Raw genomic sequence first — 55898 nt, forward strand, 5'->3', positions numbered from 1 at the left:
TTGTTCTTTCAAAAGTTTACAACTGAACATTGACTTAATACAGCTTTGAAACTTTACTATACAGAAGAAAAATGCTGCTTTCCCTTTATTTTTTTAGTAGTTTACATTTAACACAGTACTATACAGTATTTGGCACTTTTTTTTGGTCTCTGCTGCTGCTTGATTCTTCTGGTTCCAAATGAGGTGTGTGATTGACTGGTCAGTTCATAACTCTGAAGTTCTACTGTATTATGCAATTTATTTAGCACTTTGATAGCCTCAAACGTTTCACATAATTACAAACTATACTCATACCAGAGTATACCGCTCTTTTCACTTACCACCAACACAGTTGGCAGTGGCATACAGAAGTCCTTCTAAATGGTTTTCTCCCCTTGTACAACAAAGTGAATGGGTAAATTATCCAATTAAATAAAATTTAGGTAAGCAGAATGTAATTTAGAATTAGCCCAAGAGAAGCTGAGACTATTCTAGACTTTTGAAAATATAGGATCTTTAATACCCAGAAGTGGTCAAGAACTGTTTATTCTTCTTTGAATGAGATGTAAGTCTCAGGAAAACAGCACCCTTATCAGGCTGCAGCATCTAAATAGGACGCTGGGAATTGTGTCAATATCACTATCTGCAACAGCTGGGAGATGAGACCCTCACCAACTAGTGAGGCAGTCTGGCCTTGCTTAGCTTACAAAATTATGGTCTGAATTAATACATTACAGACTACATCTGGTCATTTTTACACATTTAGTTAATTGCAAGTTAAGTTATAGTCATAATGAAAATAGTATTTAAATGTTTAAAAAGCTGCCTAATTAACAAAAAAGAGTACTACACAAATCAATCAATAGCAAATGAATGAAATACAAAAATCAAATGGCTCATGTCTTTAATATAAAATACATTGTTTTTTTTCCAAAAACAATAAAACAATAATGACCCAAATCAGAGTGCATTATAGGATAATTTAGGAATTGTTACTAAATACAAGAAGATTTCATGTGCGTATAGTGAAATCTTGCAGTCAGTGAGGTCATAGTAGAGTCCATCTTCTGTGCATTTCAGGCACTTTTTATTTATCAAAATACATAGATTAGTTGTTTTCAGTTTTTATTTTCTGCTAAGTAGCTGTTGCTACCACCACTTCTCAAAGTAAATGCAGTCTGTAGGAACACCAAAGTTTTCTAGTAGTTTGGATATAGATTCTATCATTGGAGGTGGACCACAGATGTACCATAAAGTATCCTTAGACACATGTTTTTCTAGTTCCTTTTCAGATATTCTTCCCTCTACCAAAGAGAACACACGTAGTTAAGAACAGAAATTCATATGAAGACAGATATTTATGCAGTCAAAAGGCAGTGGCCTAAAGTTTCTAACATGGAGTAGTGATTCTGGCGTTTCGACACCGGCCCTTTGAAAATCAGGCCTGTTTAAGGTTGCTCAAGTTAGGAAACCACACACACACACACACACACACACACAGGCATCCAAAACCACTTAGTCACCTGAAAGCTTAGATCAGTGTTTAAGAAAACACAGTGTCAATTTACAGGACATTAGTTCTTCAATTGCCATTAACAGTAACACAATACTGTACAACTAAAATATCCCATATTTCATTGAGAATAGATCACTCTCTATGCCAAGGACACCTTAAAGGCTGTGGGTTTATCCTGCTTTGTCATTACAGCTTTAAGCAAAGTAAATACAAGTGTTGAACGTGCAGAGAAGAGGACTGGGTATGAAGTGTAAATAAGAATTAACAGCAAGTAGAAACAATTCAGCCATAAGTGTAACAGAACTTGTGCAAGCATACTTGAGATGATTCAGAGGACCAAAAAGTACATACAATTAAATCATTCATGTTTCTCACGTACTAATTTTCCCACCTATCCACTGGGCTCCTATCCCATTTTGTATGATATTTTTTTTTTTAGATATTATAAAACATTAGATTATGCACATCAAACCTCTCAAAGTATAGGCTGAATAACACTACGATCATAACTCCCACTGAACCAATTACTTTAACATCTCTAGGCATCACCACAGTACGTACCAGTGATATATGGCTGAAGTTCTTCACAGATTTGTGAACTCTGTTGGGTAACATGGAAACTGCATGTGATCTTTCCAGGAAATTCGTTCATCAAACCAAAGATATTATTCTGGAATGTTAAACATACTTGGTCATACCACAGAGTCTACTAAATCAAAGCAGATGTGTGCACAGAATCCCAGAACACGGCTGATTGTACTATCTACTAAGATTCTGCACATCAAATTCTCTCTATTTAAGAATTTGATGGTTTGAGTTTAACAAGCCAGAACTTTTTAAGGACTTTGGACTTCTTTATCTGGAATCTGAATATGCTACCAATTATACTGCTGATGTTTTTCTCCGTTTCTGCAACTGTTTGTAATTAAACCACACTTGCATCTTATAACTATTTCCGCTCTTTTGTGGCTTCTCCTCTTGCAACTGTGAAGCTGTCAAAAAAGGCAAACTGGTCCCCATTTCCTCCCTCCACTTTCCAGAAACCTGATGTTTGTGCATTTCAGTTGTCCAGCCTTTAGGTCCAAGCCTGGAACCACCTCCCCTTGGTAATGTTACTAGCCTATTTTTAAAAAAATTAAAACTACCTACAGGATAAATTTGAATCCTATTAATACCCTGAGTAGAAACTCACTAATTCTCAATTCTGTAATCCACAAGTGTGATCATTCTCACCAAAACCCCAGTGGCCTCATGCCAATTCTCAGTGAAAATTTACTAGACCAGTGCTGTAATGAAGTCTCTCGACTACGACTTCATTAGTTACTATCTAGATATGGGGTGGGCAAACTTTTTCACCTGAGGGCCACATCTGGGAATAGAAATTGTTTGGCGGGCCATGAATGCTCACAAAATTGGGGTTGGGGTGCAGGAGGAGGTGAGGGCTCCAGGGTCGGGCCAGAAATGAGTTCAGGGTGCGGGAGGGGGCTCCAGGCTGGGGCAGGGGAGTAGGGTGCGGGGGGAGGGCTCCAGCTGGGGGTGCGGACTCTGGGGTGGGGCTGGGGATTTTGGAGTGTAGGAGGGTGCTCCGGGCTGGGACTGAGGGGTTCGGAGGGCGGGAGGGGGATCAGGGCTGGGGCAGGGGTGCGGGAAAGGATGCAGGCTCCGGCTGGGGGTGCGGACTCTGGGGATGCAGGAGGGTGCTCCGGGCTGGAATCGAGGGGTTCAGCGGGCAGGAGAGGGGATCAGGGCTGGGTTGGGGTGCGGGGAGAGGCTCAGGGGTGCAGGCTCTAGACAGCGCTTACCACAAACGGCTCCCGGAAGCAGCAGCCATGTCCCCATTCCGGCTCCTACACTTCTGGAAGCAGCGTGGAGCGGCCCCCGAGCCTGCTCCCTGGCTGGAGCGGCGGAGCGTGGCAAGCCCCAGACCCCGCTCCCCAGCGGGAATTCCAGGGCCGGCTTAAAACAGCTGGTGGTCTGGATCTGGCCCATGAGCTGTAGTTTGCCCACCCCTGATCTGGATTCTAAGCTGCTTGGGGCTTTCGTAACTGTAAAGGGCATTGGCAGTGCTCCACAAATTCATTTTAAAGAAAGTATATTATAGGATATTTGCTAGATTATTATGAAGTAAAATTGAACTATATTCTGTGATATAGTATCCTGGATTATTTTATCATTTGTTTGTTTACCCATGAGTAATCTGTCATGGGTCTCCCAGTCAATGAGAACAAGCTTGACTCCAGTGTATATTAAGAGAGGTATATAAAGAAGTTCTTGAACTCACTTTGAAGACTTGTTTTTAATGTTGGGGTGAACTTTAGTGCTCATGAAAGTAAGAGGACTTCAAATAGGATAAGGCATACAGACAGACAATTCTGCAAACAGCTCTGCCAATACCCCTCGTACTGACCCATTTTTACTTCCCTGATTATCTTCTGAACAGAAGTTAGCAATAATTTGGAACTGTGCAGTGTTCTGGGGTACTTTTGAACCAAATCTTCTCCCAAAAATTGGAGACATCAGGACCTGGCTAAGCAGGTTCCCAAGCAAATTCACAGGCTTCCCTCTTACTTGTACATGTATTGCCTATATATTCACTCTCAAGGAGTGCAGGCCATGATTCTGCACACACCTCAATGCCAAAAACTGGTGCAGAGAAAGGCAGTGCTTCCCCAGCATCCGTGCATCAGAGGTGGTTTTTTTATTCTGTCTGTCTGAATCTGCCAGTTGACAACTAATGTACAAAATGGATATGGCAGCTGGACAATGAGACCCCCACTGGGGAAAAGATCTCTCTTCTCATAGTGACTGGGAGATGGGAAGGGAAGAACAGTCACGTTCACATTAAAAGAAACGTGAGACAGCTATTTAAGCAGAGACTGGCAGTATCTACATTAATATGGTATAATGTATATAGTGGGTAATATACCATAGAGCTACATTTTCAAAGAGTTGGGCAACAGTAACTGCCTATGAAGTTGCTGAAGAGCATGCAAAAGACTAAGTGTCAGAGCAATGATTTACTGTAACTTGACAAGGTGATAGAAAGAAAGGTCTACTTCGCAAGTAATTTTTTCTTGGGGATTAAAGGGTCCTCTGTATCCTTGCTGAAGGACTAAAGGTTTCCTGGGGAGTTTAATATGGAGTTGTCTCATGATAACAAGGAGAACCAAGCAATGATCATGCGTGCCCCAGCCCGGTGTACAAATTTATCAAAGATTTTTCATACATATTCTGAAGGCTAAATTTCAAGAGATCATGAAGAAAGAACATGCATAATAAATCATTCAAATGTGGCAATGCAATCTCTAGTCACATCTCATTATCACACTCTGTTCTCTTGCAAAATGCTCAAATATAAAGGCTATGCTCTCACAAAATTGCAGAAGAAGATTTTTTAGGAAGTATTGACACCCCCACCCCCATTAAAAATGGTATATATTTATAAACCACACAGGAACATTAGTAATTACTCTACGGAATGAAGCTATTGGTGCAAGTGTGTTATTCTGCCCCCAGCAGCAAAGAACATGAGATGCTTTAGTGGAAGCAAACACCTTCTCTGCCACGCAGGATGCATCTGGCTTAATTATGCAATACTGCGTGGAGAAGGAAAATTCTTTACTGAGTCCTGCAGACAATCCACCTTTCACTGGATGCATAAGGTTTGATTAATTTTGACTTGCCTAGCACAACTGAGAAACAAGGATCATGTAATTACCCATTTCCCCCCCTGATTTATTGCTTATTGTTTGTATTACAATGAAGTCTATAGGCCCCAATGAGGGGCCCTGTAGTGTTAGACACTATACAGACCCATTGTGAGAGATGGTCTGAATCCCAAAGAACTTGTAATCTAAATAGACATGACAAACAGAGGGCTTGCTGACAAGCATCATACCATTTCCAGATTTTTTTCTTACAGACACAGTAAGAAACATTACCTTTTATATCTAAATATCTTGCCTTTTAATTTCATTGTGTGTCATCTCATACTATGCAACAGGGTTTTAGTAACTAAGAAGAGGGACTTATCAGTTCTTTGCATAGTTTAATATATTAAGCCCCTAACTCCTGTCCCTGAGACACTAAACAACCCCACTATACAATCATTGGATAAAAATAGCCCTGACATTCCTATAGCCATCTTCCTTGACTTTGTAACTATATCATTAAAGTTCTGTGATCAGACATGCAGACATTCCATTAGATGAGGGCAAATTATTGCCAAATGTCACAACAGCTTCTGCATTATTTTACTAATTTCATATGCAAGAAATTATTTTATTCTAATTTGGCTATGCAATGGGTAGATACCTTCAGTGACCTAACATTGACTTTCTTTTTCTCACGCAGGAGAATAACAGAAGTCAGAGGCAACCGGCGGATGTGAGCACTTTAGACAATGTTATACTAACAGGCTTCACCTTACATTTTACCTTGGATAACCTGTACATCAGCCATCTTGCTGCTCAATCTCCTAATGTGTTTAAATACATCTGAGAGTTTCCTAAACTTCAGTCTTTGCAAACCAAAATATTGTTTCACCTGGAGTTTTCACCCATTCACTGTCTACTTCCTCCAAGTCATTAATATATTAAACCAAACCCAGTAGTGACCTCAGCCTCAGGCATTCAACCCATTTACTTATCTACATTCAGAGGAGCAGATCATACTGATCAGCCATTTTTTATATCCACCCAGATCTTTGCCCTTTTCCTAGTGTTTATTTTCTTCAATCCTTTATGACCAAAAGCCACTGATTTCTTCAAATAACCTAACTCATTAGAGAGAGACAATTTTCCCTTATGGAAGCTGTGCTGATTTGACACTAACAGTGTTATCAGTGACCCTACATCCAAGTGCTGTACTACTCAATCCTTAAACTGTCACATAAACATTGAGATGACGGCAAAGTATTATCACAAGGACTATATTATACTAAACAACCAACATAGTATTATGAGATGTAGCAGCAACATGATGGTTGATCAAAACTAGGGCTGGCAAAAACAAAGAACTAACAGTTTTCCCCCCCATTTAATTTGTGTTTTCACATTTTTGAGTTAGGAAAACAGAAGCAATTTAAAAAAATGTTGTTTGAAGAAAATCTATATAGGTACTTACACACCTAGCATTAGCAAATTCTGAGCACCTCATAATTGCTAATGTTTTTTATCCTTAGCACCCCCTGTGATGTAAGGAAGCATTATTCCCAGCCCTATGCTACCATCTCTACTTCTTAATTTTGTCAAAACTCTTCAATATAAATTTGACCAAACCCAATTATTTGAAATTCACATATGCAAAATTTTATGCAAAAAAGGTGACTTTTTGTGTTTTCAAATTATGCAAGAAATTCTCAGTCTCTTGGTGTTTCAGGGTGTGAAATTTATGTAACCAAATAAAAAAAGTAACATTTAAAAAAAATGTTATAAAATTCAGCTTATTTCATCCAGACATAATCAAAACATAGTAGAAATGCCAACTCTGAGACTTTTAGGGATGTTTATGGAAAAAAAATTAGGGAAGTTGCTTGGATCTCTCTCTCCACCTCCCTTCCCTTCCCCTCCACCTAAAGAAACCAGGACCTCCAACATCCCCTCCATGTTTATGGTCAAAGGCAGGTGTAGGGAAGCGGAAAGCTGCCTGCCTATGCCACTTAGGGCCTTCAATTATCTTGGTCAGTCCTCGTCCTGGACCTCCTTCCCAGGATGATCCTCCCCTCTGCCATGTTCCCTCTCTCCTTCTCTACTCTCATTGCCTCCTCCCACCCCTCTGGCTTCTCCTCCCCTGCAGACTCCCTGGTAAGGGTTTAACAGAAGACAAGCTGCAGTGATTATCTGTAGGGCCACAGCACAGGCTACGTGTTGTGCTCTCACTGCCGCATGCGGACCCCCCTGGCCCTGGCGTGCTCTAGGTACATACAGCACATTAACATAGTCCAGCAGGGTATACACGGGGCAGCTAGAGCACGACACGCAGCCTGTGGTTTGGACAGTTAATTCAGCAGTGCCCCAACCCATTCTAAACCATCACGGCTTGCCTCCTATCAGATCCTCACAGTGGCCACAACATTATTTGCTATATTCGTAGGACCTGAGTGGTGGTTAGTGACACAGGCGTACGTTTTTTAATATATATATACACACACACACACACACACACACACGTGCGCACTTGCAAAAGTGATAGATTTAAACCTGGAATAGTAATCTCATAATTATGTTTAAAAAAAAATCAAGAGATTACTGAAAATAAGGGACGGTTGGCATGTCTGACATAGCAGGTCAACAATGGTACAGTAAAAAAAAAAAATACAGGGTACATCACTAAGGCAGAGCATAGAGATAAAAATACACTATACTTCTATGAAAAAGTTTCTTTCCACTGGTTGAAATAGTATTATTTTTAATGTATCAATAGCAATGAGCAGATTGTTAATGAGAACTTTTCACCATTAGGTCACTAAATCCAGCCCAGTTCTGTAATGAACAAGTCATGACTATACGACAGCTGTTTAGTGGCCTATGTATAATTTACTCCAGTTCCTAGTTCAGGAATGGGCAAACTACGGCCGCGTCCGGCCCATCAGGCCTTTTAATCTGTCCCTCAAGATCCTGCCAGGGAGCGGTGTCAGGGGCTTGCCCTGCTCCCGCACTCCGGCCAGGGAGCGGGGTCGGGGGCTTGCCACGCGGCTCGCAGAAGCAGTGGCATGTCCCCCCTCCAGCTCTTACGCATAGGGGCAGCCAGGGGGCTCTCTGCATGTTGCCCCTGCCCCAAACGCCACCCCCTGCAGCTCCCATTGGCCGGGAACCGCGGCCAATGGGAGCTGCAGGGGCGGCGCCTGTTGACGGGACAGTGAGCAGTGCCACATGGCCGACACCACGCCTCCGTGTAGGAGCCGTAGGGGGGCATGCCGCTGCTTCTGGGAGCTGGGGGGGGGGTGGCGCCTGCGGACGGGGCAGCGCGCAGAGCCACCTGGTCGTGCCTCCGCATAGGAGCTGGAGGGGGGACATGCTGCTGTTTCCGGGAGCTGCTTGAGGTAAGTGTTGCCCAGAGCCTGCCTGCACCCCTGGGGCCTCCCCCGTGGCCCCAACCCCCTGCCCCAGCCCTGAGCCTCCTCCCGCCCTCCAAACCCCTCAGTCCCAGCCTGGAGCACCCTCCTGCACCCTCAACCCCTCATCCCCAGCCCCACCCCAGAGCCTACACCCCCAGCTGGAGCCTGCACCCCTTCTCACCCCAACCCCCTGTCCAAGCCCGTAGCCCCCTCCCACACCCTGAACTCCTCATTTCTGGCCCCACCCCAGAGCCCACACCCCCAACCGGAGCCCTCAGCCCCTCCTGCACTCCAACCCCCAATTTTGTGAGCATTCATGGCCTGCCATACAATTTTTACACCCAGATGTAGCCAAAGGAGACCAAAAAACCCTTTAATCTCTGGACCAGGATTCAGATACACATTAGTGGGATACTGTTGGCAAACTTGCACTTCACACAGGATATGTGTACCTTTTCTGCATGCTGAAAAATAATGTTGCATAACGCATGCTGCTGTTCTGTGGGAAAAGGATGTCAATCTGCAGGGCTATCAATCCAACAACAGTCATCAGCACTACATTCACCAAATCTTTTGAAACAATACCAATAAATATGCTCAGCCATTTGATGTGCACAGACACACACAACAGGGTGTAATACTTCAATATTCAGTTACAGTTTACACGGAGCAAAAATGTTTTGAAGCAACAATTTTGATCAGTTTGATAAATTCTTATTGTACAAGCCAAGAATGTGAATCACATAATCTGAAAAAAAGATGAATCCTAGCTTCTCTGAAATTCCATTGGTGTAACTATACAATTTGTTTTCAAGAGTGGTCACTAGTTTCATATACTCAGCTTTAAATACCAAAGGTTTGATTATCAGGGATGATGATCAGAACCCACACCTCCAACTAAAGTCAAGGAGTGCTCTTGAAAAGAAAGAAAAATCAGTATCTTAAGAAGAGTACTCAGAAATAGAGGCATCAAAAATAAGATGCAACTTTTGAAAAATTGGCTAATTGTCTTTGAGGAGGTAATTTGTCTAGATCTGTACAAGAATCATAGTTTTTTGACTAGAAATTTGGAAGGCTTCTTTTGGAAATGTTTGTGTTTTAACTGCAACTGTGGTTAATGCCACAAGACTATATTTGTTTAGAAGTTCCCCCGCATGTACTGATGCTGCTTCCTGACTATGTAATCTTTGCAATTGTGGGCACCTTGAAGATGCATGAACATGTATGCGCCTGTGCGTAATTTTAGCAAGAATTTTTCAGAAGACATTTTCCATTAGAACTGGTTTTATAGATCGACTTGACAACCTGTGACTAACTTTCAATTGTCTCTTTGGCAACCATTATACTGGATCATAAGGTCAGATGTTCCCAAACAGAAAGTAAATCAGAGGTATTTAAGTTCAATAAAACAGCAATAAGGGGGAAAGGCAGAAAATTTACACATACAGGGCCTGATTCTGCACCACGGAAGTCAATGGGGCAGGGACAAGCTTTTTGTTCTGTGTTTGTAGAGCCGTTAGCACAAGAGGGGCCTGGTCTATGAGAAGCACTTCTCCTCACTACATTGATACAAACCAACTGAACAAGAAGCCTTCTGAAAAGAACAAACAATTCAAGAAAACTACTTTCCTTTTACCTACCTTAAATAAGAGTTCATTTGTGTTTTTTGCACTATAGTACAGCTTCACTGTTCCCATTTTATACCCATTTTCTTCACTCTCTTGATTTCTATGAAAATCTGCTACATGTAGCAGTATGGAAAACAATGGGTTGATTCCTACTCCCCCTGCTATCAGCACAAGGTTTACAGGGGAGTCAGCAGGTTGGGGATCAAAGAAGAAATTGCCTCCCACTCGCAGAGCCACTTCTGAGTCAAGAGAACACTAGGGGCAGAAAAAAAAGATAATATTTTAACTTTAACTAAAAGCAAAGGACAAAATACAAGTCGTCATACAGCGCTAAGTCATAAGACAAGCTGGGCTTCAGAATAAGATAATCATTGTTAGTTTTTACATATTTTACCATGAGGGAAAGCTTAAGTATTTTAAAAACACACACTCAAAATTAACCCAGTTATCTGAAGTCAGTTGGTTGAATGCCCTGAAGGGGCCTATTTTTTGCCCTCAGGCCAAGGCGCGGCCCTGATAAAGGACTGATGACATTCCCCCATGAGGGCTGATGCAGGATATTTCACACTAAGGAGTGATTCATGTTAGGATTTTTACACAATGAAAATGTGTGTTGTTGTGAAGACCCAAGGGATGCTACTACTACAAAACCATTTATGAAGTGAACCTGAAGATTAAGCTAGACACTTGTCAGGCTCCAGCAGACCGAGAAATTACTGTCTTGAGTGCTTTACAAAACAATAAGTAAAGCAAAATCAAAAAGGTGAATCTTGGGTAGAGTTAAGTGACATTGTCTCAACCAGGTCTACCATGAAGAGTAGATTTCCATCAGTGACAGGCATATATTTAGTAAAGGTCCAAGCCCCAAAAGACTACCTGTACCAAGATGAGGAAAGAAGATCCTTTGAAGCAGAGTGTTACACACAACTGGGATTGTAAGGAAGCAGGAGGCCCATAAAGTAATTACCATCATCACCCTAAAACCCAAAATGTTTCTTTCCTTGCTAATTGTATTGTGTAACGTGGACAAAGAGTGAGTTCCTCTTATCTGCCAATCAAGTGGGATTAGGCAATCTGTATGCATTATTTTTGAGCCCAGTTCCTCCTCCTTTTCCCAGCACACTGACAGGCTCTTTCCGTTTTTCCATGCCTCACAGAGGCACCTTCTTTCTTCCAGGCCTCAGAAGAGGTCAAGAAGTACCTGGAACAGGGGAAGACAGACAGACTTTCTCCCAGAAAATAAAACAGGAAGAGACAAAAGTGCCCACCCCTGTCCACTTTGTATCCCTCACCATCTTGGCCTCTTGTAGAATGAGCACAGTCAGGCCTCAGGGTGGAGAAGGGGGCGGGGCGGGGCTCTGAGTTAGGCAACTGTTTTTTACACCAGCAGCCCCCTGTGCAGTTCAGGGACCAATGGAATAACCTGACTGACAGATGAGAAAGACACACCTATGCATCCATACTAATGGAAACCACATTAGAGAAGAAGCTTATTACACCTCTACCCCGATATAACGCGGTCCTCAGGAGCCAAAAATCCCTACCGCGTTATAGGTGAAATCCCGTTATATCGGGGTAGCAGTGGCAGGGCTCCAGCGGGGATTTAAAGAGTCCAGGGCTCCGGCCGCAGGGAGCCCTGGGCCCTTTAAATCGCCACCCGAGCCCGGCTGCCGGAGCTCCGGGGTAGCGGCGGCAGGGCTCCAGCGGTGATTTAAAGAGCTCCGGGCTAGAGGTGTATTAAGAATCACCGTGTTAGTGAAGACTATTAATTCTGGGGTGATTTGGTGGGGAAGCATCACCCTGTAGCATAGAACTAGCATATTCTACTAAAATTGCAAGCATTGCATTGAAATGGCGTAGGCTGAGAGACAAAGAAGATGGATTCAACAGCAAAAAAACTACACTACAACTTTATCCACAGAAGTGTGTCTTCTTGAAGTTGTTAAGATTATAAGTGTATTGGAAACACGCAGGATGAAATATACTATTATAAATAAGGTATTAAAAGTTAATTATGAAAAAATCAATTTGAAAAAATCAGGTGCAATAAGTAAATAAGACAAATAATATTTAGCATTTCTAAAGCATCCTTTATCCTGGAATCTCAAAATGCATTACAAATTAAATGTAATTGATTAAGTCTCACGGCTTGAGCAGGGGGTTGGACTAGATGACCTCCTGAGGTCCCTTCCAACCCTGATATTCTATGATTCTATGATTCCCTACCAAATAAGTGTCACAGGATTCAAAGAGGTCATTACATTTTTCCTTCCCCTTTCCTCATTACAGAAATAAAGCACTTGCTTAATAGAAAACTCAGTTCATATTCTGAGGATTCTTCTGCAGCATCAGCTTTTGAACTAGTTTACATGTGAACTGAGTATTTTCCTGTGAATTCACCTAGAAAATTCAACAGCAATGTTAAGGACGGATAACAGCTTCAGAGATGCCGCAGAGATGGAAGATTAAGTTAGGCTTTCAGTAGTTTTACTGAGCAACACCAAAGAAATAGGAAACGTCCCTGTGTACTCTCGTTAAGTGTGTAGCCAGTGACATTGGTCCTATATTTTCTACATAGCCTTTCAAAACAAGTCATTTCATTTAAAGTCCAGCGATGCATGAAACTAACTTGATTTAACAGCAGCAGAAGTGCAGTGCAAGGTCACATGGTGACTGCTGGGTTAGGATCAACCTGGGGATTCTCACTGCTTGATTTTTTACTGTGACTCTTCTGGTCAATAAACAGAGCAGCAATGGATATAACCTTGGAAGAATCTGTTAGCCTAGACCTTGCAGCCACACTTAGAGAACTATGGACGATAGGCATAGGATAGTAAGTAGAAGGGATGATATCTGAACAGACAGCGTGGAAGGAAATCTTGTGACCATAATTAAACTGTGGTAAATAGGAGAATGTAGGATAAAAAATGCTCCAAGGCCTCAAGAAGTACCCATCACAAAACAGCCGGGGGGAAAAGAATCAGACTACTCTTAGCATGACAAAAAGAAAGGGGCCTTAAATTGTCTCAAAGTGTAATCCAGAGTATTGGGATTTTGTCATCTCTGAAGTATTGTGTTGCTTTACCGATTATGTATTACTGACATAAGGATCCCTTTTATAACATATGATTTTTGTCTGTCAACCATTTGTAACTGTATAAACATTTAAACTTACTAACTGTGACCCTTCAGTTACACATGATTGCTGGAAAGTTCCACAAATACAGGATGCTAGATATAGCTAAGTAATATAACAGAGCTGTAGCTAAGAGCAAGATTCAGAAAAGAGGCACCAACAAGTTAGAAGATCACAACTTTAGACTCAGGTTACCACATGCAAATTATGTTATTTCACGGCCTCTTACAAAGCAGATTATTTTATTCAAGATAAATGTTAAGGCCAATTAAATGAGATGTTTAGAAATTGTGTATTAATAAGGGCCCATATCCTATTCACTGAAGTCAATGGGAGTTTTGCTACTGACTTCAATGGGAAAGAATCAAGTTCTAAGTGAAAAATGATTTGTTCAGTCTGTAATCATCTGTAAATATCATTTACCTGAGTGTGAATCCAGTGAGCAGGAGGATGTACAGTATGTTTTACTGCCAGTTCCAATACTCCCTCTTGTTCCAGTAGACCAGGGCTGGAACATATTGAGAATCCACCAACTACGGCAACTTTAGGAATAAAGAAATCTACCCTAAGAAATAGTTAAATAAAAGAAACTTTAAAAACAAGGCAAGAGAACGTTCACCAAGTTTCCTCCAACTCAAAATGGCTGGCTTGATCTCAGTACTCTGTATTTATCAAAACGTATGCATTTTGATTTCTATAAGGTTCAGAACCCAACAGAGATAGTGCACACTAGCAGTTTTTGTAATTGTATGTTTCGATAACAAAATAACTGAACAAAACTTTTTTACAAAGTTGAGTAACCACTTTTTATTACTAGCTTAACAATAAGAAGCATTTGGCATCCGAACACAGCTTGAGTAATGCCATCAAATCAGAATTCTTTTCACCTATGACTGTAAAGGGACAGGATTATTTCTTTTTCTTCCCAGATTGCCAGAAAGTAAAATACATTTGTATTATACTGGCACATTTCTAGGTTGTTCTTGAGGCTTAAGTACAATGTATAAAAAAAGGAGTACTACAATCTTACGTTATTAGTCATTTACTTAAGTTTAGCTATGTATTTTAAAAGTCAATATGGTCCAGCCAGAGGACCCAGTTCCCACCGTTTTCAGCACCACTAATTCTCCCTTTGATTTTCAAACTACTGTACCTTACTAGGAAAGGGATTGGAAAACTAATTTAGGAAAACAGATTTTAATTACATACACATGCACTCTTCTGAGAGTAAGAAATATGACTGTTAAAAAATTCTTTACATACCTATTTATTTTTATATGTCAAAAAATGAAAGCCACTAAAATAAGTGATACTGCTTTACATGCTAAACTGCAGCTCCCTCTAGTGACATACAACATTTTGACCATGTACAAGAAGCATTTTTATAATGTGTGTTGGTCTAAACCAGGGGTCTCAAACTCAAATGACCATGAGGGCCACATGAGGACTAGTACATTGGCCCGAGGGCCGCATTACTGACACCTCCCCCACCCGCCCTCGGCCCCGCCCCCACTCCACCCCTTCCATGAGGCCCCGCCCCTGCCCCGCCTCTTCCCACCCCTTCCCTGCCCCCATTCCAACCCCTTCCCCGAAATCCCCACCCCAACTCTGCCCCCTCCCTGCCCCCAGGGGGGTGCAGGAGGGGTGTGGTGGGGGCTCAGGGCAGGGAGTTGGGGTGTGGGGTGTAGGAGGGGTGAAGGGTACAGCAAGGGGTCAGGGTGCAGGGTGCGGCAGGGAGCTCAGGGCAGGGGGTTGGGGTGCAAGAGGAGTGTGGAGTGTGGCAGGGGGCTCAGGGCAGTGGGTTGGGATGCAGGAGGGGTGCGAGGTGAGGCGGGGGTTCAGGGCAGGGGGTCGGGGTGCAGGGTGCAGCAGGGGGCTCAGGGAAGCAGGTTCGGCTGCAGGAGGGTTTCGGGGGGCAGGATCTGGCCCAGCGCGTACCGGGGACAGGGCAGGCTCCCTGCCTGCCTGCCTGCCCTGCCCCCGCAAGAGGCTGGAACGTGGGGAAGGGGAGGCGGAGGGGCTGTGTGTTTCTGTTGCTTGAGGCACCGCCTCCAGCAGCTCCCACTGGCCGCGGTTCCCCGTTCCCAGCCAATGGGAGCTGCTGGGGGAGCTGCCTAAAGCAACAGCCACACACAGCCCATCTGCCCCCCCTTCCCCACGTTCCAGCCTCTTCCCGGAGCTGTGCAGGGCAGGGCAGGGAGGCAGGGAGCCTGCCCTGCTCCCGGTGCACGTCCGGCCGCCGCTCTGGTAAACACTGGGGGAGGGCGGGGGGACTGCGAGGGGCTCGCGGGCCGCAGAAAATCACCCCGAGGGCCACATGCGGCCCGCGGGCCGCGTGTTTGACACCCCTGGTCTAAATTAAATTTAGAACACACACTTAAGAACTTAAAGTTCAGAAATTAACATGTTGTAAAAGGCTAGGTATATCAGTGGCTGGCAAGTTACAAGACAAGCCTTTGCCATCGGGGGTTCTCCGTGCATGTGGATCATTCCCAAATGATGCTAGTAAAGCTATAGAACAACAATGTATCAAATAATATAAGAAGCCTACTAAAAATATTTGGAGTCTTAGTAAATGTGTTTCACATTGTATTGCAAAATATGGTCATGTTACTTTCAGAGCAGCTAAAAGTCAAATTCAATGCTCAACATTAAAATTCTTTGTCTTCCATTTTCATCCAGCTGCACTCACAAATGAAAGACAGATACCTCATAGTTCAGTTTAAATAACTTCAGAAAGCTAGGGGTAATTTTCAGAAGTGATGAGCATCAATCAAGGTCAATGGGAGTTGCTGTGTTCCATCATCTCTGAAAATCAGGTCTTAACTCAGAATCTTCTACTGGTGCTTTTCAAACTCCTAAAGAGAGCTGCCTTAATATTTAAGCAGTCAAGAATATTCCCACTTTTCTGCTGCAAATACCAAAATTCTGACTTCTATTATAATTTTATGTTAAGGTCAGTTGGGCTGCTCTCTCTGTGAACTGAGCACTGTGGTAAAGACTGCTAAATATGGGAGAATGACGAATTAGTCAATTAAGGCCTGAGATGACACCCCGCACAAAATGCTGTAAAGTAAATATTCAGTTCTGATCAAAATTATGTCTGTCAGCTTCTTTAATAGCCCCAGATAATGCACAATGAGTCATTAAGTTGGCTAGTTAAATGAGGATGGTAGGAGGAGTGTGGCTTAGCTTCTATCGCATGGATGTTTTTAAGCAGTGTTTTCAGCTGGTGGGTTGTGATCCCAAAAGAGATTATGAACGGCAGCTGGGGGTAACGCTAGGGGGCAAGGCACTGGCAATGTTATTATCTAAAGCACAGAAAATCTTTCTCCTCCACTCCCAGCACACCCTTACCCTTCAGAGAGAAGTATTCTCCATCAATCTCTCAAAAACACACACAAGTTACATAGACTTATCATTAACACATTTTTTACTCTTTTATAGTAAATGTAAGGAGGTCATGACATTTTTGGGTTGCCAACCTGAAAAGGCTGAGAAACATTGTTTTACAGGACAGGAGGCCTGAGGAGACTGCCTAATCTAGAGAAATTAAGGGCCTGACTTTCAGATGTCCTCAGAGCCTGCCGCTCCCATTGCCTTCAAATGGAGCTGTCAGCACAAATGGAGGTACTCAGCACCTCTGGTAAACAGGCTCTAAGTAATTAGACTGGGAAGTTGAGTAAAGGTGATTCAATTCTGCGCTGCAATATTTACTGTACCAAAGAACACCTCAACTGAGGATACTAAAGCTCTGTACCACCCTCTACAGGAAAGGAATAAACTGGAATGCTCAGACTAGGATGGAGGGCACTTAAACCACAAATCACGGTCCACAATCATGCCAAAATAAGTATTCTGGTTATGGACAGGGGAAATTACTAGTTTCTTAAAACCCTGTTTGAGATCACACCAAATTCAAACAAAAATTATTAAAAAGCATGAATTTTCAGTAAAGATTTAACCTTCTAAAATATTACTTACGCAAGTGTGTACCTTTTTTTAAAAATACATAATTTTTTAAACTTAGCTCACTATGGACAGCAGAAGTTTTAATGGGCTACATACTATGCTGTAATATAATATCTTGAACTGACTTCTGCTTCTGAAGGCTTGCCTTACTTTAACAGGATGTGAGATGACATGGGAGGACTTTCAAAGTAATACACTACTGGTGACGGTTTAAGTGGAGTAATTCTAGAAAAACATATATATCCAACAAGGGGAAGCCAAGATAAGGGAAGATGCTGCATTTAAAAAGAGGAAAGAGAATTTGTAAACTTATAGGTATGTCTCAGTCACATATCCTCCTTTGTCTGTTAAAGTTTTTAAAGCCAAAGTTTCAGAAAAGAGATAAATATCCAACAGTTGCTGGAATAAGAAGTTAGAAGTATTAAGATGAGCTTAAAGTTACTGGTCCTTTGTCCTTCAGCCCTTCATGATACTTAGAAACAAACATATGCATGCACAATCTATCAAATTCAAAAATTCCTTATTACAGCAACAAATCTCTTCTTGTTCATTTTAATTATTACTTGTAACTTGATAGACAACAGAAGTCTATTAGATCCTGGGACAACAAATCAACTTTTTTTGCTTATGTAAACCAAGATTATGAAAGCTCCATTTTCTGTGTTAATACTATGAAGACAAACTTTAGCTCTGGCATCTCACTGACATGTTAGGCTTTTCTATTCAGGAAATTGTTTATTCTTGGCACTATTCCTCAGAAAACATGACCACGGTTTATAGCTTCCAGTACAGAGAAGTTGACATGCCAAAAAACAGCCTTAGAATACTTTCAAGGAAAAAGAATATGAAAAGAGTAATTATAATTAAAGCTTTCATTTTTCAGAGTGATAATTGCTAAAACATTTTTGATGGGTAAATGTGTTTTTTGAAGAACTGGCAAGCAAGAATTTAATATGCGTCATTCCACACGTGCAAAAACTGCAACAAAATGCTCCACAAACAAAAATTATTGCAATCAACATCTTGTTTTTCTGGTTCTAAACTTAAGAGTCTGGATATTAAGACTACATTGGTAACACATGCTGTTAACACCCTAGCAGTTAAACTTTGATTCCAGCAAAAGCAGTTTCCAGCTGGACTAAGCCAACAGGAAGTTTAAAAAAAAAAAAAAAAGTTAAAGGACCACTGTGAGCCGTTTGCAGTGTTGGTCCCAGGATATCAGAGAGACAAGGTGGGTGACGTAATATCTTTTATTGGACCAACTTCTGTTGGTGACAGAGAGAAGCTTTCGAGCTTACACAGAGCTCCTCTTCAGATCTGGGACATGAAGAAGAATTCTGTGTAAGCCTGAAAGCTTCTCTCTGTCATCAATAGAAACTGACCCAATAAAAGATATTACCTCATCCACCTTGTCTCTCACTGTCAAGAGTGAGAGGTCCAGATTGTAACTTATCCTACAAAATACTATTTGAATTGAAACATGGAATTCCTCCTGATTCTGAAAAATTCTAACACTCCTAAAACTGTAACATTGTTTAAATAGCAATTGTGACCCAGGGACTGCTTGGTGCCAACTGCCAGAGGGCACAGAGGTGCATAGGTTTTTACAGGTATCCGGCAGATGTATGCATAATAGTTCACCGAAGGGTGGCATGTGAGGTCCCTACTGAGAGTCAGTAGCCCACTGGTCATCATACTCACTGTGAAATGTACACAAAAATAATATTTAAGGAGTTAGATATCTATACTAAAAATTATGTTCTTGAGGTCTTGAATTCAGGCAGGTGACATAACTCAGAAATGTTCCATTCAGGCAGGAGGTAACAGACACCTGACTTTGTCTGGTCATCTGTGTATTGTACACCTCACAATGGATGCCTATTTGCCTACTGAGCCACAGGCTAACTAAGAGATTGCAAAATCTAGGAGAGAGGGAATTCCCAGTAGGAAACAAACACCTGGGTGAGGGGGTGTTCTGGTTTATGAATAAATACAAAGGATTGGTCTGTTATATATTGGGATGCAAGGACACCCCCAGGTCCTTCACCGAGAAGGCAAGCTGACAGCATGCTTGTCTCATAAAAGGAGGATCACAGCCAGCCTAGCTATAAATCGCTGCAAGGATTTTTGGGTGAGCAAAACTTAATTAGACACGAGAATAACTTGTTAATTATGTTTAGGGTCTAGCATGCATGTTATGGTTTTATTTTATATGTAACCATTCTTGTTTCCAATACTTCTATTTGCTATTACTTTGAATCTCCATGCTTTGTTAAAGAAACTTATTCCTGATTTCACCATAAATATATCTAAGAGCTCCACGTTCAGCAGAGGAGGTGGAATTGGTAAACTGGGGTATACTGTTTCTTTGGAAAAAGCAAATCCGTGAACACTGCAAGCATCCAGCGGATGAGAGGCTGGGCACTCCAGTGAGATGATTAGAGGGCTAGAGGATTGGGGTGTGCCAATTGCTACCTGTAGAATAAATACGGGACTTGCAAGGCTTAGAGGGGAGTATTTGCGTTGCTCATGGCCAGTGGAATTGGGGCGCTGACCCCCAAAAGGCACAGACAAGGATTCTTCATGCTAAAGACAGGTGGTAGCAAGGAGCCTTAAAGCCCTGGGTAGCCTTGGGAAATGTCACAACAGTTAATCCACAGAATGGCCTAAGCAGTGAATTGGGTTTGTTTTCAAGTATACACCTACCCAAACTAACCCAGCAGATCTAATTTTAGGGGGTCAAAGGTCAACATAACTTTTTAGAGTTTTTTAATTATAAAACTGTAAAACCAAATTAAAATTAACTTTCACATTTGCAGCACTCAGTCTCTGCTCCATTGTGCAGCTAGCTATCAGAGTAATGAAATACAAGTAGTGTGTAAAGAGATTCATAGAGCAATAAGTTAATGGATATAAACCACAGGTCATCATTGAAGGAATCAAAATGAAAACTGGCAAATATTAATTTTTTTTCTATTTGTATGAATATGGATGTATTTAATAAAACACAGTTTACAATTATGAGGTTGAATTTAACAGCTGTTTTATACAGCATTTATGACTAAAATAGTATGTTATATAAAAATAATGGAGAATCATTATCCCAGTATCTTCCTTTTCACATTTCATCATCCTGGGCTTTCTGTAAGCAATTTCCCCCCACAAAATCAGAGAGAAATCTTACCACTGTCCTGCTTTAAAAGTAAAATCCTTATTTGTGACAGCCAAGCGAAGTCTTTTAACTGTTTCAGATTCATTGGTGATGCCACACACTTTTGCTGAAGTAATAACCTAGAGAAAGGAGAATGAATCATTATATTACAGTAGTGTCATTTTCAGCAAATGTGCTTGAGACCGTCCATGGAAGTTATGCATCATTAACTATAGCATTTCATAATTTTAAAACATTACCACATATCCACCACAGTGGGAAAATAATAAAAAAAAATAATGGAATCACACAGAAAACCACACTTCATTAAATGTATACAACAACTCCAAGATTTTTTGGAAATTTTAATCAGGGTTAATCTAAACCTGTGTATAAATTTAAATTATTTTCATCCAGATTAAATTGAACTATATACATTCTAGATTACTTAAAAAAAAAAGTAAGATATATCTAGATACAAACATGCAACATTATCCCCATCTGGCTATTTTTACTGAACATCTATAATGTACAACATTCACACCCAGCAAACATGTGAACTGAATGATAGTGGAAATCGTAAAGTAATCTTCAAAATAAAGACTCTTTTCAGATATCCAAAAATCTCTAAAATGGAATGGCTATAAACAGTCACTATGGCCCTGACTCAGCAAGGTACTTGTTCCATCAGTTTCCATCGGACTACTACTGTGCTTGCTAAATTGTATGTTAGGTGATCTTTGGTGAATTTGGGGCTACCACCAGTGGTTCCCAAACTTTTTCTCTGTGTGATAGGAAACCTCACACTAGAGCTGAAGGGGTTAAAGAGCAATTCTGTGCTCTGATGACCCCACCCAGCCGCACCTGCAGAGCATGACCCAGATTGAGGTGGAGCTTAAAAGGAAGCCAAAAAGGATTTTTTTTTGTTTTTTACAAAGCAGGGAGAAGGCTACCCTACGAGCTCCTGAGGAGGGGTGCTGCAGAAGCCAACTTTTAGAGACAATGAGCCTATCTGCTGGACCCAGACATAATGAAGGTACCGTTAGTACCTTTTTCTATTACTGTTTCACAATAGAGAACAAAACTTGGACAACAAAGTGGGTGGTAAAAAAGGTCCCAGGGAGGGCAGCCGTAAGGTACTCCTGAATGCTGAACCCTTACAAGCCCTGGGCTAGAGCCTGGTGGAGTGGGAGGGTCTGGGCTCCCCTACCATCCCTCTCTGCATTAAGAAGGGCCTAACCCCTAATCACTAGGTGATGCTTCCAACGAGCACTGACCATTACACTCTGTATGACCCCATTTTCAGAGGTATTGCTTCCCATGACTCTAGACAGCTTGGAAGACACAGTGTGAGGTCACGCACATCGAAGATGCCAATTTGTGCCATAAAATGGCATCCTCCACACAGTGTGCCGTTGCACAAAAGGTACATGCAAGATTATACTGTGCGAAGGATGCCATTTTGTAAAGTGGCATTTTCCCCACATTCAGGATCCCCAGTTGGGATCATGACCCATTGTTTGGAAACTGCTGGGTTACCTAGTTAGGTAAAACTGTTCAACTAACAGAAAACAGAAATATAACTAAGATCTGTTCAGAATGGTATCTCTGAAGGAGAGATCTCCCAATAGGAATCATGTGGCTGTTCACAGAATAAGCATTCTGCCCTCACTCTAGTGCAGCGTTTCTCAAACGCGGCTACTGTGGCCGCATGCAGCCACCAGGGGCTTTTCTTGCAGCCATAGCCTCCTGGGCTGTGATTGGGGTGGGGGAGGGAAGCAGTGGCCTCTTCCCCCTCTCTGGTGCTCCTGGATATACCACCTTGGTGTTGGTTTCTGGGGCCGCCAGCAGGGGTTGGGCCCTGCCCCCCTCTGGAGACATCTGGGGCACAACAGTAGCGGAGCAGCTGGTGAGTTCCCTACTTTCCCAGGGGCAGTGGGACTCAGGTTTTGGGCTTCAGTCCTGGGGTAGCGTGGAGGCAGGCTCTGGCCGCAGGGCTTCAGTCTCCAGCTCTGGGCTTCGGCTCCACGGCAGGCCCCAGGCTCTGGCTGCATGGTTTCGGACTCTGTCCTCCGGCCACAGGACTTCGGGCTCTAGAGCCCTGCTGCCTCCCTGGCTCCCACTATCTCCCCTGACCCCCAATCCAGGGCCTAATTTGTCCACAAACTTGCCAGGGCTGAGTAAGTCTGCTGTGAAAAGTGATACTTGTATGTTTGTTAATATCACTTTTCACAGCAGACTTACTAGCTACCAATAAATAAATTACAATGCTTTGGATGTGTATATGGGCATATTTATTTGTTTTTCCTAAAGTTAATTAAGTGTTTTATGAAAAATTGTCAGAGCGGCCACCAGGAAGAGTTGGTGGCTGCACTCTGAGACCACCAAATAATTTGTTCTGAGAAACCCTGGTCTAGTGGATTTAACAAATACAGTGTGATCTTTATATATTGCTTGTTCCAATTCCTTACCCATAATCCTTCCTCCCCTCACAATAAAGTTTAACTTTTAGTTTACTACTTCATAGTGTTACACTTAGTTTCTCTGTTGCAAACTTCAATGTGTAACTGACAGAAATAATTATCTGTAAATAGTTCACTTCTAACTGTACAAGTGATCCTTCCAGTTTACCAAAAAGTGTAAAATCTGATTTATCCACAGACCTATGGTTAGTACCAGACTCAGGGAAAAGTGACCAGGGATTTTGGGTGTCCAATTCAAGATACCTTAAAGGGGAATTATTTGCATGAAGTGGGCACTGAGCACACTGGAAAACAGGCCCCTTTACCATGTCAAGACAGGCACCCAGAATCACTAGTCATTTTTGAAAATCTTGGCCCGGCTACATAAAAATGTTTTGACCAAAACAAAGTAAAGTCTAGTTTATTTTTGGTTTTTGAGAGCAAAAAAAGTCATCAAAACAAGTGGGTAGAAAATCTTCATGTAAAAAATGTTGACAAAGGCAACCTTTAAAAGGAGACCAGTAACTGACTAGTATCACTGGGAGAAGTTTGGAGTGAATATTTATTCTACATAAATAATTGGATATTTAAGATGACTGAAAAAAAACAAACCTAAACTTGTCATTTCATTTAATTAAATCTGTTTTTTCAGTCGCCCTGAATGAAAAATTACATTTCACTTCTAGATTAATATATTTACTTGTTTTCATTTAAGACAGTCAAACACAATTTAACCACAATGGTCACTGGAATCTCCACTACATTAGTGGCATATCTTTCCCCTTGCCTCATGTCATAGGGCTGCTTACTGTACAAAATGCAGTTTAACCTGCATTTAGCCATGAATTTACACATTTACATTATGGCATCTACAGACATAATGTGAATCAATTATTTGCATGGTCAGTAATAAAATATTTTGGAAATCTTGAGCCCTACTTCTGAGGCTTGGGGGAGGGGGAAGCTACAGTTTAAAAAGTTGTTCAATGGCCAATATCACTATTTTGTTTTCATGCTATGTTTCCTATTTTAAACCTCAGGTTTTTTTCTGATTTTTTTTTTCCCTCCATGAACACTTGCCATCCAGCTGTAAATGTCTAATTTAATATATCTTGCCTCACTGTGCCCAAACTCTCATCTATACCTGGTTCTGGAAGAAACTAATCTCATTCTAGGGGTATGTGTTTATGCTTTAGCCGCCACAATACCTCCTAAAATAAGATTTCTTAAAACAACCAAAAACCTGAGATATTTAACATTTGGGAAAGTGGTCCTACTCTATCATCGGATAAATGGCGGAACACTAAAGTGAGTTAAATAATGAACTTCCATGTTTTGATGAGAGCACTTGTGACATAGCAGCATTTTGCCCAAGGCCCAATATGTCACTGAGAATGGACGGAAACTTTTATACAAGCATATTTTTCTTACTGGCAGGAAACAAAGACTCTGGTTGGAGTGGGGTACCTGAAAGCCATAGTTTTGACTTACTAAATAGTACAGCTAAAAGGCAAATGACAAGAGCTACGAAGAATAACACTATATTAAATAAGGGCCAGATCTTACAATGGAGGTTGCCAGAGGCTGAACCCTCCACCTGTTGACTTCAATCGGCCAGGGTCCATGCAAGTTGATCCTGTTGCAGGATCATAAATGCTTTCTCCACAAACACACTACACCAAATTCTGCCCTACATTTATGCAACAACTTGGACTTCAATGAGGCTGCAAGGATGCAATTCACCATTTGGTGCACTGGGTAGCAGATAGATACATGTCGTGAAGAATGTATCCATCTACAGGATAAAACAATCATATTAGGGTATGTCTACACTACGACAGTAGTTCGATTTTACTTAAAGCGAATTTGTGGAACCGATATTACAAAGTCGAACATGTGTATCCACACTAAGAACAGTAATTCGACTTTGTGAGTCCACACTAACGGGGCAAGCGTCGACATTGGAAGCGGTGCACTGTGGGTAGCTATCCCACAGTTCCCGCAGTCCCTGCTGCCCACTGGAATTCTGGGTCGAGCCCCCAATGCCTGCTGGGGCAAAAAATGTGTCGAGGGTGGTTTTGGGTAACTGTCGTCATTCAACCCTCACTCCCGCCCTCCCTCCGTGAAAGCGCCGGCGGGCAATCAGTTCGCGCACTTTTCTGGTGATTGACAGCGCGGACGCCACAGCACCGCGAGCATGGAGCCCGCTGCGATCATCGCTGCAGTTATGGCCGTTGTCAACACCTCGCGCCTTATCATCCACCTTTTTCAGAGGCAGATGCTGAGAAATCGGGCGAGGAGGCTACGGCAGCACGGTGAGGACATTAAGTCTGAGAGGGGCACAGACCTCTCACAAAGCACGGGACCCCGCGCCGTGGACATCATGGTGGCAATGGGTCATGTTGATGCTGTGGAATGGCGATTCTGGGCCCGGGAAACAAGCACGGACTGGTGGGACCGCATAGTGCTGCAGGTCTGGGATGAATCACAGTGGCTGCGAAACTTTCGGATGCGGAAGGGAACTTTACTGGAACTTTGTGAGTTGCTGTCCCCTGCCCTGAAGCGTAAGGACACCCGGATGCGAGCAGCCCTGACTGTCCAGAAGCGAGTGGCCTCTGGAAGCTTGCAACGCCAGACAGCTACTGGTCAGTCGCCAATCAATTTGGAGTGGGCAAATCTACCGTGGGGGTTGCTGTGATGCAAGTAGCCAACGCAATCGTTGAGCTACTGCTCTCAAAGGTAGTGACCCTGGGAAACATGCAGGTGATCATAGATGGCTTCGCTGAGATGGGATTCCCAAACTGCGGTGGGACTATAGATGGAACTCACATCCCTATCCTGGGACCGGACCACCAGGCCAGCCAGTACATTAACCGAAAGGGCTACTTTTCAGTGGTGCTGCAAGCACTGGTGGACCATAGGGGACGTTTTACCAACATCAACGTTGGATGGCCGGGCAAGGTTCATGACGCTCGCGTTTTCAGGAACTCTGGTCTGTTTAGACGGCTGCAGGAAGGTATTTACTTCCCGGACCACAAAATAACTGTTGGGGATGTGGAGATGCCTAAAGTGATCCTCGGGGACCCAGCCTACCCGCTAATGCCCTGGCTCATGAAGCCCTATACAGGCGCCCTGGACACTGAAAAAGAACTCTTCAACTACCGGCTGAGCAAGTGCAGAATGGTGGTGGAGTGTGCTTTTGGACGTCTGAAGGGGAGATGGAGAAGCTTACTGACTCGCTCTGATCTCAGCGAAACCAATATCCCCATTGTTATTGCAGCTTGCTGTGTGCTCCACAATCTCTATGAGAGCAAGGGGGAGACGTTTATGGTGGGGTGGGAGGTTGAGGCAAATCGCCTGGCTGCTGATTACGCCCAACCAGACACCCGGGCGATTAGAAGAGCCCAGCGGGACGCGCTGTGCATCCGGGAAGCTTTGAAAGCTAGGTTCCAGAGTGACCAGGGTAACCTGTGACTATTACGTTTGTTTAAACAGAAGCTGAACCTGCCCCCGTTTCTTTACCCAGTTAATGTTGACTATCCTCTCCAGTTACCAACCCCCTTCCCCCCCTTCCAACACACCTTTAAAAATAAAATAAATGAAACTTTGTTCATTAACACCGTTTTCTTTATTAAGGATTTCGCGGTAAAGGGTTGAAACTGGGACGCAGACTGTGGTGGGGAGCGGGTGTAGTGATGGAAAGGACGCTTCTAAACTCGAGGAATGACAGGCTCCTGCTCCTAGAGCGGTCCGCAGTGGTGGACTGGTTGTTTCAACGGAGCCTACCACCCCTCCTTTTCGGGACTCTGTGTGTGGGGGATATGTGACTTTGTGGCGGGGGAGGGCTGTTACAGATCCCCTGCTGCGTGGCTCTGTCATCCAGGCTAAGGACTGCTGCATAAGATCTGTAACCGCCCTCCCCCGCCACAAACTCACATAGCCCCCTCCCCTCCCCCCCACAGAACATGAAAACCACCTCCCAGACTGACCAGTGTGCCTAGTGACTGCAATGTGTGTGTGACCTTCTGCTGAACCTGCCCCCATGTCTGTACCCTGGTAAAGGTGACTGTGCTCTCCAATTACCAACCCCCTGCCCCCCCTTCAAACACACTGTCCTCTAAAAGAACATGACGGAAACAGTAATTAACAGAAATGTATTTTTTATTAAGAACTACACAGTTAGGGGATGAAACTGGGACGGGGGCTTGGGTGAGGTGCATTTGGAGGGAAGGAAAGGACGTATCAAATCTTTGGGAATGAGAGCCTTCTGCAATTTGAGCAGTCTGCAGGGGTGGAGTGACTGTTTTCACGGCCCCTGCCGCCCCTCCTTCTTGGGACTTTGGGTGAGGGGGGGATGGGACTTTGTGGCGGGGGAGGGCGGTTAGAGATAGAATGCAGCGGGGCTCTGTCCTCCTGCCTCCGGTCCTGCAGAACATCTACAAGGCGCCGGAGCATGTCCGTTTGCTCCCTCATTAGTCCAAGCAGCATTTGAGTCGCCTGCTGGTCTTCCTGCCGCCACCTGTCCTCCCGTTCGCTGTGTGATTGCTGGTATTGCGACATGTTCTCCCTCCACTGGGTCTGCTGTGCCGCCTCGGCTCAGGAACAGACCATAAGTTCTGAGAACATCTCGTCCCGTGTCCTTTTCTTTTGGCGCCTGATCTGCGCCAGCCTCTGGGAGGGGGATGCCGGGGTAGCTCGGGAGACACTCGCAGCTGTGGGATGGGAAAAAGGGAGTGAATTCCTCAAAAAGATCCATTTTTGCAAACAATGAATATAGTCTTTCTCTGTGAACAAGACCATGCACAGTACCTATCACATGTGCACTCAGTACAAGGTCGAATTTTCTGTCTTCACCTTGAGTGCCTGGGGTCTTGCTGTACAGATCACACAAGCGGGGCCGGACAACAGAATTCTGCTAGCAGCCGGCCATGGTAAGCCATAGACTTTTGGCTGCTTAAAGCTTAATTTACAGCAGTGCCCTCCTTTCATGTTCCAAGCAATGCTCCTAGCGTTGGCCAGTTCCTGCTGCCGGCGATCCGGCCGGCATGAACTCTACCCCTGTCCCACCCCCGTCGCGGCTGTCCCCGGGAAAGATCCCTGCATGCTGCCGGAGAACCGCTCAGCAGGAACTGTTCGCCTCCCCGCCCCCACCACGTGGCTGTCCCCGGGAAAGATCCCTGCACGCTGCCGGCGAACTGCTCAGCAGGAACGGTTCACCTCCCCGCCCCCACCGCATGGCTGTAAACCGCCGGTTACAGTTATTTAAAGGAACAGGCAATCAGTCCCCATACTAAAATTCCCCTAATTCAAAGCAGGTCACCATGAGTGATATCACGCTGATGAGGATTACGGAGGCAGAGAAAGACCGCATGCTGCGTGAATGCCAGCAAACACCAGGGCCGTATGCCGCCATGCTTTGCCAGGCAATGATACCGGAGTACCTGCTGCTAGCCTGGCGCGGAAAAGTTTCCTACCATGGAGGAGGCAATAAGGTAGCTCTCCCCAGCAACCTGATGCAAAGGCTTTCACACTACCTCCAGGAGAGCTTCGTGGAGATGTCCCAGGAGGACTTCTACTCTATCCCCAGACATGTTAACAGACTTTTCCAGTAGCTGCACTGGCAAGGACTAAAAAGTTAAGCGCGTAGGGCAAACTAATCATTAAAAACCCATCGCTAACATACCATGCCTATTCTATTCAAAATAAATGTTTAAAACACTTACCTACTGATGTTTCCCCTGATTCACGGTCCGGGTTACCGCCTTGGGGGGGTTGGTAGGGGATCTCCGTGAGGGTGATGAAGAGATCCTGGCTGTCGGGGAAATCAGCGTTGAAAGCGCTGTCGACTGCCTCGTCCTCCTCATCTCCTTCCTCATCTTCCCCGTCCGCGAACAGCTCCGAGGAAGCGGCCGTCGACAATACCCCATCGTCAGAGTCCACGGACAGTGGTGGGATAGTGGTGGCGGCCGCACCTAGAATGGAATGCAGTGCCTCGTAGAAACGGCATGTCTGGGGCTGGGATCCGGAGTGTCCGTTTGACTTTGGTCTTCTGGTAGGCTTGTCTCAGCTCCTTGATTTTCACGCGGCACTGCGTTGCATCTCTCCGTCATGGCTTTGGAGATCTTCTCGTAGATCTTCGCATTCCGTCTTTTCGATCGCAGCTCCGAAAGCACGGACTCATCGCCCCACACAGCAATCAGATCCAAGACTTCCCGATCAGTCCATGCTGGGGCCCTCTTTCTATTCTGGGATTGCATGGTCACCTCTGCTGGAGAGCTCTGCATCGTTGCCAGTGCTGCTGAGCTCGCCACGATGTCCAAACAGGAAATGAGATTCAAACTGGCCAGACAGGAAAAGGAATTCAAATTTTCCCGGGGCTTTTCCTGTGTGGCTGGTCAGAGCATCCGAGCTCGGACTGCTGTCCAGAGCGTCAACAGAGTGGTGCACTGTGGGATAGCTCCCGGAGCTATTAGCGTCGAATTCCGTCCACACTAACCCTAATTCGACATGGCCGTGTCGAATTTAGCGCTACTCCCCTCGTTGGGGAGGAGTACAGAAATCAATTTAAAGAGACCTCTATGTCGAACAAATAGCTTTGTTGTGTGGACGGGTGCAGGGTTAATTCGAAATAACGCTACTAAATTCGACATAACCTCCTAGTGTAGACCAGGCCTTAATGTTCAATAATACAGGGATACAAACAGACTGTCAGCAATGTGTATCAAAACATATTCTTGTTTTATAATATTAACAGCTAACTTGCATGATACCTGTCCATCCTCCTTTCCCCACTGACTTTTTTCAGTTGTTGTTGAAAATTCAGCAAAACAGAATTACTAGTTTTGTAAATAGGCCAGTCTATGTCCTAGGCTGTAAAACATTTAAAAAATGTTTAATGCCATCTACTACATTAGCTCTCCCAGTCTGATGTTTCCTACAACACATGATTGTGTTATTTCTCATCTGTACAAGATCAAATAATTTAACAAATGAAACTTTAACCAGTCTTGCTCTAATTTAAAACACATGGCAGGAAATGAATTTCTCCATAAAACAACATTTGAACATGTCTACTGTCCAGTAAAACAACAGGACACTTGCCAACTTAAAACAAAGTTAGAGTAGTGTACTTTTCTTTTCCACTTTAATAGACAATATTAAAAAGGAAATGCAGTCATACTGGTTAACGAGACAAGTGTCAGGTAGGCTATTTAAATGTTTCTCTTATGTAATGCTCTTAGTGCCGGAAATGTGCACACTCTTTTGACATTCCTTCTCCCCTTCCCTTCCTAACCACCCCCGCCCCCACTCGAGTTGTTCTTTGGCCTACATTTTTGACAAAACACTGGAATTTTAATTATTACTCCATAGTAAGTTGGTGCAGAAAACTAAGTTTTATGTAGGGCAGGGATTGGCAACCTTTCAGAAGTGGTGTGCCGAGTCTTCATTTATTCACTCTAATGTAAGGTTTCGTGTGCCAGTAATACACTTTAATGTTTTTAGAAGGTCTCTTTCTATAAGTCTATAATATATAACTAAACTATTGTTGTATGTAAAGTAAATAAGGTTTTTAAAATGTTTAAGAAGCTTCATTTAAAATTAAATTAAAATGCAGAGCCCCCCTGACCGGTGACCAGGACCCGGGCAGTGTGAGTGCCACTGAAAATCAGTTCGCGTGGCACCTTTGGCACGTGTGCCATAGGTTGCCTACCCCTGATGTAGGGTGATCAAGGACCTTCAGAGAAGATTCTGACCATCCATAAGAGTAACCAACTAGCCCAGATCAAGATTTGGCAGAATAAAAGACCCAGACATTCATTTTTTTCCATCTGGATTTCACTGTAGATGGACAAAGTTTCAGCCAGTCTTTCTTGCACTTGCTATTTGTGCTTCATCCTTGAGTATGTGATAACTAGTGTACTCATCCACATTACTGCAACACAGAAATATCCTCCATTAATCTTTCCAAAGGATTACAAAAACCAAGCAAGGTAATGTGGAGAGGGAAGCCAATTACTAACTACATAGGGTTTACAGCTAAACAGGAGATTTGAAAGGACCTATTCTAACTGGTCAGAAATAAAGTGACAACATGTAACAACTAAGAATAAATTAAGCATGGGGAAAAAAATAAGTTCCCAGATGTTCCAGAAAGTTGAGGTAGCAGCACTGAACCCTCCTTTCTTTACTTGCCCTGCACAGTTCTCCATTCCCTCTTCAAGCTAACCAATCCCCATCCCTTAACACAGCTCCACTTCCCAGCTGCATTGAAATTCAAAAAAAGATGTAGAATCACTTTACTACTGAAACCTTATTAATGAAGAAAGCAAGTTATTTATATTCAAAATATCTGCAACTCTTTTGTTAACTTATTTAAACTAATTCATTCCAAACAGAAGAAAAAATTTCTGTTAAAAATGCAGCACTTTCACCCCTTAAATCAAAGAGTAGGGAAGTTCACAATACAGTAACTCCTCACTTAACATCCTAGTTATGTTCTTGAAAAATGCAACTTTAAGCAAATCCAATTTCCCCATAAGAATTAATGTAAACAGGGAGGGTTAAATTCCAGGGAAATTTTTTTCACCAGACAAAAGACATTGTATACATGTACAGTAAGTTTTAAATAACTTTAAACAAACAATTTAATACTCTACTCACCACTGATTGTGAAGCTTGGTTGAGACAGGGGCATAACAGGGTCGGGGCGCGAGGGTTTGCCCCACTCCAGGCGTGCCAGCCGGGGAGCAGGGTCGGGGCAAGGGGACTTGCCCCACTCCGCCCAGCGCTCCAAGCAGGGCAAGCCCCCACCCCTGCTCCCCGGTAGGAGCGCCGGGCGGGCGGAACAGGGCAAGCCCCCGCGCCCCTACCCCACTCCCCGGCAGAAGCGGCGGGCAGAGCAGCGGGAGCCAAATGTTATAAGGAAACAGTGCAGGACATTAAAGGAGCATGTTCTCTAATAGACCAGCGACCTAATAACATCGTCCCAGTTAATGCTGTTTTGTTAAGTGAGGAGTTACTGTACATATCAGATACCTCTAGAAGATGTTCTCTGGGGGGAAATCCCATGGTTCCTTAAAAGCCTATGTATCAATGATGGTAATACAAATAATAAGTGACTAAGATTTCCTTAACTAGAACAATCCAAACTGAACTAGGAGACTACTAATTCTTGATTAAACATGTCAAAAAAAGAATGACAGCCATTCATTCTTTAACATCATTTTGTTTCACACATCGTAAAAAGGCATGGTTTTTTTTTAACAGTGTCTTCGGAATATAAATGCAAAAAAGAAAAATGACAAATGGCACAAAATCTTGTATAGAAAAGAAAGAAGCCTAATCACCATCAAATAGGATTATCCAGTCTCTTCATAACACAAAGAAAAACATTTCAGTTCTGCAGAACACTAACCTCCTGTCGAAAGTTATTTGCCGTTCTCTCCAGATGATCCATTTTCCTTTTGGATTTCATTGTGCTTCAACAAAAAGCAAATCAAGATTAACGTCATTACTGCAACTGCAAAGCATTAGTGCTTCGCTTAAATGGTAGGAATTTCTATTGACAATTTAACCACTTTAATCAATCTGCCATTCTAGACTATGTTAATTTAAACAAAAATTAAATGAAGTCAGACACTAATCTCACCTCAGATTTAATCTTAGAATGCTAACACTAGAGCTGGTTGGGAAATTTTCAATAGAAAATACTCATTTGCCAAAAACTAAACTTTTCACAGGAACATTCGTTTCGACAAAACTTTCATCACACAGGTTTCTCTAGTCCAGGGCAGAAATTCTGGTCACAACCAGAGAGAGATCCCCACACACCATAATAGCCAAGCCTGGTGATTACACACCGGTGATTTGGGAGGCCAAAGTTCAAGTCTATGTTCTGCCTGATTAAGAGCAGAGACTTGAACTTGGATCTCCTGCATCCCAGGTGAGTGCCCTAACCACCAGGCTATAGCAGTGGCTCTCAACCTTCCCAGACTACTGTACTCCTTTCAGGAGTCTGATTTGTCTTGTGTACCCCAAGTTTCACCTCACTTTAAAAACTACTTGCTTACAAAATCAGACCTAAAAATACAAGTGTCACAGCACACTATTACTGGAATTGCTCACTTTCTCATTTTGACTATATAATTATAAAATCGACTGGAATAGAAATATTATACTTCATTTCAGTGTATAGTAAATAGAGCAGTATAAACAGGTCATTGTCAGTTTGTACTGACTTCGCTAGTGCTTTTAATCTAGCCTGTTGTAAAACTAGGCAAATATCTAGATGAGTTGATGTACCCCCAGAAGACCTCTGAGTACCCCCAGGGGTACATGTACCCCTAGTTGAGAACCACTGGGCTGTAGAACCTCTTGCCCATGAATATTTACCTAGTTATACAATATGGAACTCTAATAGTAGAGATAGACAGAGAGAGACTAACTCTATAGCCTGGTGGTTAGGGCACTCATCTGGGCCAGGGAGAGTAGGGACTTGAACCAGGGTTTCCCACAACCCAGGTAAGTGCCCTAAGCACTAGGTTATTTCTGTCTCCCTCATTTTTTTTTTTCACAAAAATTGTTGAAAGATTTCAAAAACCCAATTTGAACACCTCAACATTTTTTGTGAATAGAATTCTTGTGTGCCAGCCAGCCCTACTTACTAATGTCTTTAAAATACAACCAGGTGATTGATAGAGTATTTCTATAATTCTTTAAAGTTTGTTCAGCCTCTGACACTCATGACACAGTTATCACAATCTCTTTAAAAACAAAATTTTTAGTCGTGTTGGTAGACTGATAACCTACCCATTCATTGTGCAGGAACACAAAGCAGAGTACTTCAACCGTAACAATGCAGAATGAGTGGGGAAAATTCGAGCAGTACCTCTCAGTAACTGAGGAATAGCAAAAGCTGCAGAAATGGTAGTGTGGGCCATGGTGTTCCCTGGTCAAAGTCACCAGCTCCTGAAAATTCAATTTAAAATAATTATTAAACAACTTCTTATTATTCAGCTTGATTGCTTTCATCTGTAAATCAATAGGCATCCGGTTTGAAAACAGTTCAAAACCTCCAATATCCTGTGAACATCTCCCCTTTATCCTAAACTATAAAACATAGTTAATTTGGGGTATATATTTTATATCCATCAAATACTAATTACTTTATTTCAAAAGAAACCTTTTTCTTTAAGTGGTCCATGCGGAATAGATTGGTCACAGTTCACTCCCAAGGGGCAGGTGCCCACAGCTCAAAAATCAACCAAAATTGTAATCTTATCAAAGATAGCAAAGAATTGAACAGGCATGGAGACAACTATCTTCTCACCCTTACAAATCATCCCTCCGGGTCATCACTGAGGGGGTATACTGGTTGGACAGCAAGGGAAAGATTATATAGCAACCGCCTAGGACACTTGCACACACCCTCTTTCCTAACCATTCAAAAACTACCTTTAAAAACGATGACACTACACCATGATGATGCAATAAGCATAATGCACTATAGTGATTTGTCTATCCTCAATAAGACTCATGTTTGTAAAAGCCTAAACAGTACATTTTCATCTGAAGGTGCAGACAGTTACATAATAAGGTGAATATATAGCTTTGATTCAAAACCACCTACTATCTGAACAAGCAGCTGCACCAACCAGACAAAAGCGAAGTGATCAAGAATAGTACAAGAAAACAAACTAGGAAACCCCCTTGGCTTCACTTTCCGGATCAGGCCCCCTAATGAACCACTATGTCTTTCTGTTGGTACATGCCTGTGTTTTTCTTGAGATTGGATTATCATAATTCTTGATCTCATTTTTAGGATGCAGTTTACTGATGTCGCAGCCTCTTGCATCTCTACAAGTATTCTTAATCTCTCCTTCACATTTAAAAATCTTACTTTGACATACACTGGATTTATGTATTGATTTTAGAAGGGATTATTTTTTTTGTTTGTTTTTTCCACTGAATTCTTTAAAATGGCAACAATCCAGTATGCCTGACTGATTATACTGTATATTCTAGGCTTTCACTAAGAACTGCATTGGCTGGTTACCGAATAAAGTCTACTGTCCATAATCTTGTGAAAATAGAAGTAGAGGAAAATGGAAGTAGATCCCTCAAATGGAATGCATTTATTATTTATTTAAAATGCCCAATTTCAGACTTAAGAAGTGTTTGCTGCTGCTGCTTTTAACATTTCTCAATTTGTGATAACTTTGTAGTGTTTATCTGCACAGTACACTGCAACTTTTTAATATAGGATTCTATAAAAGTGTCTTGTCATAAGGCACCAGGACTGAACAATGGTTTGTAAAAACTTTTTGCTGCAGTATATTCTAGAGAATACTCAATTTAAACAATACTCTATACAGTACACACATTTTTAGAAGATGCTGATTAGCAATCTGTCAAATGGACTATTTTCATATATATTAAAGTCACAACATATTTCCACAAAAAGTTAGAACTGACAAAAAGAAGTGAGAAGAAAATAAGACAAATGTTTTTTTAATATGGTCTACAGATTTCTCCCAAACTCTGTGAAGGCTTAGCACAATGTTGTTGCTGATTGTGGGACTTGATTTAAATTGCATAGGAAAAGACTAGAATAGGCAGGTATTTTTAAAAAATACGTGTCACGGCAGCAGGTAGCTTTTTCCCTTAACGTCAAACCGTGTACTGGCAGATAACTGTAACGTCATGTGACAACATCACAATATCAAAGATGCTAAGTACATTTCAGAAAATCAATAGCCAACTGTAAATAAGATATCAGAATACCTAAGGCTTTTGACATAATCCACAAAATTATAAAACAAGTAACATCACTGTCCTTTTTCAGAGATGCTTCTTGTTTAATCCTCCCATATCCTTAAAAACCAGTTCTACTAACCATAACCACATCTGCTGGTAAATGGCCTAACTTTAGAATCCCATTGCAACTTACTTTTAGGGATTCAGTTTGGCTGGTTTGTTTTAAACAGTTGTGTTTCGAAAGTGTTTGCTTCCCTTCAGTAGTTTGATAAAGTTGAAGCTAACCTTCTTCCTACCTTCACTTGACAGTGCCATTTCCTTCAAGAGGGGAGTGGTTTTTATCTTTAAATTAAGACTTTAAAAATTGGGGAAGGCAAGGCCAAAATATGAGCTGAATAGTAAAAGTCATTATACTGAACACAAAGACTGAGTTTTGCTGTAAGCGCTGCAATACTCAGGGTACGTCTATCGGGGATCGATTTATCACGTCTCGTCTGGATGCGATAAATCGATCCACGAATAGATGCCCGTACTCCACCTCGGCAGGAGGAGTAGGCGGAGTCGACGGGGGAGCCGCGGCAGTCGACTCGCCGCCGTGAGGACGGCCAGGTAAAACGCAACTTCTTAGTCGAATCTTAGTTCGAACCTCCCCGCTAGTGTAGCCCAGGCCTCCATCAGGGCTTGAAAGATTCCCTTAACACACACAATAGTCACCTAAAGACTAAGACCATGTCTATACCAGCGAGCTTATAGCGGCACAGCTGTACTGATCACTCGTGCAGCCACTCTACGTCAACAGGAGAGAGCTCGCCTGTCAACATAATAAAACCACTTAAAGAAAAGCTCTCCCACCGACATAGCTCCATGCACACTACCACTTATGCTGGCAAAACTTATGTCGTTCAGGAGGTGTTTTATTTCACACCCCTAACATTAGTTTTGCGGGCACAAGTGGTAGTGTAAACATGACCTTTGGGCTTGTCTACACTTACAGCGCTGCTGTAGCACTTTGTGAAGATGCTATCTACACCGAGAGGAAAGCTCCTCCCATTGGCATAGGTACTCCACCTCCCCAAAAGGCAGTAGCTGTGTCCTCCCACTGACATAGTGCTGTCTACGCCTGGAGTTCGGTCGGTATAACTGTGTGGCTCAGGGATGTGGATTTTCCATACCTGTGAGCGATGTAGTTATACTGACATAGGTTGGGAGCGTAGACCAAGGCTAAGCCTACTAGTTGGTGGGAAAAAATCTGTTCCACCAAGCATGCTCCCTCAAAGCTACCCCTATATAATTTACATTGCCATGTAATCACTTCCCACCCCCAACAAAATCAATTCTAACACATCACCCTATAATTAATAAATTCCATGCTCTCCTATAAACGAATTCTGAGTTCCTCTCCCTAAGTTAATGAATTCTGTGCTATCCCCCACTCTACCCCAGAAATTACTTCTGGATGTTTTCTGTTCCCATTAACGAATTAAGGACAACAACCCCTGCCTATTAATGAACCATAGCACTGTCAAGTAAAGGTGGAAAGAAGATTAGCTTCAATTTTATCAAACTACTGAACGGAAGCAAACACATTCAAAACACAACTGTTTAAAATAAACTAGCCAAACTGAATCTTTTGCAGCGCATTTTTTTAAAAAAAAGATTATGAAGTGCTTTGATATAGAGTGCTTATTAACAGATATGTTATTTGGGAGCTACTGCCCTCCTAGATGTGCACGGGGGCTTTCATTTGCCCAGCTCCTGTTCATTTGAACTGCTCCATTCCTTATTTCCCATTTCCTCTCCTCTCCGTTCCCTCCAAGAAAAGCAGCAGCAGTTCCAGTCACTCTATTCCTCTCCATCCTATTAGAGATGTGGTGCTACTTCCTTGTTCCTCTCCTTCCACACAAGACAGCACTACAGTGGATCCAGTCTGCTTGCTCCCTCTCTAAGAACAGTGCAGGCTAAAATTCTGTTTGACCACAGTACTTGTTCTTTTCCAAATGGTATTCAAGTTTCTTAAGGACAGCAAGCCATTTTAGATGACAGTAAGACATGTTTGCAGAGTGCACTACTGTAAATGTCAATCCACTAATGTTCTGTTAGAAAACAACATACAGTAGAACCTCAGAGTTACAAACAGTGACGTTACGAACTGACCCGTCAACCACCTCATTGGGAACCAGAAGCAGGCAATCAGGCAGCAGCAGAGACCAAAAAAGCAAATACTGTACAGTACTGTGTTAAATGTAAACTACTAAAAAAGGGAAAGTTTTAAAAAATTGACAAGGTAAGGAAACCGTTTCTGTGCTCGTTTCATTTAAATTAAGATGGTTAAAAGCAGTATTTTGCTTCTGTAAAGTTTCAAAGCTGTATTAAATCAATGTTCAGATGTAAACTTTTGAAAGTTATGTTTTGTTCAGTTATGAACATTTCAGAGTTATGAACAACCTCCATTCCCCATGTGTTCATAACTAAAGTTCTACTGTACCTACAAAAAGCTGCCAGTCTTCTTTTCTTCTTTCTTAAGAGCATAACACGAGGGCCTTATAAACATACTGTCGCTTCTAGAGAAGAGTCACAATTGCAAACTTATTTTAGAGGTATCCTAAAGCTGATTGCTGGTACTATTAATAAGCATATAAGCACTAGGTTTTGTGTAGTGTATACATGTGTGCAACACGTTATAGGAAGAAGATCCACATCGCTAGATTAGGTTGTAGCACCACGTCGAAACATTTGCTGTCAGCCACTCACATCCTCCTACGTCTGTCACTTTCTGAACCGCTATTGCCTGTATTAGATTTCTGTCATAACTGGCCGAAACCCGCATCACAGGAAACCTCCGACTAAAGCTAGGGCCCAACATAACTCCGCCACCGCCCGCAGGCAGTGCACGGGTCCTGCCCGTCCCCGCCTTAGCTCTGGGCGCTAAGTGCGGCACGACGCACCTCTCTTCCCTCGCTCTCTGGCACGGCCCTGCCCCGCTTCCCCGCCCGTGCCAGCGACTGGCTGCCTAGGCAATCCCGGGCGCATGGGCCTCCCCCGGCCGGGGACAGAGAAGAGGGGCCGAGCCAAGCCTCAGCCGCCACCCCGGGAAGAAGAGGCGGGGTCGGGGGCTTGTTTCTCCGCGCGCCCGCTAAGTGACTGTTTGGCTCCCTCACCCACGGGCAACTCACTCATTCCCCCTTCCTCGTGCACCCGGCACCACAGCTGCCCTACCGGCGCCGCATCCGCATCATGTGATGGGGGCGCCTGCCTACCGCGAAGCCAGTGCCGTAGTCACGTGATAAAGGCCACGCCCCTACGTTTGCTGACAGGCTACGGCCCAGTGGCCCAAAGGGCAAGAGAACTACCGCCTGCCCTGTCAAGAGCTGTGCCCCGGGCCGGGGGGGTGGGGAGACTAACTGTGCTCGCCCCTGGATCTGCGCTGACAAGGGACCAACAGCCCCATTTCCCCCTCTCGCTGGTTCTGAGGCAATACCCTGCTCTCTCCCCATTGGCTCCCCACGGGTTGTGACGCATGTGGCGGAGTCTGTCACAGAAACATCCCCGCCCCCTAGAGAGTGAATGGCGCATGGGCGATGGCCTGCCGGAAAATGGATTTCGGCGCACGTGCAGTGCGCTTCCGGCTTGACAGGCGATTGGCGCACACAGAAGAGCCGGCCCGGAAGTGGGCTGGCGGCGTACTTGACGTGAGTACGGGGGAAGAGGAACGGCGCATGCGCACTTGAGAGCCGGCGGCGTGGGGCGATGTCGGTGTTTCATGATGAGGTGGAGATCGAGGACTTCGAGTACGACGAGGAGACCGAGACCTACAGCTACCCGTGCCCGTGCGGGGACCGCTTCCTCATCACCCGGGTACGGAGCGCGAGGCGGGCGGGCGAGCACAAAGCCCGGCCTCTCCCGATCGGTGCGCGGGGCCCGGGACGTTACCAACGGCCGCCGGCTCGGCTCGCTAGCGGTAGCCGTTACTGAGAGCTAGGCGCGCTCTGCGGCTGCCGCGCTCGCGCTCTGGCGGCGGGGGGCGCGTTGCGATGCGGGGTTGCGGCCGGCATGGCCCAGGTAGAGTCAGGTATTCTTGTAACTTGGGCAGGCGTTGTGCAGTTAGCCGCGGGGCTGTTGTACGTAAAACCCGGGAGGAAGGTGTCGTCTGCCCTCCTTAGCCTCTTTCCACTGCAGGTTAGGCCACCGAGTGTCTGCAGTAAGGGGACACTTCGTGTACCCAGCATGCTGAAAACAGCGTAAAGCATTGTAAACAGGACTTGCAATGCTTATGAATGCCTTTTAAACACAAGCTGTTAGGCCGAAAAATCTACCATTGTTCCCTATCCAGCCTCCCTTGCACCCTCATTGTCACTGTTACATATATTGAACTTGCACTTCTGTACTTTGGCGCAAACATATCGCCATGTTGCCCTCTGATTTTATTTCGGAGACCGTTTCTCAGGCCTTTCCCTCATCAATTCCCTCCCCCTCCCCCGTTTTAACTGGTTCTCTATGACACCTGTACAAATGGGGTGGGGCTGCAGACATCAGAGACAAATACTGCTGATGACTTAGAAACAGTGTTAGCCACACAGTCAGTGTTAGAGTTGTCAACTATGAATAATAATGATTCGTTAACATCCGAGTCAGCATTGTAATCTGTGTTCTCAGTGCTAAGAAAATGTGTATTTTTCCAATGGGGTAACTAATGTGTATTACCTATACCGCTGTAAAAACGTAGTGTAGAGTGAGACAAGGCACTTTAGATCCACCAAAGGCCAACTAGATGAGATCAGCACTATGCCCTCCCACCCAATCAATGAAAAAGTAATGGGATCATTCCTTTTTTAAGAATCCTTTATTTTTGGCAGTACAGAGCAGTAAATATGTCAGAATGAAGAACATCACTGAAATGTATCATAAAATATGTAACATACATAAAAGGCTGTGAAATTAAAATATGCAATTAGGAGTATAAATAATCTACTAGAAAAATCAACATGTATGTATGCAACAAGTGAAGTAAGTTTTCAGTTACAAAGGGTGGGGGTCATATTCCTGGAGGTCCAAACCCGTATTTAATGTTATAGGAATGTACATCCATTTTAGGTACAGTAAAAGCTGTGTTATCCAGCCCTGTACCAACTGGAAAGCTCTATAAACTGGTATTTCTAATCTTCATAGAAAGTTTGGTTTATAGTCCAGTTGGCGCAGGGTTGGCAGGCTCCCTACCTGGCTCCGCATGGCTCCCCAGAAATGGCGACATGTCCCCGTTGCTCCTAGGCAGAGGAACGGTCATGAGGGGTTAGGAGTGAGGGAGGGGGTGCGGGGCTGGGGGTTGGGGCACGAGAGGAGGTGCGGGGTGGGGGCTCTGGTAGGGAGTTTGGGTACGGGAGAGGGGTTGGGGTGTGGGAGGGAGCTCGGGGTGCCGGATCCGGGGGGGTGTGCAACTCGGGCGGCTCCCCGCAAGTGTCAATCTGTCCCGGCTGCTCCTAGGCGGAGGTGTGGCAGGCAGCTCTGTGCACTGCCCCTGCCTGCAGGCGCTGCCCCTGCAGCTTCCATTGGCCATGGTTTCCGGCCATGGTTTCCGGCCAATGGGACTGCGGAGACAGCGCTTGGGGCGGGGGCAGCGTGCAGAGCTGGCTGCCGCACCGCTGCCTAGGAGGAGCTGGGACAGGTCACTGTTTGTGGGGAGCCTCCTGAGGTGAGCACCCCCTGGATCCGGCACCCTGAGCCTCCTCCCCAGCCCCACACCTAAACTCCCTCCCTCTTAGTTAACCAGCGTTTTTCACTTACTGGCACCTCCCATTCCCCCAACATGGAAACAGCTTTTACTGTATATGGATTCTTTGGGAGAGGTAACAGCAAAAGTATGAAGCTAGGATCCCCGAAGGCACAGAAACAAAAAGGCAAATTGCAAGAAATGTTTTTTAATTTCATTACTTTCAGGTGCATAACACATGATTGTTAGACTGAGAACCACAAGAATCCATCTTTGGTTGTATATTTTATTGTATATTGCATATAAAAATTACAGTAAAAATTTACCTGTGAGAAGGATTTCATACAAGGTAGAACAGTGCCCTTAGGACCAGTTTTTTAAAGGTATTTAGGTGACTAGGGGGATTTTTAAAGGCATTTAGGTGCTTTCAGTCTTTTAAAAAACTTGGCCTTTAGTGATTATTTTGGAGCCACGTTCTATACACAAGTGGTGACACGTGGAAAAAGTACTAGGGTGCTGAATAGGGAGGCAAATAACAGTTGACAAAGACAGTCCCCATTTGCAGATCAAAGGGAACTGAAGAAGTTTTGACACGAACCCAGGAAATCAGTCAGTCTTGAAGTCATATGACCCCCAAAGAATAAAATTGTCTAATAAAAAAAAAAAAACAGAAACACAAATTTAGAATTAAAAACAAATATCACAATACTAGAAATGTTGAGACGTGATTGCTGAAGCTACTAGCAACAACTATTAATATTTTACTTAGTTTATATTTTTAATAGCAAATAAACACAGTAACATCCATCTGCACAGTGTTAACAAAGGTAAATGATGAAGTACTAAGAGTAATAAAAATAACATTTTAAAAGTAAATCATTTAAAGAAGTGAAACTTGTAATCCACTGTAAATGTAGAAAAAGGCAGTCCGATTCAGGTAATCAGAACAGCAGCTAGGATAATCTGTGAACTGCTGTGTGGCTTTATGCAGACATATAAACTAATATGAGATTCTTTTAAACACTAAAAATGTTTGACAATTATAACTTTTGGAGGAGAGTGTATGTAAAAAAAATGGTAGGTTTCAGAGTAGCAGCCGTGTTAGTCTGTATCCGCAAAAAGAACAGGAGTACTTGTGGCACAGTCTCTAAGGTGCCACAAGTACTCCTGTTCTTTTTGTAAAAAAAATTTCACTCCTTTAGCAGATCAATACATCATATCAGAAGGGAAGAGCTGCTTTGTCTAGTCATTGGGTGCTCTGTGCTTTTAATAACATAGACTGGGAAGTGGGTGCTGAATTATACTGTCTTGTGGAGGGTGTGGGAGCAGCAGCTCCCTGCCGTATTTTCGTAACAACTGCAAATGGCTCCCATTTGTGGTAATGTTTTCCCTTCTCCCCCTCCCTATCCCAGAGTCTTCCTCTGCCACTGTCTGGCAGTGCCTTACTGTGGTTCTTAACCCTGGTTTTTGCACCCTGTCCCTGATTTTGCCCCCCATCCCTTCTCCTTCATCCAGCTGTTTAATCCTCTTGTGTATTGTTTCTCCCACACACAGATTCTGCCCATCCCTCCCCTCCAATTTGCTCCCTTTAGTCCCTGTGAATAGCAAGGCAGTAAGGGCAGAGTGAGGATAGCAGATATTAGTGAGCACTCTAGCTCACATGAGCAAGCTTATAACAGCTAAGCAGCACATCGGGTCAGGCAGAGGAATACAACCTTACACCAGCAGTGCAGCACAGCTGCGGAGCAATGACTGTGTCCCTGGCTCTGTTGCAGGAGGATTTGGAGAATGGGGAGGATGTGGCCACCTGCCCCAGCTGCTCCTTGATTGTGAGGGTGATCTATGACCAGGTGAGAATGGGGCCAGCCTAGGGGTGAGTGGGAGCCTGGGGATGCAAGTGTCTCTCCCCCTCGGTGGCTTTGTGGCAGCGGGCGACTCCGTCGAGGCAAACAGGTGTCTGGTACATCTTTAAACCCTATCCAGTCCTTAGTGTAATCAGGGTTTATCGCTTTAATAGCATGCTGGCTTGTCGCAGAGGACCCCAGGCTCCCTCTAGGGTCAACTGTGACTGTGTAAAACACTCGTGAAGATGTTAAACCTCCGCGCTAGTTTAAAAACATGTTAATTATAACATGTTGGTTGACACACTGTTCTAGTCTGGACATGTTCTGAGCCAGGACATCTGACTGCATGCATACAGCTGCCACTGGTAGCTTTAAATGGCTCATCCAGGTAGGTCTCCTGAGAAGTTGCACTCAGGCCCTGGATACACTAGGAAATTTCTTACCTGTATTTCAGGAACTGTGTGGTTGCACTGGTATCACCCGCATAGGTGTTAGTATAGATGGCTGCAGGCAGTCTTTCCCTCATGTGGCTAGATCTGCTCCAGATAATTATGTGACATAACAATGGTAATGCCAACAGCCAGTTTACATTTATGCTGCCAGCAATGGTGGGAGATTTTCCATGAGAAAAAAGTCATTGTAGATGCATTCTTTTGGGTTTTTTTATAAATTAAAGGGGCACTCTAAGGATAAAGTCATATATTGTAAATAAATTTTTGTTCTGTTATGTATTACACATTTTACTGCCCCAGCAGTCCATCAGCAGAGCTTTGAAGTTCGTAAAGATAATTGAGATCTAATCATATATGCATATGTTCAAAAACCCAGAGTGAATAAACATTTCAAACTAGCAGAAACCGTCCTGTGCATTGACTAGATTATGTTAAGGAGCTCACATAAATCAAATGTGAAGTTTCTGTGCCATATATAGGAGCTAGTTGTTGATACTATTTTTCAAACACTGAAAATAAATATTGAATTAGAATTTTTTTCCAAAATTCACATGTTAATATTTTTTTTCCCCAATTCCCTCTTACCCACAGTCCGTACATATCTTAAAAGAAACTTCTTTTTGGTAGGAGGATAGACGAAATGAAGAGTAGATAAAATTGTTCTTATAATAGGAAGCTAGTTACAACCTTAATTGCACAGCCTCCGTAATCCAAATTAGCAATGATGTTTTTTAGTTAGCCAAATGACAAGCCTATTGAAACATACTTGTATGTTATCAGTTCTTGCATATTTTTATATGAAAGTTTAATTTCAGGCTTCAGTTGCATCTGTGGCTATAATAAAACTGTTTTGCCAGATAAAACAAAATTATCTTACTTTATACTGCTTGTGAGGGCGGCAGTGGAAATTAGTTATAACACTTCATTTTTGTTTTTTTAGGAACAGTTTGCGTGTGGTGAAGTAGTCTCAGCACCTACAAGCAAGGAATTGGTTAAATGCTGATGAATGCTATGTGGACTCTGCTCTTCTTGAACAAAAAAAAACAATGTGTGGATGTCAATGTGGAAAAATTCGCAGAGTTCTGTACTTCTAGAGGTGTTTGCTCCTCAAATACCCATGCAGTGACTTGCTACTATTTATCAACAGCCTCTAGTAGTGTGAAATAATCCAAAACACAAGTGGGTTTGTGCCTGAAAGCATATATTTCTTAAATTATTGTAAAATGTTTTACGACTTTGAGAAGCTCTTGAGGATAGGATGCAAATCAACAAAAGCGTTTTCCAGTCCATTGCATTATAAGGTTGTGAAATTTGTATGCTAAACCTAGCTAAAGAGTAGCTATTCTCCAGTCTCTGGACCAGCAAAGACTCCTTGTTGCTGCACAGAATGAAATACTTTGATCATCAACCGATGGGGGCTTAAGAAAAGGTTGGCTCTATCAATGATGTATGTTACAAAATGATTCACCACATGGAAAAAGTTGGACTGTTAGAATGGTAGAAGACTTTTTCTGGTTTGGGCAATAGAAGGTGTTCTGGTTGGAAACAAACAGCTGCAGTTTCTGCCTTCAGTAGGTACAACTTATTTGTTGCACCTGTCATATCTGTTGCTTGCTGCATTAAAGTAAACAAATCTTTAGTCCTAGAGTCTTAAGCAATCATGTGATAATGGCTACCAAGCTAAACTTACTTAAAACAAACTAGATAACTTCCAATTCCCTTGTTTAGATTGCGCAAAGAGAGACACGGTGGGCCACATTCAGTAATACTCATGCAGTCCTGGTAACTTCCCATGAATGCACCTTCACTCCCAGTGGGGTGAATGGGTGTAACTGCGGGCAGCATTTGATCCAGTTTTTTCTGAGCAACTTGGGTGAACTCATCTGACCCTACTACATCAAATAGTCAATAAGGCTGCAAGTTATTCTCAATGCTATTTGTCAATATATGAATAGTGTAGCTGTGTTTCTATTGTACGTCTCAATGTTTATATTATTCTTTACCAATGTAGACCCTGGTCCAGTAAGTGCTTTCCCAGCAGGAGTCTTTGCATGAGTGCAGGTTTGCATATGACTAAATGGTGGTCTTAAGACCGAGAAAACCTTGAAAGAACACACTCCAAAATACTTTATTCTTGGGCTGCTTTACAAATTTATACTTTATAACACTTATGTGGTTTGTTTGTTTATAACTACTCATGTCACTCAGCTTGGGCACCGAATATAAAAAAGTCAGTTTCACTATTTCGAGCTTTCCTATGTTAATCCAATCCTGCAATAAGTGAGTTTGTACGTGCTAGAAGGGGGATAACTAAATCCAAACAAAATCATGGAAAAAATTGTTATGAGGTTTGGTAAAACCTTGTTTTTGGTTCCAAAATGTATCCATTAACTACAAGTTCTGAATCTGAACTGGATGATACTATGATTTTAACAAATAATTGTTTCATTGGTTGGCCACAAGGTGGTGCTGGATTCCTATGTTTAAAAACTGCTGTGGTCTCGATTTATTTAAAATATATTTTTACAAATATTTATTTTGTTTATTTAAATAAAAGTTTTAAAAGCTGTATCATTAATTGTAAGGGACCATCATTTATTCTGATTGTATAGCACCTAGAACAGTGGGGCCCTGTTGTATTGATACTGATTTTAAAGGCCTAAGGAGTTAAAGATCTTTGTAAACTCTTTCACTGTCCAGCATTAAACGGTGATAGATAGTTATTTTTGACAGAAACCTTGGATTTACTTGGTTACTTGGCAGACAGCAAACGCATTCATTCAGGTTGACAGTTTATTGATTAAACATAAAGAGAACAAGGAATTAAAACAAACATTTATATTGAAACTGTGGTTGACTGATTATACAAAACAAACTTAGTCAGACCCTATCAGTCTCCCTCCTTTTAGAATAGAAACATCATTAATAATCTTCTTTGATTGAGTGTAAAATGAACTTTTTCCTTTAAGTCCTGATGAGTGAAGGGCATTCACTTATCCTGCTATTAACAGACAGATGCAAGGTAGCGCAGAAACAGGATTAAAAAATAAATGAGTGAAACACATCTTTTGTTATTTTTTTGGAAGACTGGACAGCTGGTTCATTACAAGTGGATGCTTTAGCTGGCAAGTCAACCATGACACCTGCTGCTTAGACCCTGGTTCAGGCTCTGGTCATGGATGTCATCTGATTGGATTCTTTCTTCTTAACAAGGAAGGATGAATGCAGTATAGTTGATTTCAGGATTGAATGAAAAGCCCAGAGAATGAGAGGAGGAAAGAAGGGGGATAGAAAGCAATACAACAAGGGAAGGGGCAATTAAAGATCCCCCCCTTCCCCCCCCCCCCCAATTGGGTGAAGACTGGATGTCGTGATGATGCAATGACTTTCAGCACTCTCAGATGAAAACAAAATTCCTTAAACAAGAACAAGGCTAGCTGGTTTTCCTCTTGAGAATCAAGTCCCTTACCCTCATCTGCTCTTTCTGACTTGAGGCTGAGGAAGCTGAGATGAGTTGCAATGCTGGCAAGTTGGGAGATGAGCTGGGGATGGTCTCTTTTTAAGATCCAGACCCTCCCTCTCTCCTTTCTTCCTCCCCCCCCCCCCCCCCCCCCAAAAGAGTAACAGTGAGTGACACATTTTATCCTGATTATTTTGTACACCAATTATATCTATTTCTGTAAAGCCAAACTTGGCATAGGTAACTTTGTTCCCACATTTTCTTGTTTACTAAATATTTCACCACCATCCTTGACTTATATCAGTAGGCCATTTTTGTTTGGACTAATTCAATTTTTCTATTTGGTTTTCTTGCACCTATCCATAACATTCATTTATTGAAAATGGGTCAAGTTGTTTTCCATGGTTAATTCCTAGGCAGGCAAAAAGTCTTAGGGGGTTGTTACATTTTGTGAACTTTCATGTACTTCACGCAGTTGAGCTTAGGGTACATTTTTAGGTCCAATAATCACAGTAGCCCTACTGGTGACTGGCTGCCCACTAGTGTAATATAAGTAAGGCCCTTAGTTTTTGTTTGTACTAAATTTATCAGAAAAATCCTGCTTGTATCATTATACCTATTTTATAGCTACACATACTATTATAATAAAGTAGTCAAAGAGAGGGATTCTAGACACCACTGTTGTTCCAAGAAAGTAACAAGGTTTTGTATTTTTACTGGGAGTAAACCAAGAAATTATAAATGATGCTTCTTCAGAGAGATGATAAATACAGAGCTGGAAGCAATAGCCTGGCTGGTATATGAAGGATATTGGAAGATTTCCACTGTGTTGTGTGCCAGCCTTGGCTCCAAATCTCCTTATTTATGAGAATTTTGTGTGTCTGTTTTAAATTAAACTCAGAAATTAAAATAATGCTAAACCTTATTATCAGGCTGTGGAATTTGCCCCAGAATCTACCTGTTGTGCTTCATAATTCAAACTGTCCTTTAAAAAAATATTCTAGCCATTTAAGTTTGTGAAGGGAGTACAGACCAATGCTGCAATGTCTGCTTGAGTCTGGGAACAGCCTGCAATAGATTCTTTCTCTTGGGACCCCGACTTAAAAAGAGATCTGCATCTTATGAGGCTCTTGTAGTGAATGACATTTTAAATACATTGATACACTTTGTGTCTATATGCCTGGTAGTAAAATAATACAGACCTATGTATTGGATGATACCTGAAGAGGGGTTCAAAAGAGGATGGAGTTAGGCTGTTCTCAGTGGTGGCAGATGGCAGAACAAGGAGCAATGGTCTCAAGCTGCTGTAGGGGAGGTCTAGGTTGGATATTAGGAAACTATTTCACTAGGAGGGTGGTGAAGCATGGGAATGGGTTACCTAGGGAGGTGGTGGAATCTCCATCCTTAGAGGTTATTGACAAAGCCCTGGCTGGGATGATTTAGTTGGTGTTGGTCCTGCTTTGAGCAGGGGGTTGGACCAGATGACCTCCTGAGGTCTCTTCCAACCCTAATCTTCTATGATTCTATGTACAATAACAGTCAGTGTTTTGAGACTGAAATACTCTTTATTTATTCCAAGAATTGGGGTTTGGGGGAGGGAAGGGGAGGTTCAGGGAAACTGATGCAATGGAGGGGACGGTATGGGAAACCACAATGCAGATAAGCAGCGCACATTACTGTGGCTCATTACTGAAATAGGTTTTCAAAGCATCCCAGAGTTGCTGAGCTCTTCTTATTGCCCTGATATCTGGCTGCTCAGAATTACCTGTCAGCCTATCCACTTCCAAGCCCCACCTCTGCAGAAACTTCTCTTCCTTTGCCTCACATATTATGGAGCACATAGCAGGCAGCAATAACAATAGGGATCTTGCTTTCACTGAGGTCTAATCTAGTAAGCAAATTGCGCCAGTGACCCTTTAAATGTCCAAAGGCACATTCCAGCACCATTCTGCACTTGCTCAGCCTATTGTTGAACCGCTCCTTACTGCTGTCCAGGTGGCCTGTGTGCGGCTTCATGAGCCATGGGAGCAAGGGGTAGGCTGGGTCTCCCAGGATCACTATTGGCATTTGTATGTCATCAATGGTTATTTTGCGGTCCAGAAATAAAGTCACGGATTGCAGCTTTCTGAACAGACCTGTGTTCCTAAAGATGTGTGTCATGCACCTCTCCTGACTATCCCACATTGATGTTGGTGAAACATCTTCTGTGATCCACCAGCACTTGCAACACCATTGAAAAGTTTCCCTTTCGGTTTATGTACTCTTTGGCAAGGTGGTGCCAAAATTGGGATACGTTTGCCATCTAGCGTCCCACCACAGTTAGGGAACCCCATTGTGGCAAAACCATCCATTCTGTCCTGCATATTTCCCAGAGTCACCATCTTTCTTAGCAGAAATCGATTAATGGCCCTGCAAACTTGGATCACAACAACTTCCACGGTGGATTTACCCACTCCAAATTGATTCCCCACTGACCGGTAGCAGTCTGGCGTTGCAAGCTTCTACAGAGCAATCACCACTCGCTTCTCCACTGTCACAGTAAATCTTATTTTAGTGTTGCTGTGCTTCAGGGCTGGGGAAAGTTCTGCACAAATTTCCGGGAAAGTGGCCATTCGAAAGTTCTGCAGCCACTGCTCGTCATCCCATAACTGCATAACGATGCAATCCCACTAGTCAGTGCTCGTTTCCTGGGACCAGAAATATGTTCGGCCGCTGCGTGGCTGCCAGCAGCAACCGGGAATTGTTTCATGCTCTAGCTTGCAGCAGGACTGCTCGAAGGACATTGCAATGTTCCGCATGGCAGCTCCTGTCTCGGCTCTGGAAATAGTGCAGGTTAAGGTGAGAGGTGTTTGTAATGCTCACAAGAGTGCACAGCTGAGTGGGGTTCATGCCTCTCGGGCTATGGTGTACGCGTGGCTAAGCCAGGCTTTTGAAAAAGGACACAAAAAGTATGGGTTGTTTGCCATTGATATCAGGGGAGGGAGGAAACTGCATTGTGAGATGTCGAAGCCATGTTCCCATTCTACCCTGCGACAATGTTTTGGTCCCATGAGGCATTACAAGCCCTTTCCAAACCCCCCTGTGGCTAGTTGCACTGTGGGATAGCTACCCACAGTGCACTGCTCTCTGCATTGATGCAAGCACTGCTAGTGAGGATGCACTCCACCGAGACCATGAGCGTGGTGTGGACACGCCCAACTGATTAATTACTGCAGCGGCTAGATGTCAATTTAAATTAACTCGACTTAATTTTGTAGTGTAGCCATGCCCTGAGTCTAGGGCCATCAGCAATGGAACTCTCTCTGAGAGGAAGTCTACCAAAATCCCTTATTAGCAGCTGATGCAGATGATGAAAGGGTGATGCATTTAGGCAGGTTTGTCCTTATCTGATTTGTGCTCCCCTTCCCCCCTACTGCTTTGGCTTTACTTGTTTGAATCTTTTAAGTCATTTTCTTCCATATTCTTTGTGTTGGGAATTATCATTTACATTACTTGTTATATGGCACCATAAATGTCCACAGTCTTTTAAAGCTGTTGCCCAAGAAGCTTTCTTTGGTACAGTGGTTTTCCTGAGGGCTATTTGGTTGCCCTGATGCCAGATTCTTTGGTTGAGATTGGTGGGCCTGTTGAGGCTGGGAGATGTTTATTTCTAATTTTAATATATTGTATTAACTTTATTGTAGGGAGTGGGGATGCTGCCTGTTATGTGCCTTATACATTGGGGTCCTCCCATGATGTATTGGCTTGTGTACCCCCTCCCTCTCCTTACAGGAGAAAACCAGACCAGTTCAGTGCTTATTAGTGTGTTATGCTTACATTCTAGTGACTGCCCTGAAAAAAGGATAGTGAGTCTGATTGTTAATGAGTCATTAATAATGACTGTAATAGAGTGTAGGGGCACCATGAACAAGGGGTTAACTATAACTCAGTTTCCCTTCCCTTTGCATAGGTACTCAGGGAACGGCTACTTCTTGGGACCCACAGGGAAGAGCACCTAAAATGAGGTTGGCATGGAAGTGCCTTCTCAGCCTCAGCGCTAACCTTCTCTGTTGAGAACATGATACACAATTGAATGTTGACAAACTTTGCAGGCAGCTAGTCAGAGGGTCAGATCCTGCAGCCCTTCCTTGAACAAGTAAGGATTCCCATTCACTATAATGGGACAAATGAAACGCCTCATCCACAACCACAGAAGGCTGCTTAGCAGTAGAATTGATGTGGTTCTGCCATGCAAGGGGGCCTGGATGATGGGGACTGGTGCACAGCTCCATATCCTGCAGCAGCAGAGAGAGAACAGCTTGTGGCACAGGCAGGTCAGGAGGATATGCTGGTATATGGGTTCTTCCTTTCTTGGGGCCTGCAAAAGGGCTTGGGGAAACTATTCCAGTTTGTGAGGGGAAGATTCCTCTCCCCAGCACAACTAGTCGTGCTAGGCACTGGGCACAGGATTTGCTCCTTAATTAGTAAAGCCTAGTGAGCAGTTTAGTGTACTGTGCTGCACACCTACCCAGATACAGAAGGAGCATAGATGTGTAATATATTGATTGTCTATGCATGATACCTTTATCCTTCATTAGAAATATGTGGGTGATTTCCTCATGTTCAGCCTTGTCTGGAAAGCTGTTATTCCATCTGTTCAGGGTTGAAAATAAGAAATGCCATACGTATAGGTACACACAGACATTTTATTTTGGTTGATACAGAAGATTACCTTGTTAGAATAATTTAATATGTTGCCCTACAAAACACTCCTTGATCCTTTAAAGTCCTTTTTGTTTGTTTTCCGGTTAATTTTTCAAGTCTGGGAGTTTCCTAGCTAAAGGACAATTCAAAGAAATCAGCAGTTGGAGAAAACATGAAGAACCTAGTCTGACTCAATGTTTTAAACTAAGAGGCCCACTTTCATGATATTATACATAACAGGATTTGATAGCGCTTTCTCAGCCAGAGAAATTCTGGCAGTACATTTGCCAAATGAAAGCTCTTACAAAGGGAGGATTTGATAGCATACTAGGTTAAACCAAGCTTTTCATTTAGAGACAATGACTGCCAGTCCCACACAGATTGCAGCAAGGCCACCCAAATGTAGAATTTCCACTTAGTAAGGCCAAATTCCCCATACTCTTTTGATTTTTTGCAACTGTAGCAGGGCTGTGTCCTTGATTTCTTTCCATGCCAAATAAAGCGTCTGCACATTTTGTCTAGTTTGTTCTTGTACTATTTAGGCAGTTATATCAGGAGCACCTGCAAAAATAAAGTGTTCTGGAGAAAGGCTCAGGTTTGTTGGATTAATCATCTCAAGGAACCATGAAATTATCATGCCAGAATTGTAAACAGGTTTCTAAATTGCATTGCAAAGGCAGTTTATTAAGATTAAACGGGCTGGGGCTATTCTGCTCTCTAGGCATGTAAAGCCCTCTGAGGAACAGTTGATATAAAGTACCTTATAAATGATGCTTTGGGCCAAGCTCTGCAGTTACATTTGTATAAATCCTTGATAACTAAATCTGGAGTAAGTCAAGCTACTTTTATTACATTACTCCAGATTTACACCCATGAAAATAAAAGCAGAATGTTGCTCTTAGTCTGTATTTGAAACCGGCATAGTTTCACACCAAAAACTAATCCTAAAAACTGTAAAATTAGCTGATCCCTCATCATTGCTCTTAGATGTTTACAAACAGATGAACTACCCAAGATCAGAGAATAAAGGACATCAGCAGCAAATAGGGAGAATCTGAGCTCCATGCCTATAACAACTATTCCTAATCTGAATGCGGATTTCCATGTGTCAGCTGAAAGAGCAGGTTGGACATGTGGGATAGAAGGGCTCAGATTACGAGTCACTTTTGCAGAAAGAAGTCTGTGCTTTATAACACAACGACATTGTTCTGACTGATGTCTCATCTACATTTAGAGCTCTCCGAAGGCCCTCAGTATTACTGCTCGATAGTCAGTGCAATGAGTCATTATGGAGTGATACATCCCACAATTGTTATGACTGACAATAACCTCCAAATGTCTTAGTTCTTTTGACTAGAATCACCGTTACTTGTAATAACTTGTCATAATGCATCAGACTTTTGGCCCCTTCTGATGCTTCAGAAGAAAGTGACAACTCCTACCCCACAAACACACCCCAATTCACCTGGCCAATTGTGCAATGCTATATGGAGAGGAACATGTCGTATGGAGCATTGTAGGAAACACCTTTATGCCCTGAAGCATGATGTTGAAGGTTCCCTTTGTTAACTTGCTCTTGGAAATCCCACCATTTTTTCATTACCTAACAGTCCAATGTAAGCCAACCCAAAACTAAGAGAGCAGGGTTTCTTAGCTGTGGCAGAAATCTGTATTGCTCTTGGATATCAATTAATGAACAGTTCTGGGCTCCTCCACTCTTAGCTTTGTGGAACAGAAAAAGGAGCTCTAATAGGAGAGGTTCTCTAGCTCACTGGAACAAATCACCACTTGCATATCCTGAAGATTGCAGAATGAAAATCCTCTTTAGGATTTGTCTTTCTGATTAGATGAAGAAAGAAGGAATAATGGGCTCTTACTGCATCTGCATGGGCTGTGTGCTGTCTCTGTAGCTTATGTTAGGCCTGGCCCTTTTGAATAGTTACACAAATGCCATTAACGTAGCTTACTAAAAACAGTCTCTTAAAAATATTCCTTATATTTTCCCCCCCAAGAATGAGTAGAAAGTCTATCTTCTCCTCTTTGTATTTATAGCAATAACTTATCTTTTGTGTAAACATCATGAGAGTAAACACCAAAGTCCGTGCAGAGAAATATTGCAGCTGTTTAGAAAGAGATTCACTTATTCAGCCTTCAGATTGTACTGTACACTACCCAGGCTCACTCCAGAATAGAACAGAGTATCAATGCTGACCTCTCACATCTGTTCTGTATCATCAAAGTTCCTGATTACCTTTCTACCTCATCCAGAAGCCTGGCATAATACAGCTTTCTGGTGACTAATATAAATTATAAATCACTTTTTAAAAACGTTGGAGATTATATTTTTGAAAATATATATTGTTATGACGGGTCACTAGATGGTGCTGTTACACATCATCTTACAAAAACTTTTTCTTAATTTGTGAGGAAATTTTAAACTTGAAAGAAAATGCTAGCCAGGGGATGTTGGTTTTGGGGCCTGGGTTTCTTTTGGGGAGATGTGGTAAGCAGCAAATGAGTTTTCTCTTGGCTTTAATCTCTAACTACAGTCCATTCTTGAGGCAGAGTTGTTTCCTGGAAACTGGGTATTGGTGTGTGGGCTGAGAACCCTGGAAGAGGGTATTGCCTGCAGGCTGTCTGTGAGAACCTCTGTTCCAGGACTGGTGTATGTTTGTGTACTCATACACCACACCTCTGATTTCTCCTCCAAAGGCAAGCTGACCTGCAAGGCCTGACATCTACTGCTTGGCAGAGAGGTAACAATATTATATGCAATATCTATATCCACCTACTCCAGGGGTCGGCAACGTTCGGCACGCGGCTCGCCAGGGTAAGCACCCTGGCGGGCCGGGCCAGTTTTATTTACCTGCTGACGCGGCAGGTTCGGCCGATCGCGGCCCCCACTGGCCGCGGTTCGCCGTCCTGGGCCAATGGGGGCGGCGAGAAGCCGCGGCCAGCACATCGTTCGCCTGCGCCGCTTCTCGCCGCCCCCATTGGCCCGGGACGGCGAACCGCGGCCAGTGGGGGCCGCGATCGGCCGAACCTGCCGCATCAGCAGGTAAATAAAACTGGCCCGGCCTGCCAGGGTGCTTACCCTGGCGAGCCGCGTGCCGAACGTTGCCGACCCCTGACCTACTCTATAATCATAATGTTAGGAAATTGTTTCTGCACTACATGTGTCCAAGATGTGTGGTCATTCAGCAAGGTAAAAGTCCCTGAGGTGGCCTTTGGGGTGTTTCACAGGTTGTGGTCTCTAGAGGTTAGTTGCTGCAGAGGTGTCACAGACCTGTCAAACTCCCCCTTGCTGTATATATCCCAGGCTGCTGTATTTGGTTCCATACCCTGAATCTGTGTGCTTTTAAGTTCTCCTGGGTCTGGATAGATTCCAGGCCTTTCTTTGGCCACTACGCTCACTCCCTGGGCATAGACTCTGCCTGCTACCTCTTCTTATACATGGGACCCAACAGTCCAGCTGCCCTAGCCCCAAGACCAGTATCGAACCCATCCCAATACACTCCAGCAGCTTAAGCATATCCTCCCCCAGAGCTCCACCCTCATGGGTACATTAGTTATAGTTTAACCCTTCAGGAACATGTAATATTTGAAGCAAACAGACACAATCTTTGCAGATGGATTTCTAAAACAAAGCACACTTTACTCATAGACAGCACAAAAGATATACAGATGTAGGTAAAATAGTAAATCATCTGTAAACCATTCTAGGGGTGCTTTGTTGTTGTTTTTTTACCACTTTTGAATGTTCCTTGGGATTTGGTCAGTGTCCTTTCAAAATTCCAAGTCCCATTTCCTGGACTTCACTCCTCCAGCCCAGGCTTCTCCTCCAGATCATGGAGTCTCCTCACTGACTCCTGCATCAACTTCGGCTGGTGTGCCAATCAAAAGGTTCCCTCGTGCCCAGAAAGCCAAGCCCCTTCCTCTCCACCCTTGATCTTCTCAGCCTCTGTTTTTGAAGGCCTGCACTAACACACAGATCTCCTTGTTCCCTTTGGGGAATTTTCCATTCTCTCGTCCTCCATAGATAATCTGGAGAGGACTGATTTTACCTAGGTTGCTGCAACACCATTGCTCTGCTTGGGC

General features: G+C 43.3%; 2 protein-coding genes across 4 annotated transcripts; one reads left to right on the plus strand and one right to left on the minus strand.

Moving 5' to 3' along the window:
* Positions 1-876: 876 nt before the first annotated feature.
* Positions 877-38898, minus strand: OXNAD1 (oxidoreductase NAD binding domain containing 1). Of its 2 annotated transcripts, none has more exons than XM_065399565.1 (8): positions 38874-38898; positions 33711-33869; positions 32317-32380; positions 20473-20579; positions 13740-13881; positions 10193-10435; positions 2057-2165; positions 877-1283 (listed from the first exon to the last, which is right to left on the minus strand). In XM_065399565.1, exons 2-8 carry the CDS (start codon positions 33839-33841, stop codon positions 1129-1131), a joined length of 951 nt encoding a protein of 316 aa, XP_065255637.1. In that variant the 5' UTR covers positions 33842-33869; positions 38874-38898; the 3' UTR covers positions 877-1128. The 2 variants fall into 2 exon arrangements, with proteins under 2 accessions (XP_065255637.1, XP_065255636.1); XM_065399564.1 differs by having other exon boundaries at positions 38831-38885.
* A 466-nt stretch (positions 38899-39364) lies between these two features.
* DPH3 (diphthamide biosynthesis 3) lies at positions 39365-46192 on the plus strand. 2 transcript variants are annotated; one of them, XM_065399307.1, is made up of 3 exons: positions 39365-39512; positions 43137-43211; positions 44598-46192. In XM_065399307.1, the coding sequence occupies exons 1-3, from the start codon at positions 39405-39407 to the stop codon at positions 44658-44660; spliced, it is 246 nt and encodes an 81-aa protein (XP_065255379.1). In that variant the 5' UTR covers positions 39365-39404; the 3' UTR covers positions 44661-46192. The 2 variants fall into 2 exon arrangements, with proteins under 2 accessions (XP_065255379.1, XP_065255380.1); XM_065399308.1 differs by lacking the exon at positions 43137-43211.
* The last annotated feature ends 9706 nt before the right edge of the window (positions 46193-55898 follow it).

This window comes from Emys orbicularis, chromosome 2, assembly GCF_028017835.1.
Source record: "Emys orbicularis isolate rEmyOrb1 chromosome 2, rEmyOrb1.hap1, whole genome shotgun sequence".
Lineage (NCBI taxonomy): Eukaryota > Metazoa > Chordata > Testudines > Emydidae > Emys > Emys orbicularis.

Coding starts and splice junctions, on each gene's coding strand:
- DPH3 (XM_065399307.1), top strand. CDS start 39,405: ATGTCGGTGTTTCATGATGAGGTGGAGATCGAGGACTTCGAGTACGAC. Junction 39,513..43,136: donor ACCGCTTCCTCATCACCCGG/GTACGGAGCGCG, acceptor GCTCTGTTGCAG/GAGGATTTGGAGAATGGGGA. Junction 43,212..44,597: donor TGAGGGTGATCTATGACCAG/GTGAGAATGGGG, acceptor TTGTTTTTTTAG/GAACAGTTTGCGTGTGGTGA.
- OXNAD1 (XM_065399565.1), bottom strand. CDS start 33,841: ATGGCCCACACTACCATTTCTGCAGCTTTTGCTATTCCTCAGTTACTG. Junction 32,381..33,710: donor TGTTCCTGCACAATGAATGG/GTAGGTTATCAG, acceptor TTTTTGTTGAAG/CACAATGAAATCCAAAAGGA. Junction 10,436..13,739: donor CTCACTGGATTCACACTCAG/GTAAATGATATT, acceptor TTCTGCCCCTAG/TGTTCTCTTGACTCAGAAGT.